The sequence below is a fragment of the Vicugna pacos genome, chromosome X, assembly GCF_048564905.1.
Source record: "Vicugna pacos chromosome X, VicPac4, whole genome shotgun sequence".
NCBI lineage: Eukaryota > Metazoa > Chordata > Mammalia > Artiodactyla > Camelidae > Vicugna > Vicugna pacos.
Genome location: NC_133023.1, coordinates 33,000,967 through 33,073,055, shown reverse-complemented (window position 1 = coordinate 33,073,055; position 72,089 = coordinate 33,000,967). Strand labels below are relative to the sequence as shown.

At 39.7% G+C, this 72,089-nt stretch overlaps 1 protein-coding gene and 1 non-coding gene across 2 annotated transcripts; both read left to right on the top strand.

The window, feature by feature from the left end:
- The first annotated feature begins 45,567 nt into the window (after positions 1-45,567).
- On the top strand, positions 45,568-46,422 carry PPP1R2C (PPP1R2 family member C). Its single transcript, XM_006211842.3, has one exon. The coding sequence runs from the start codon at positions 45,630-45,632 to the stop codon at positions 46,248-46,250; it is 621 nt and encodes a 206-aa protein (XP_006211904.1). The 5' UTR covers positions 45,568-45,629; the 3' UTR covers positions 46,251-46,422.
- Positions 46,423-55,644: 9,222 nt separating this feature from the next.
- Positions 55,645-55,716, top strand: TRNAS-AGA (transfer RNA serine (anticodon AGA)). Its single transcript has one exon. It is a non-coding gene; the product is annotated as a tRNA-Ser (tRNA).
- Positions 55,717-72,089: the final 16,373 nt, after the last annotated feature.

The window sequence follows — 72,089 nt, the reverse complement described above, 5'->3', positions numbered from 1 at the left end:
GCCAAGGAGGCCATCTGACTTACACATTTGAGCTTTTAATTACTGATTGATCTATTTCCATATTACATTCCCTTTATCCAAAGCAATGGCCCCCAATACCTGGTATTCAATTCCAAATTCTTAAAATTATTACCTCCCCAAACATCTCAAATGCCTGAAGTAGTGAAGCCACCTGCATACCAAATCTCACATGAATTTACCAGTGGTGTGAATCCTAACAATCACACAACCACAGCCCACCAGGGGCTTTCTGTACTCCACCTACGACCAGTGTTGGAGTCTGCTTTGCCAGCCAGCCTACAGATGATCCATCTATACCATTTTAGAATCTGCCATCTAGGACCACTTCCTATACAAACTGCAATAGGTCATGTTTCCAGGGAAATAGATTTGCCTGTAGGAGTTTTATTGGGAAATATTCTTGAACCAAAATACCTATGGGGGAGCAAGGGAAGCGAGAATGGGAGGTAGAGGGAGAGGTTGAACTATGGTACAGTTGCACCGGCCTCTCAGACATGCACCATCTGAAGACAAAGAAACCATGCCCTTGTACACCAGCATCAATTATGAAATACAGCCTTGGATGATGCAGCATCCTCTGGCCAAGGATAAGTCTTAGAGAGGGCACAGCTGTGACCTGTCAGTAGCCAACAGTCCAGGCAGATGGTGGAATGAGTGATTCTTTCCTGAAAGGGCATCTGGGTGGCATAGCTTAGTATCCACTACATCCATAATATGTGAAGAGACCTACATTTGAATTAGCACAAATAAATTTAAGTAAAAATTCAATTCACAGAAGGCGAAATTCAAATGGTGAAAAATATGAAAAGATGTTGAGCCTTATGAGAAATTAGGAATATTTAAATTAAAACAAGATATTTTCATTTATCAGATAATACATACTTCTAAAGATTGATAATATTTAGTGGTGATGAGAACACAGGGAAGTAGACACTTCACATATTGCTAATGGGAATGTGTCTACGAACAGAACTGGACAGTACTTAAAAGCATTAAAAATCAGAATAAAGTGCCTCTTTCCCCCAGATTAATTTATAGATTTAACGCAATCCCAATAAAAATCCAAGAAAATTATTTGTGCAAATTGACAAGTTGACTCTAAAGCACATATAGAAATGCGAAAGGTCAAAAATCACCAATGCAATCTTGAAGAAGAAAAGCATTTGGAGACTCTTCATTATGAATATCAACACTTGTAAAGAGATAGGAAGTGAGAAAGGGTGGTATCGGTATAAGAATAAACTAACAGATAAATAGAACATAATAAAAAGCCAAAAAAAAAAAGACCACCCAGATCACCCAATTTACAACCAAGATGCCAGCTACTGAAATGTAGCAAGAATGGGTGGACTTTTCAATGTATAATGCTGGGTCAATTAATGAGATTTTCATATGGAAAAAAAAAAAAGAAATCTTGACCCCTTACCTCATCCTCCATTAAAAAATCAACTCCAAATGGGAGAAGCCTAAATGTCAAAGGCAAAACCATCAAGTTCCTGAAATAGCACTGTCCAATACAACTTTCTGAGATGACAGAAATGTTTTCTCTCTGTGCTAACACAGTATCCACATGTGGTTACTGGACACTTGAAACTCGGCTACCGTGACTGAGAAACTGGAGTCTTCATTTTATTTAATTTCAATTAATTTCAATTTAACCAGCCACATGTGGCTCCTATATTGAACACTGCTGTTCTAAAAGATGGAAGAATATCTGTGCTGCTATTTGATGTGTTAACTGGACGAGGCTGAACTACAGTTTTAAGGGAGATTCTCTGGCAAGAGTGAGGGAATCGAGGGGAGGCAATAGCCATATTGTAGCGTCCACAGGCCTAACCTCGGTGCCACTGTAAAAGTGTGATTCAAGGTCATAATCAGTTGACCTTAAGTTAATCAAAAGGGCCACCATCTGTGCAGACCTGATTCAATCAGTTGGAAGATCTTTCATTAAGAGAGGTCTTTCCTGAGCTCAGAGACGCCAAACAGCAGCTAGGTCTGCAATTGCTCTCCCATTCCTCTTGGATCTTCCTTCCTAACTGCTGCCTGGGGACAATAAACTTAACTTCTGCTGTGCAGGTCCAGTCTGCTGGTGATCTGCCCCTTCTACGTGCCTGCCTGTGAACTAGCTGCAGCCCATGCCCATAGAGGGCCCACCTGCTCATGATCCTGCCCTCCCAAGTGCCTGTCCCACAGACTTGGGGTTTGCTTAGCTGGACCCCACAAAATGCACTAACCATAAAGAAAATGAACCATCATGATCCACTAAAATTAGGAACTTCTTTTTATGAAAATACTGTATTAAGATAATGAAGAAGCAAAGCCCCGATTTGGGAGAAGATATTTGAAGTATATATATATATATATATATATATATATATATATATATATATATATATATATGTCATGTCTAGAATATATAGTTTTTAAATGTCTCCAGAGATAGGGACTTTAAAGAACTGATAAAGTTAAACTGAAGTCACCAGGATGGGCTCTCACCCAGTCTGACTGTGTCCTTATAAGAAGAGGCAATCAGGACACAGACGCACACAGAGGGAGACCATATGACGACACAGAGAGAAGAGGGTCATTTGCAAGCCGAGGAGAGAAGCCTCAGAAGAGACTAACCCTGCTGACATGTTGACCTAGGACTTCCAGCCTCCAGAACTGTTAGCAAATAAACTTCTGTTGTTTAAACAAACAAAACTCCCTAATCAATAAGAAACAGATACCCCATTTCTTTTTTTTTTAAATAAACAAAAGACTAACAGACATTTCACAAAAGAAAATATCCAAATAGCCAATGATAAGGTGCTCACCTTCATTAGTTATCAAGGGAGTCCAATTAGAAGCACAATGAGATACACACCAACCAGAACGGCTAGAATTTCAACAACAACAATAAAAGTTTAAAAATCTTATAATACCATGTGTTGACCAAGATGTGGAACAACTGGAAACTTCTTACACTACTGATAAAAGTATAAATTAGTACACTTACTTTGGAAATCAGAACAGAAGTTTGTGTGTGTGTTCAATTTATCAACATTTTTCATGTATGATTGTTGCCCTTTTTTTTGTCCTGTGAAGAAACTTCGCCGACTCCAGGGTCATATATTCATCTATTCACTATATTTTCCTAAGCATTTTCCTGGAAGCTTTATATTTTAAGCTTTAATATTTAGGTCTATGATCCCTATCAAATTAATTTTTATATATGTAGGAGATAGAGGTTAAGGATCATTATTTTTCCCTACAGATATTCAGTTGCTCTAGACCCACTCAGTTCTTGCTCATTGAAAAGACTCCCATTTCCTCTGTCGAGTTGCAATGGCATCTCTAGTTCTTTACACCTTAAGCTAAAAAAAAAAAAAAAAAAAAAAAAAAAGGAAGCCGAGTGATACATACGATTATCCCATTCTTTGGTAAAGGAATTTTTAAAGTTTGGCTATTTTAATATGAGAATCTAGAAAAATACAGAAATGACACATTGAACATTTCACATTAGTTACCTGGAACAGGGGCGGCGGTGGAAGGGATGGAAGAACAGATTATGCCTTCCTTTTTATGCCTCTGTATTATTTGATTTGTTGTTAGGCAATATCTCTGTGCGCTTGTAATTTACAAAAGTTTTGATTAAATGATAAAGCAAGGCAAAGCATCAGAAGCAAAACAAGGAATGTGATCTTTCCCTCTTTTGAAATGTCTCTTCTGGGCCCTAACATCTACCCTGCATCAAAGATTATTTGTGTATCTGTACTGGTTGCTGCTCTTAAACAACTTGTCATCAAGTAGTAGGATCCCATTATAATCCTCTTTGCAACCCCAGCGCAGCCCTCTCCAGTGCCATGGAAGGTTGTAATCCGATGAAAGACAAAAAGCAAGGCAGGGGTTTTTCCCTCGGTTTGGCTCCTCAGGAGTCATTTGTGAATTAATTCTTTTATGGTAAATAATTATTTCCTTTGCATGCATGGCTAGATCATTGTATGGCTCTCTTTCATTTTCAAATCTCATTATTAATGGGAATATGAGCCTTTTAAACTCGATACATAATAAGATGAGTTCGAAAGGCTAGCTTTGAAAACTAGCTCAGCCATTAACATGGGCTGCACTTCTTATAATCTGAAAGCCATGCTGAGAATTCATCGATTTCTCTCTTTTAACTTTTGCATCTAATTAATCTTTGTCTGAAGGGCACGTTCCTGGTATTCAGAAGCATGCCTCAGTGGTGCTAATGTGCAGCAGAGTGACCTTGACTGAGAAAACAATTTACACTCAGTCGTTTTCCAGCCAATTATCTCCAAAGGTACAGAGAAGGAGTATTTATTATGCTCTCCTCTCTCACAAGGGAAGAACATCGAAAAATTAATTTTGTTTCCCTGGGAGAGATTATAAAGCTTCGCATAATACATCATGAAAGGGCAAGGTATTGTTGACATGATTTCAATATATCTCTGAATTTTCAGGCAGCCCTAAGGGGATCTCCAAATATTGTTTAGTTGTCTATAATGTATGCTTAGTAAACAGGAAACTCCTAGAACAAAGACCTAAGTATTGAGATGGGAGCCTTTCTGATACGTGTGGAATTTTTACATATGCAGTATAGAAGTCGTACTAATGAGCGCTTAACCACATGGCATCTGGGACCCCAAAGAAGGAACACAAGGTTGGCAAGAAATTGCGCCAATAAATTAAAAGGTTTCCAAGCAATAAACTCCAACACCTACAATGCTATGCTTTTGCACCAACACTAGAGACACGAGAAAGTGGAAAGAAGTAAAAAATTCACAGTCTGGTGAACATTATGTTAGATTAGGAGAAAATTTTAAAACCTAAGTACAGGACTGTAGTCTCTAAAAGTAGGGCTAGATCATGGAAGTTCCTGTCTTGCTAAGGCATTGCACATCATCTTATGCAGGTAGGATGAGTTCAAACAGGGGCGTAACACGATCAGATGGGTGTTTAAGAAAAATGAATCCATGAAAAGAGAAGTGCCATGTAAACCTCACTATAGATGCCACAAGGCATTTGATAAAATCCAGCCTCTAACGATGATAAAATGCTTAATTAGCTCATAATAAAGTAATAATAGCACTTATGTATAATATATACAATATAATAATGAATAGCACTTACATGAAATATCATTGTTTTTACTATATTGTATTCTATGTTGTACAACTATCATATTGTATTATATTCTGCTCTATTATATTGATATTATATAATAAAGCATTTATATAGAAATTTTTATAAGCCAAGCACTGTTCTAAGCATTTTTTTCATATTTTTAACATATTTTAATGAATTTAATTTCGACAAAGCCCTTCGAGGTAGTAGTATTATTGCCATAATATTCAGATGAAGAAATCAGGGCTAAAAGTTTAAGTAGCTTGCCCAAACAAGTATACATTACATGGCATGTAAGTGGCAGAGCCAGAATTTGAGCCAGGATAGTTCTTCACACGGCATACATCTCAAACCAAAGGCCAGCATCATGTTTAACAGTGAGAAACTCAACAAATTCCCATTAAAGCAAGAACAAGGCAAAGATACCCATTATCACCAGGAATTACTATGTTTTGCAAGTACTAGTCAATGCAAATAGATAAGAAAAAGAAATCAGAGAAAAAATTGTTGGCAAAGAGAAGGAAATTTTTTCTTTCACAATTTCAAATTCACTAATTTCTGAAACCTTCAGCAATTTGAAAAATCACTAAGGAGACGATTCACAAAATTAATATAATTAATATACAAAAAATGTTAGCTATCTTTATCCAAATAAAAATCACTTGGAAAATCCAAAATGGCAGACCGCCAGGAAGACACTGAGAATCGAACAAGTGGGGTTTACTGCTTGTTGTCATGAGGGAGAGGGTGTGCCACAAGGGAGCCTCTCAGTCAAAGGGTGTGAGAAATTACACCCTTTGTTTATTATAGGATTTGGGCTTGTGTCTGGTGCTTTAAGGAAGAGTTCAAGTGGGACTTTGCTCTGGATTGCATGCTGTCGGGAAATGGGGGTAATTCTGTGATTGAGTATCTTAATGCATCTTATTTAGAAAGAGGGACGATTAGGGTGAGGCCAAAGCTCTATTTGGTAAAGAAAGAGCAGTCACTCATGTTAGCTGGGAGAGGGATCATTCATGTTTTTGTCTGTGTTCGGACATAACTACGGAGTGGTCTACCTTTTGTCTTGATCCATCAGGGTTATAGAGTGGCCTTGTTCAATGTTCGTATTCTATAAAGCTGTTTCTGTTGGTGTTCAACAAGAAAGGCCCAGGCCAGTTCTCTCATGAGCCACTCAAACCTGAGGACTGCCGAGCACAGAGGTTGGGCCTAAACTCCCACAGTGCAGGGCGTCAGGCTCTGAGGTTGATTCTAACAAAGACAATCTCTGTCCCGCCACCCCTTTGAAGAATGCACCAGGTGCATTAGAGCCTGAGGAACATCCTGAGCTATTAAGTCACTAAGGACCTTTGGAAGGAGAGATACAATCGGCACACAAGTTAGTGATCTTAGCCTGAAGAACAATCACCTGAGTTAATAGTACACGAGTCACGATGTTAGCTTAGAGGAACAATACCTTAGTTTATGATCTTGGTTTCGGGAACAGTTAATCTTAGTTTATTGAGAACTGTAAACAATAATGATGTCTGTAACAATATACAAGTTAATGATTTTAGTACACGTTGTTAATGTACCCTAAAACAATACCGTTGCCTATGTGCAGGAATGTATAAGCTAATGGGTTAAAATCATATAAATGAACTGCTGAAAATAAACTCGAGGTCCACTCTTGACTTAGCGTCTTGCGGGCTAGAGTGAGACCCTCTCAACCCCACCTTCTAGTCTTGTCTTTCTTTTCTCAGTCCTGCAGCACAGGTTTCTGGACCTGATCGATTGTCGGCTGGCTCCGACAAGGGGCTGCTTTCCTCTTTCTCAAAAGGAATAAAAGATCTCACATGATCCAAGTCAAAACACCTGGGAATAAAGTTAACAGGGGCTGGGGATGTAATTGAAAAGCTGCCCACAGAGAGCTTCCAGGCTGCTGAGAAGATTCTGTTTCTCAACCTGAGTGGTAGTTGAACATCTTAACATTATAATAATTTATTAAGCTAGATATTTATGGGTTCTGTACTTTTCTGTACGTGTGTTTTGTTTCACAATGTTTATTTATTTGAAGAACATATTAATTTAATTTAAATGTACTAAAATTAAATTAGATTAACTGATTTAAAAAATGCTTTCTCAAAAGAATGGTTTATAAATACAAAATAGACACAACCTGTATTGAGGTCCTCTAGAGAAACAGAGCCAATAGGATATCTAGAGAAATATAGATGTACGAGGAGAGATTTATTATAGAAATTGGCTCATGTGGTTATGGAGGTTGAGAAGTCCTACAGTCTGCTGTCTGCAACCTAGAGACCAGGAGCTCTGATGTCTATGGGCAGGAAAAGATGGATGTCCCAGTTCAAGAAGAGAGAGAAAGAGAAAGAGAATTAACTCTTCCTTTGCCTTTATGTTCCATTTGGGCCTCCAACAATTGGGGTGATGCCCACCCACATTGCTGAGAGCAGATCTCTTTCCTCAGTCTGCAGAATCAAGTGTTAATCTCTTCCAGAAATACTCTCACAGACACACCTCGAAATAATGTCTTAACAGCTCTCTGGGCATCCCCTAGCCCAGTTAAGTTGACACGTAAAATGAACTGTCACACAGCCTATGAAGATGAGAAGACTTAGAAATAAATCTTCCAGAAAAATCCAATCTTTAATTTTTCTGTGGAGCAAGACAAGCCTGCAAAGGAGACAGAGAACAAGTGGTGACAGAAATGTGAGAAAACCAGGAGTGTCATGTCATGCAGCCTGTGGCACACTAAATAATGGCCCCCAAAGACTCTCATGTCCCAGTCCCTGGAACCTATGAATGCTACCTTATATGAAAAAGGGACTCTGCAGATGTAAGTTAAAGATCTTGAAATGGAGAGATTGGCCTGGATAGCCCAATGGGTGCTAAATGTAAGCACACGTGTCCTTATAAACAGAGGCAGGAGGCGATTTGACTACAGGAGAAGGCGGCATTGTGACTACTGAGGCAAGATGATTCATGGTTTGTTTTGAAGATGGAGAAAGGGGCCATGAACCAGAGAATCCAGGCAGCTTCCAGAAGCTAAAATAAGGCAAGGATACAGATTCTCCCCTAGAGTTGACCCTTTGATTTCAGGCCAATGAAAATGATTTTGGACCTCTGATGTCCAGAAGTGTAAGAAAACAAATGCGTATGGTTTTAAGTCACTAAGTTGGTTGGTAATTTGTTAGTATGGCAATAGGCAACTAACTCAGGGCCCAATGAGAGAGTTTCTTGAAAGAACATGTAGCCAATTGTGCCACATGAGGCTGAGATGGCAAGTCTGAAGTCTTTGCATGCAGAAGTGTGGATGAGAGTGTTGTCCTTGGTGAGAGCCTTGTTAGTTGAATGACAGGACCAAAAGCCAGATGGGAATGGATGGAGAAAGAAGTGGGAGGTAAGGAAAGCCCCCCTTTATTCTGGAATCACCAATGGCAAGAAATGAGCATCTGAGGAGGCAAGGAGATGTATTTTCCATTCCTGCCATTCTGTATTATTAAAAAGAATAACACTTGTCTTCAGTTTTTAAAAATAGTGGAAAATATTTCATTTAAATGGTATAAATAAAAAATATTATTGAAATAGCCAAGTGAAGAATAGATTAGATAGGAAAATTTTGAAGGCAGAGAGATCAACTAGGAGGTTATAACAATAGGCCAAGTGAGCAGTTATGACTTCACTTGAGGCAGTAGCATTGATGGTGGAAAGGAAGGATAAATACAAGAGATATTAAAGATGAAGAATTGGTGGCACTTGATCACCAGTTATGTGAGTAGCGGTGAAATAAGTGAAATGTCCTATTTTCTTGCTCGAGTAACTGAGTAGGAAGAAGTAACGTTTATCTCCACCGAAAACACAGGAACCAGGCAGGCTGCATTACTCATTCTTATTTCCTATCTGTTGATCTTCTTTTCCCCATCAAGTTATAAACTCATGAAGGCAGAGGTATTTAATTTCCATTTTCTCTGCCATCACTTGCTCCAGTGGGGACGAGGATCTGCAGACAAGGTCCCCCTTTTTGGCCCAGGCATGTGTTTGTCAGGAGGAATTCCTGGGTGCTCCAACCCCTGCTAGATACTGGGCAGGGCATAGGACTAACAGAATGTTATTCATCTCTGTGGAACCGAGGTCCAACCAGTGCTGCTGGGAGATAGTGATGCTATGATACTTTAGAAGCATTGGTTAGCGAAAAAGAAGACAAAACTAGGACTGGTAAGTCTGGGCAAGTTACAGAGGCTTGTCCTAGCAAGGATGGCTAGGCAGTGCAGTTGATTGTCCTGAGGGTGGGGCATGCTCAGGCTAGATGGCAGCAAAACTTGGCACCCCAAAATATCTCTTTGGCATGAGGATTATTTCAAGCTGAAAGCAGTCAAGGCTCCAAGAAACTCAGGAAGAAACTTTGACTTTCCCCTTACCTGCCCAAAGAAACAAAGATAAAGGGCTTGTTCGTGGAATAGAGCTATCATTTCTGTAAGGAATATGATCTAGGTGTGGAAACTCTAGACAGGGCCTCAAGATCAGAGTCCACTCTGTGTCCCGTTATCTCTGTGTGGCCCAGCAAACATTTATTTATCAACCTTTCGCCTTTCCATCTCTATGTGAATTGTCTTTTTCCCCGTTGAAGTCCCAAACCACCACCCCCAACATTGTCTTTTGTCTTCAGCAGAAGTCGTATTTAAGGTGAGGGTTTTGGCCATTTTGGTGAGTTACTCAGTTTTCCTGGGTCTCTCCCATGTATACATGTTATTAAACTTTTGTGTGATTTTCTCCTGTTAATCTGTGTCATGTCAATTTAATTCTTAGTCCAGCCAGAAAAACCTAGAAGGGTAGAGGAAAATTTCTTCCTCCCTGACAAGGCATTCTGACTTTGGAGGCCCAGTCTTAAAATTGATAGAGTCTTTGGGAAAGTCCAGTTTGGAAATCAGGTGGTGGGGGTTAGTTGGATGAAAATTAATGATATCATGTTTCTGAACACTGTCCATTCAAAGGCAGGCCTTAGGTATTGGTGGAGGATATAGGGAGTGAGGTCCAGTAACTTCAGAGAAGGATTTGACAAAAATGTAGCAAGACCTTAACCCAGTTAAGTGGTAGGTGGATTCAGGGGGAAACTGGGGCTATTCTGGCCAGGCTATTGTGTAGGGATTAGGGGAGAACCCACACCCCTAGCATACCTGACTCTTAGTATATCTCATTAAATCTTAATTCTAAATTCCTCTTGATATTAAGCTGGAACTTCAGGTATTTATGGCATTTGGGATTGGCTCAGGGCCTGAGGCTAACGTTTGCTTAAAAAAGAAACCTACCAATGGTTAAAGGAAGCTGGGCAAGTGAAGGAAAAGTTAGGAGAGAGGAGTTGGGGGCAAATAATGGCTCCCCAAAAAGGTTTACATTTGGATTGAGGAAAGAACTCTAACATTCCTATTATTGCTGAAAGATCAGCCCCCGTCCCTGACAAGCCAAATAACCCAGAGACAAGGTCTTGGAGCTTAAAAGAAAAGAGGGAATTTTATTGCTTTGCCGGGCAAAGGGGGTCCACATCAGGCTAGTGCCTTCAAAACATCCCCAGTTTTTTTTTTTTACATTTTTTTATTGATTCATAATCATTTTACAGTGTTGTGTCAAATTCCAGTGTTCAGCACAATTTTTCAGTCATTCATGGACATATACACACTCACTGTCACATTTTTTTCCTCTGTGATTTATCATAACATTTTGTGTATATTTCCCTGTGCTATGCAGTGTAATCTTGTTTATCTATTCTACAATTTTGAAATCCCAGTCTATCCCTTCCCACCCTCTACCACCTCCCCCCCCCCCCCCCCCGGTAACCACAAGTCTGTATTCTCTGTCCATGAGTCTATTTCTGTCCTGTATTTAAAAACATCCCCAGTTTTGAAGGCACTTGGGGATGAGGTGGTGTGGTTATGTAGCCATAGCTCAAACAATAAAGCATTGATAACAATCAACAGAATCATTTTCTCATCAGAAAGACTTAGAATGGCATCATGATGCCTCCAGGCGACCAGTTCTATAGCAGCTAGCTGTTAGATCTCTTTACCTTGTAAGCATTCAAGGTGTGGTCTTCTTGGTAATTCTGGCTATTTTGTAAGGTTACAGTCCTGTGACCTTCTCCTTGGAGAAGGATGCAGAGAACAAGCATGATCATAGCTTTTGATTACTGGAATACAGTAGAAACAGTAAGATCAATAGCTTTAGTTTTAACAACGGGCCTGGAGCTGTGGGTAGCAATGGGACAGGTTTGTTAACCGTTGTAAGGGCAAGCATAAGAATAAGCAATCTGTTAGCCTAAGTGCAGCCATTTCCTCCTTCACTATTGAAAAATAACAAGTGATACATCACCATACAGGTGGTCAATGATTTCTACCACAATGCTTTCTTGCACTTCTAGGAGCAAAGCATATAGTCCTGAAACAGGTCCTCTTTCTCTTTAAGGAACAATGTAATAACTGGGATTGTGTTTCTAACCAAGAATATGATAAAAAATAAATTATAAACATGAACAACAGTATGTTATAGAAGCAAAGATGGAATAGCTACAAATCTCCATAACAATTTAAAGGAGTAAAATTACGTCCGAAGTCCTATACAATGGGCAGAAATATATTGTGCATGTTGATTATACAAAAAGGACTCTGATGTACCATTAAGAGTACATACAGCACATAAAAATACAGCTCTCATGAATCATAAATTTGACTTAAACTATTATGCTAAGTATAACAAATATTAAACATTTACTTGACAATAATTTCATGTGCCTTCTTTAAAAAAAAGCAAAGGGCTTTTTAAGAGATGGTTTTGCTGACATCTCTTTGAAGAGATATCTAAGAAAGCTTGGTTAGATGCTTTTCCTTTAATAAACTTTGCAATAGTAAAATAATGTGCTGAAGATGATTTCAGTCTCCTGAAGGATGCCTTAACAAGAGTAAGGTGATATGATTTAGTTCAATGTACATTTATCACATGTCTATTAAAAGTTGGGCCCTGTGTTAAGTACCCAAAACAGAGTGATGATAAAACATGCCTGTGCTCATGGTCCCTCAGAGTCAGCCTCAGAGCATTTGACCTTGCTGTGTTCTCATTTGCATCTCCCTATCCAGCTAGGCTGGGAGTTACTTGAGAACAAGATCCTCCTTTTCTTACCCACATAGCCTCAGTTCTTAGCAATATGCCCAACAAAGAGTAAAAGGCAATGATTTTTTTTTTTTGTATTCAACTACTTTTGATACATATTGCCTGTGATGATTTTCTTTTGAAATTCAGGAGGGATCCAACAAGATTGATTTTACCTACCCCAACTCTTCTTAGGCTATTCAAGGGTACAATGCCAACTGTTCAGCCTCTAACCAGACATCAGACCAAAGTAGTGATGATAGGAGAGAGAAAAAAAAACCAGAAATGGTTGTTAAAGACTTCTTTCCCAGTGTTCACAGCTACAGAGAAGAGAAAGCTATTGACAGCTATTAGAAGGACTTCACACTTCATTGGAAAACCATAAAAAACAATTACCAGGTCTTTGGCATAGATCTTTCAAGAGGAGCTTCAAAACATCTCTCATAGAATTGCTAAGACAGGCATAAAACTGGAAACCCATTGCTTGCTTTTTTGCCTTTATACATGGATTTTGACTGTAAGATTCCAAAAAGACTAGGTAAAGTGAGAGAAAATTGAGGTATGGATGTTAATTAGGGAACAGATTTTCCTGAGATTCATTTAAAGATAGAAATTGACTTAGAATTAGTGCCTCCCCCCTCCAAAACAAAAAGCAAAAAAACAGTGGGCAGTAATAAATAGAGCTATGATGTTAAGTAAGGCTTGACAAAAGGGTGAATATTGAGTTTGAACATGGGAAATGATTAGCAGAGATTAGCAGAGATAAGGACTTGAGTATAGACATGGATTTATAGGTGACCCCCATGTTCCCTAGGCAGTGAGGAAGCCAACCTTCAGGCAACACGTTGGGTATGTTGTTCGCTAATGGGTTAGATCCATCAGATGGGGCAAAATCAACAGAAACTAGGATCAAGTTCCTGAGATGACTCAATATTTTCCTCAATTAACAATTATATTTCATTCCATGTAGCAAAGACTAAGTTAAATTCAAAGTGTTCTGCTGAAGTCTACTTAATGGTTATAACTCATCTGTGCAACTTTTCACATTCTAAAACGCTAAAATCAAAACTATGCACAAATAATGAATAGGCAAGACTAAATATTTCTATTAAATAATAAGATAATTCTTAGCCAAATTACATTCTTCCATTCAGATTCCCCATTGGCTCAACCATAGTTTCTAAAGTAAGTTACTAAATTTCTAACTGTTCTGTAAATTTCTTAGCTTCTTGATTTGGAATACGAGTGTGTGCTTAAAGTCCTGGATCAGCATAGTGTTTAGAATTTAGAAATATTCTAAAGTAATGTTAATTTGAAGATTTGGAAGGAAAAAAATTCCTGAATTAGTCTCTGCAATAAAAAAAAAGTCTGAAAGATGGAAAAAACAATTATATTCCAAGTGTGGACTCATAGTTAATATAAAAAAATACATGTTTTGGCAACCAATTTTTGTAATGAAAATTCCAACTCAAATATCTTCTAACTCTCCGTCCTGCATATATCAACCGGAATTTAGTTCTTAATCATAGCCAGTGAGAGCCCACATGAGCATACACATGCTGAAATAATGTGTGCTGGTCTTCCTCCTCTGTGGGTTAATGAGAAGGTTAATTTCAGGATAATTAGAGGAGGGTGGGAGATGAGCAAGATTTCTCAGCAGCAGACTCAACAAAATCCCAAGAATCTGAAAAAAAAAAAAAAAGCAGTGAAATATGAACAGGAAATTTCCCTGATTTTCCTTCCAACTTGCCCAAGCCTGAGCATTGAACTTCTGGGGCCCTAGGCCAGTTTGAAAATGAAGATGAGAGTTCTAGCCTAAACTCTAGAGAGAAAATGTGGCATCTGTACCTGGGGGCAAGACAATTAATCTCATTATAAAACAATGGAAGTCTTCTTCAAAGGAAATTCCTACCAACTCCCAGCCCTTCGAGGTCTTTGAAAGTCAGGGTAGTTGGATAGTTAAATCTCCATTTAGAATAGAAAAAAGTTGTATCTAATACAAATTTTGGCCTTTCCTCCCCAGGGCTAAAAAATGCTGTGCTGCATTTTACTCATTTACTCATTTACTCATTTACATAATACTCATCCTGTTTTGGTCTCTGAAACTGCACCAGTTTGCTTAGCAGACCAAGTCAGCTATTAAAAAAAAAAAAAAAAGAAAAGAAAAAGCTGTAAGAAATGGGAGATAACATGGAAATACAGTCCACCATAAAGCCACAATCAGACAACACTATACTGGAAAGCAGTCTATTATGTCTCAAGGCTCCAAATACTTATTTTGTGACTTCGAATCTTTTCAATGAGGCTGTTTATTTATTTATATTCATTTCGTTCTGAGAACAGATGCTTAGAATGAGAATGTACCAGTGACATACAGGCCACTGTCAGGGAGGAAGAAAATTTCTTCTACCATTCTAGGTTCCTCTGGCTCGTCTAAGAATTCAATTGACATGGGGCAGATTAACAGGAGAAAATGACACAACAGTTTAATAACATGTAGACATGGGAGAGACCTAGGAGGATGGAGTAACTCCCTCAAATGGCCAAAACCCTCACCTTAAATATCACCTTCAGCTAAAGACAAAAGAAGATGTTGGGGGTAGTGGTTTGGGACTTCAAGGGTGAGGGTGGGGGTGGGGGTGGCTTGGTGCGGATGGGCGAAGGAGGCAATTCACAGGAAATGGAAGAGTAATGTTTGGCAAATTTGCAGAGACAGTGGGATCCAGAGAGGAGTTTTAACAAAGAGACTTAGCTAGGTTCCTTCCTGTCTACTCACCTAGCTCATAGTATTGTTACTTATGGTAATGGTTCTCTTCCTGTAATAGGTCCTCTATTTACATTCGTTTAGGCAGTTAAGGGGAAGGTCAAAGGTTCTTCCTGAGTCTTCTGAGCCTTAAAAATAATCAGCCTAAATTAATCTTCATGCCAAAAAGACACAATTTTTATATAAATTAATTTTTTATTGCAGTAAAGTCAGTTTACAATGTTGTGTTACTTTCTGGTGTACAGCATAGTGATTCAGTTTATATATATATACACACACACACACACACATATATATATATATATATATATATATACACACAAACATATACATATTCCTTTTCATATTCTTTTCAATCATAGGCTATTATAAGATATTGAATATAGTTGTTAGAATATGCAAATCTTGAACTCCCAGTTTATCCCTTCCCACCCTCTTCTCCCCCTGGTTTTCTATGTCTGTAAGTCTGTTTCTTTCCTGTAAATAAGTTCATTTATGTCATTTTTTTGGATTCCACATATAAGTGGTAAGATGGTATTTTTCTTTCTCTTTCTGGCTTACTTCACTTAGAATGATGACCTCCAGGTCCATCCATATTGCTGCAAATGACATTATTTTATTCTTTTTTATGGCTGAGTAGTATCCCATTCTCTCTCTCTCTCTCTCTCTCTCTCTCTCTCTCTCTCTATATATATATATATATATATATATATATATATACACCACATCTTTATCCAATCATAGGTTGATGAACATTTAGGTTACTTCTATGCAAAGAGACACAATTTAGAGGTGGCAAATTTTGCTCCCCTACACCACTGATCTTGACACCCAGTAAGTCACCAAAGAACCAATTCAGTAGAGTGTGATGTATACAATCATTCTTCCATAGGAACAAAAACTGTGTATCCTGGGTATCAATATCACTCCGTGTTGCTTTCTTCTAGTCTGTGAAGTACAGCTCAGAAGATGGGCTGGCCTCCATTTTTCCTTTACTTGCTGGGTATCTACCAATACCTGACAGTCATACAAATGTAAATGTCAGTTGGACGCTAAGTAGATTAGCATTTGTGCTTTCGCATTTCAAGTTTAACACGCATACACAATAAAATCGAAAATTGTCCTCATTTCTAGCCTCTTTCCAAAGAGTAGAATGAGCTCAGAACATTTTGCTCTGCTCTCTCATTTTCATGGTACTGTATTTTAGCTCCTTTTTGTGTTAAATACACCAAAGTTAGTCTTTTTTTTTTCTCTCAATTCTCTCAATTATTCCATAATTGTTTAGAATTACTATCATGCTTACCAACTTCTTTGCTCGCCATTGTTTTCTGTATCCTGCATGTTCCTTCTGGGTAATTCCCGAAGCACTTTCTTTGTTCTTTCAGCAAGGTTCTGTGACTAGTAAGTTTTCCTGGTTCTCATATAACTCTGATGTCTTTATCTGACATGGAATTCTAGTCTAACAAATATTTTCCCTCAACAATTTGGTAATATTATTCATCTGTCATATCTGATCAAAAACTTGCTATCTATCTTTCTAGGTAAGCTCTCTTTTCTCCTTGACTGCTTTAAATTTTTTTCTCTTTGTTATTCTAAACATGTATTACAATGTATTTAGGTATTGATTTTTCAAAAATTCTGCCTGGGGCTCAGCATGTAATTTTAATTTGTATTTCCTCCTTGACTCAACTTAGCAAGACATTTTTCTTAATTTCCAGGAGGTAGCTTTTTTCTGATTATATTTTTAATTTCTAGTATTGCCATGGAACAAGAGAATGTTTCTTGGCTTTGTTTTGTTTTATTCTTTTTGGAATTAACTGAGTTTTTGTTTTGTTTTTCTTCATAGATTAATACAGGACAATTTTTTTCATGACTGTTTAATGGGTCCTAGGAAAAGATTTATTCTGTATTTTTAGGATAGAGTTTGATATGTATGTATTAGATTGATCTTCTTAATTCTATTTGGCTTTTTTATAATCAGAAAACAGGTAGGGCACACTTAAACTGGATAATTTGAACACAGTTTAATAAAGAGATATACAATGGTGTAGACAGAGTGGAGGAAAAGCACAAGACACAGGGCAGTAACTAAAATATTGGGGGGTGGGGTGCCATTACCACATATAGGCTGGAAAGTCAACGAGAAGGCATGGCTACAGAACTTGAGGTAGAGACAATATGTGAAGAGGGCCACCTGACACGAGCTTTAGTAGAAGGTTAGAGCTAACCCGCAACAACTCGACAGGGAGGGAGACGATAAATACCCTGATCTCATTCTCCTTCCATCCTCTGTTCTACCACTGGTGCTCCCCAATGACTCAACCTAAACAGAAACTATAGGCAAGGGGATACGGTGATGCATTTGATACAGTCCATAGAAGAGTTCTGTTTCCTAGGGTACCAGAGCAAGGAAAAAGAGGAAAGAATGTGCATCTCCAGGAGCAAGTTGAAGATTCAGCAGCACAGATCTTCTATAGCCTTCATCATTTTTTAACAATTTGATTTACCTTGGACAATGAGAATATGTTTCCAACTAGTTGCGGGTGTCTACTTATTGTTCTCTCCTGTAGATTTTGGCTAAAACTGGTTTCTGCAATATGGTCTGTATATATTCTTATTGTGATTTGTAGCCTTAGCTTTACAAAGTGCTTTTTCTTTGTCTAATTTTACAATTTTGGCCCCCAAATTACATTTGATGGAATTTTTGGCTATTGTTTCTTCAAATAAATATTCTTTCTACCCCTTTCTAGTCCCTCCTTCTGGGACTCCAATTATCTGTATGGTAGTATGCTTGATAGTATCCCACAGGTCTCTGGGGCTCTGTTTATTTTCCCTCATTATTTTTTTCTCTTTCTCAGATTGGATAATTTCAGTTGACCTACCTCAAGCTTGCTGATTCTTTCCTCTGCCTGATCAAATCTGCTGTTGAGCACCTCTATGAATTTTTATTTAAGTAATTGTACTTTTCAACTCCAGAATTTCTACTTGGTTCCTTTCTACAATTTCTATCCCTTTACTGATATTCTCTATTTAGTGAAACATTATTTTTGAGCTTTTATTTAGTTCTTTAGCTATAGTTTCCTTTAGCTCTTCAAGCACATTTAAAATAGCTAATTTACAGAAAGAGAAGGAAAAATACCATATGAGATAGCTCATATGTGGAATCTTAAAAAAAAAAAGCATAAATACAAAACAGAAATATACTCATAGACATAGAATACAAAGTAGTGGTTGCCAAGGGGGTGGGAGGTGGGAAGGGATAGACTGGGATTTCAAAATTGTAGAATAGATAAACAAGATTATACTGTATAGCACAGGGAAATATACACAAGATCTCGTGGTAGCTCACAGAGAAAAAAATGTGACAATGAATATATATATATGTTCATGTATAACTGAAAAATTGTGCCCTACACTGGAATTTGACACAACATTGTAAAATGATTATAAATCAATAAAAAATGTTAAAAATAAAATAAAATAAAATAGCTAATTTAGAGTGTTTAAAAGTCCAATGTCTGGTCTTCCTCAGGGACATTTTCTATGGACTGACTTGTTTTTCTGTGTATGGGTCATTTTCTTTTTATTTGTTTCTTCGCATGTCTCATAATTTAGTCTTTTGTTGAAAACTGGACACTTGAAGTAATATTAGTAATAGAGAATAACCCTTGTTTTGTTGGAGGTTTACAGGGACACCATGACCTGGCCCACGTGGACGGCTGCAAGAACAAAGAATGCCTGCAGCAAGAAGATTACAACAACCAACCACATCCCCTTATTTTTTGTATAAAAGGAGCCTGTATTCTGACTAGAGCAGGATGTTCTCCAAGACATCAGTCTGCCATCCTCTTGGTCTGCCGGCTTTCCGAATAAAGTCGCTACTCCTTGCCCCAACATTTCGTCTCCTGATTTATTGGTCTGTTGTGCGGTGAGCAGAACGAGTTTGGACTCGGCAACAATATAACATGGTAACACTGAAAATCAGATTCTTTCCCCTCCCTGGATTGTGTAACTGTTTACTTCTAGTTTTTGCTGTTTGCTTTTTAGTGAGTTTTCTGAACTGATTTTGTAAATTCTGTATCTTTGTCATATGTGACCATTGAAGTCTTCACTTGGTTAGACGAGTGCTCAGCTGATGACTAGACAGATTTTCTTAAATGCCTGGGACCAGTAAATCTCTCTCGGTCTTTGCTGAGGGGCTCTGTGCATGTGTTGGCCTATGCCTTCAACTCTCAGACCAGGCAGCTTAAAACTTTGTCTTAGCCTTCACTTCCTACTTACACAGAAGGCCTCAAGGTCAGGCAGACTTGAGAGTTCAGGGCCTCCTCAGATCCCTCCGGTGAATGTGCATAGCCCTGGGCATGCAGACAGCCTTAGGCTTGTACCTGGACTTATAGATTTCCAGGAATATATCAGAGATTTTGAAAGCCACTATGGATTTTCAGTCTCCAGCTTTTGCTTTCAAGTTTTTTGGTTAGTGTATTGTTTCCCTCCACTGTCATCCACTGCCTCAGGCAGCCATGCAACTCAGCAAGGGTCTGTAATTGCTTTTTGATAAATGTCCCTGGGTGATAAAGCTTTTGACACTGGGCAAGTCAGGTAAGATACAGACAGCTTGAATATATGGCCTTCTAGGGCACCACCAGGCTGGTCACAAATTGACATTTGGGAAAATGATGTTTGGAAAGAGCCCCAGCCCTATTTTGCTCTCCCATATTTACCAATCTTCACCATCAATGTGGGTTGTTATATTTCAAGGCCACCATGCTTCTGGAAAGCAGAGAATGGGACCAGGAAAAGTTAAAATGCCCTAAAGCTTAATGTTTTTACCAAGATTTACCACCTGTTTTTCTTTAATAAACATTTCCTGGATTGCTACTCTGAATGAAAAATACTGCAAACCACATCAGTAGACAAAGAACGCTGAAGCCATCCAGTCATCAGCGGCTGCCACCACCCCCCAGGGAAGACAAGCCTGCAGCCCAGCCTCTGCAGCCACTCACGGTGGTGCCCTCTGAGGGGACTCAGAATAAGGACGGACAGGATGCTGGCCCTAGATAGCCAGGTGCTTGTCAGAGGAATGAATTCAATGAGCCCGAATGTTTGCTCCCTCCCATACACAGAAAAGTACTAAATTCTTTAACTTGAGATGCCTGGTTTTCTTTAGTTAACAAGTAATCTTTTCATGTTCCAACTACCTGGTCTTTGTTGTAAAACTCCTGTATATCCCAGCCCCTCCCCTATTTCTTCGGAGCAGTCCCTCAGAGCGATCTAAGAGGCTGTCATCCTGGCTCAAGTCCTCCCGCCAAATAAAACATAACTGTCAACTTTTAGGTTGTGCATTTATTTCAATTGACACTGCAAGCATTTAGTTAATTTCCAGTGTTTGGAAAAAGCTGATTCTGATCATTTTTGCCAGTTTTCTCATTGCTTTTATGAAGGAGAGAATTCTTGGAGGTCTTACTTTGCCATTTTCATTTTATAATTATAAATTTACTTCATACCCTTAGTCTTCCATTTCTTAAGCAGTATCTATTATCTGAGCAATGATAAACTTAGGATAGTCTTTCTTCTTCTTTATTTCCTTGCTTTACTTCTACCACTCAATTTTAGTTAATTATATTATAGTTTTGTTTACCACTTATATTTAACTATGCTTATGCTTCTATGACTCTATTTGCAACTTTAAATTATCTCCTTGGATTCCCAGCAATTACACATGAAGCAGATACGTGCAATACTTGATACTTGATATTTTCCTTCTCCCTCCTCAGTTGTGTCTAGTTATATGATCTTAATTTGGGTTCCCTCAGAGACGGACCATGAGACAATGAATCAAGTGTAACTTCTTAATTTGTGAAGAACAAGATATACCAGTAGGGAAGAAAGTACATAGGAAAGGCAAAGCAACCAAAAAGAAGCATTATGCCAGCTATTTCTGTGGGTGAACCTAATATTGTTAAGAACTTCTGGGAAAGACTGTAATACACATGCCTCAGACTTGTCTCTCCAAGGATCTAGAGTATTTATTCACCAAATCCCATCAATCATTTGTTGAGGGCTTCTCCTGGGGAGATTTTAATCCCTTGGTCCTTCTTTAATGCTGCCCTCAGGAATAAGATATATTGGTAGATGGAATCAGCTAAGGACAAACTGAAGTGGTAAAGCTGCAGTGATATAAATGGGACACTGACAGAGTCCCCTACATCCTACATCATTTCTCCATTATTATATATAACTTTTACATTCTGCTCTGTGCTTTCTTCCTCACATGTGTTTTAGGCTTGTTTCTACTGTTCAATATATTCAAAATTCACTGTGAATTCTTTCTCCATAATTTCCTTGTTAGTCTCTTTATTGTCTTAAATTTGTCCTCCATTAATTTTCTCAGGAAGTGCTCATGGCAATGACATTCCCTGAGCTCTTGCATGTTCAAAATGATTTGTCTTTTTCCTTTTGTACTTTGAACACGATTTGATTGGATCGAATATTCTGGGCTCACGTTTTTGCCAAGCTGCTGCAGGAAGCTGTGTGCATCAGTGATGGGTTCCTACATTTCTTGACTTCACTACTCTACTAGATTGAATAGTATCTCCCCCAAATTCATGTCTACCTGGAACCTCAGAATGTGACCTGCATCGGAAATAGGGTCTTTTCAGATGTAATCGAGTTAAAATGAGGTCATACGGGGTTAGGAGGGGCCCTAATCCAAAAAGAGATTAGAGCAATGACTATAAAAGAAGTCTCAAATTTTAAAGGATTGAAATCATACAAAACATGTTCTCCAACAACACCAAATTAAATTAGAAATCAATTAACAGAAGGAATTTTGAAAATTAAAAATGTGACAATTAAACAATACACTCACTCCTAAATAACCAATGAGTTAAAGAAGAAACCAATGAGTTAAAGAAGACAATGATCTAATAATTTGAGATAAACAAAAATGAAAAACCAATGTACTAAAACATCAAAAACAATGCTTAGAAGAAAATATATACACACATGTTTAAAAAGAGTATCTCCAATCAATAACCTAATTTTCCACACTAAGAAACTATAACAAGAAGAGGAAATGAAGTCCAAAGCAAGTAGAAGAAAGGAAATAATAAAGATTAGAACAGATTTGATTGGAATTAAAAAAAAATAGAGAAAATCAGTAAAACCACAGTTGATTCTTTGAATAGATCAAGGAAACTCACAAACCAGCTAGACTGAGCAAGATAAGAAGAGAGAAAACTCAGATAAACAAGAGTATACTGTATAGCACAGGGAACTATATTCAAGATCTTGTGGTAGGTCACAGTGAAAACAAAGTGACAATGAATATATGTATGTTCATGTATAACTGAAAAATTGTGCTCTACACTGGAATTTGACACAACATTGTAAAATGACTATTATTCAATAAAGAATGTTAAAAAAAAAAAGAAAAAGGGAGAAAACTCAAGTTATTAAAAATCAGGCAAGAAAGAAGAGATGTTACTACTGACCTTACAGAAATAAAACTATTATGAGAATGCTACGAACTACTGCATGTCAACAAATTCAATAACTTAGCTGAAATAAATTCCTAGAAAGACACAAACTGCTGAAACTGACTCAAGAAGAATTACAAATGTGAATACATGTATAACAACTAAAGAGATTAGTTAGCAATTCAAAAGTTTCTAACAAAGAAAAGCCAGCTTCACTGGTAAATTCTACCAAACATGTAATAAAAAATTAACACCAGTCCCTTCACAGACTCTTCCTAAAAAAATATAAGGGGAGAGAATCCTTCCCAAGTTATTTTATAAGACCAGAATTACCCTGCTGTTGAGTCCAGACAAAATAATCAAATGAAATCAGATTAAGAAATCACAAGAAAACAGATTAGTATCTTATGAACATAGACACAAAAATCCTCAACAAAATATTAGCAAACCAAATACTGGATTCGGTTTTAACATATAAAAGGATTTTACAACATGACCAAAGGGAAATATTCCAGAAATGCATGATTGGTTTAATATCCACAAATTATTTAGTATAATACACAGTATTAATAGAATTAAGGGCATTTAAAAACATGACCATCTTAATACGCCAAAAAGAAAAAAGCATTTGGAAAAAATCCCAACACCCTTTCAGGATGAAAACATTCAAGAAACTAGAAATGAAAGGGAACTTCCTCACCCTGTTAAAGAGAATCTATGAAAACCCCACAGATAACATCACACTTAGTGGTGAAAGACTGAAAGCTTTCTCCTTAATAGCATCAGAATCAATACAAGGATGTCTATTGTTACCTTTCTGCTCAACACTGTACTGGAAACTCCAGCCAGAGCAATTAGGCAAAAAAAAAAAAAAAGGAAAAAGAAATTAAGAAGAAAGGAAAAAAAGAAAGAGGGGAGGGATAGAGGGAGGAGGATAGAAAAGACATAAATAAAAGGCATCTAAGTTGGAAAAGAAGAAGCAAATGTATCTTTATTCAGAGAAGATATTATAGAGAAAATCCTAAAGAATCCACCAAAAAAACCCAAAACAAACCACCAACCGTATTAGTGGCAAAAAAACAAATTCAGCAAAGTTTCTGTGTACAAGATAAACACACAAAAATCAATCGCATTTCTATATACTAGAAACAAACCATCTGAAAAATCAAATTTTTTTAAAGTTACAATTACAGGACCATCATAAAGAATAAAATACCTAGGCGTAAATTTAACCAAGCAAGTGGGTGCAAGACTTCTACGCTAAAACTATAAAACACTGCTGAAAGAAATGAAAGAAGACCTAAAAAAAATGGAAAGACATTCTGTGTTCGTGGATTTGAAGACTTAATAATGAATGTTAAGAGGGTAATACTACCCAAAGGGATCTAGGGATTCAGTGCAGTTTCTTTGACTATCCTGGGATGAAATTCATTTGTTCATTTATATTTATTCATTCTTTCACTTATCTATTTGCTTCTGTTCAATAGAAATAATTGTTTAGTGTCTATTTTATGAATGCAAATTATCTGTGATCTGAAGTATTAGTTAAATGTTTATTGCCTCTTTACACATGCAAGACTCAGTTTCCCTTTAAATGGTAGTTTCTATGCATTTTTCCTGCTTGAAGAGGAGTCTCTTTGAGAGATGTTGGCAACACAAAGGTAACTGAATAATTTTTCTTTCTCTTCCATCTTTTAATATCACACCTCTCCCTCAACTGGCACCAGTCGACAGACCTAGCAATCTCTTTTTGTTACCATACAATTCCCTTTGTGATAGAATCCTTTGTACGTGACACGGTGCTCTCCCAAACTTCTCCCCAGTCCGTCCCCAAATTGAAGCTAGCTAGACCCCTGGTACTCTGACCGCGATTATATACAGTTCATTTGTGTGCAGCTTTTCTCATGACTAACACGAGGAAGGGAGCCATAAGCAGGACAATAAAGGTTTTGGATAGAACAGTATTCCCATAAAATTTTCTGCTACTCAACTGGGCTCCCAGTGTGTTCTGGTTTATTTTATCTTTTGATTGTAAGACTATGTACATTATTTGATCTTAGTCATAATTCTCTAAGTACTGAAGTTCTCCTATTATATTTTCCCGAGTTGGTAAACTAGCATCAGCCTTCAAATATTTCCATCTATCATCACACTATTGTCTTTCTCCTTTCGTAAAGTCTCTCACTAAAGAAAACTGGCACTTTATAAACTTTACGAATGTTATCTGACCAAATTGTTCTTCCTCTAAAATAATGAATTATCTTCTGATTTTTTTTTTTGGCTTCAGTCATTGATTCGTTTATTGAGAATATTGTTGGCACTACCATGGAATAATTTAAGAGTCTGAGCGACCTCATAGCTGACAATGAGTAAACAAACGAAATTATAAAGTATGTCAATGACTTTCAGACTGTAAAATATAGAACCAAACTGTCTCCAGAATCACCAAGTTTATAACCAAACAGTGGGAAGTATATTTCCCTTTTATTTTATTATTTTTTTATTGAAGTATTGATTTAGTCTTGTGTTAGTTTCTGGTGTACAGCACAGTGATTTAGTTAGACATATATACATATTCTTTTCCATTATTGGTTATTACAAGCTATTGAATATAGTTCCCTGTGCTCTACGGTAGGACCTTGTTTATCTAGTAGCTCACAGTCTTTATGAATAATGCAGTCAGCCCTGCAGCAGTGCCATGTACAAAGTAGTAGAGAAGCACGAAGGAAATTGTGCCTACAGGAGCCAGGATAACTTCATGAGAAGGTTCAGAAGCTGTCATTTTAGCCTTCTGGTAAATTACTGAAATTTTAATGAAAAAATGAAAACATAATCTTCTGAATCTAAGATGGGTTTCAAACTACTTCTTCTTTTTCTTTTTGTCTTCACCCCTGACTCTATATCATCAAATATTGTTCTGCTAAGCATTGTAACTGAACTCATTGATTGATCACTTTCATGATGATGCATTTTTGCTCCTTTAATCCTCAGGCTACACTTATTATTAGGTAGTCCTAGTATTTTCCCATCATTGACTTTTGAGTGCCTTTTACTTGGGCAGACAACAGACTATGTAGACCATTAGTTGGATTGCTGATATATATTCTTTCAAGCAGGAAGCCATGAACAGTGGACCGAAAGATCCATTTGACAGATCTGAGCCACCTCTGTGTCTAAGGATTCACCTCAGGTGGATTGACAGACAATATAAATGAAGTGAAATTTATATCTGCTATTTCCCTCCAGTAAAAGCCTTCTCTCACCCCCAACATTCATGAACCTTCCATTCAGGAAAGGTCAGTTGTCAATCTACTACAAATGGTTATCAGGCAGCTTTATAGGGGCCTGTGGGATACCCTGACCTTTGGTATTTGCTTCTGATATGGATACCAACAAGAAATGTAGCAGAAACAGCCTGGTGATCAGACTGATTCCTTTCTCTTTTCTATATGGGTATTTATTTTGTTAACCCTGACTTTAGGAGATGACAGCCCTTTGGCAACACTCCATTCTGCACAACTTCTTTCCTTCCTCATAGCTCTAACTGACTTTAAGCCAGAAATACTCCACTGTATCCTGGGGTGAAATCCACACTGACCCACCCTCTGATGGCTGTGATCATGTCAGAGTCACTTAGATGCCACGAGAATCATATATAAAGGAAAGACTCAATAAATAACTATATTTCTTACATCTCCCTTGGTGTGATGCCTTTTTCTGTGAGGTAAGGGGATCTCAGTAATAAATGCTTATTTCTCTTCTTGCTTAAGTTTCTGCTACTCCAGCCAATCACACAAGAGAAAGACTGTTTTGGCTTTTTAAAAAGTCCTGAGTGTTAGATTATTACACAATAGCCCTTAATCAATCATATCACCCTGAATTCATGGACTTGTACAGTCACCTCAAATATTGAATGAAGGTTGCTCTTATAACTTACTTGGGCCAATAGGATGTGACGGAAGTGATGCTGTCCAAGCTCTGGACTAAGGACCTATGAGGTCATACGGCTTCTTCTTTTGTTCTCTTGGAAACCTAAGACAATTATGCTGCAAAAAGTCTGGAATGAAAAACCATGTGGGATGGACGAGAAGTCCAGTTGTCTCGACTATTCTAACAGAACTCAGACCCCACCAGCCTCTTCTGCTCAATACAGCTGCATAAGTGATTCCAGGCAAAACGACTCTAAGAAACACCCAGCTAACCCATGGAATCATGAGAAGGAATAGCTTGTGGGAAGTCATTAAGTACTGGGGTGTTACTGAGCAACAGATAAAGGATACAGTTACTGTTTGTAAAGGTTTCAAGGGCTGGGAGCTGGCTTCCCTGACAAGGGTGGACCACTTGGACTTACATGCCAGGCTCCTGCCTGGCCCATAGTTACAAGGAGAGCTGGAGCCAAATTTTCCATCTGAGCCTGCAAGGCAAAGTTTTACAGTGATGAATGTTTCTCCGTTGCAGTTTATATTAGTATGTACAGAGTCTGAAAGTGCAGCAGAAGACATGACCTGCTTTTTTAAGAGCAACTGGCAAAACGCCTAGCGAGAAAAGGAGAATACAAAAAACTCTGCGACTCTAGGCAACTCTGTCCAAGTTTGATTATTTCATTTTCCAGTGGCCCTGCCCCAGCTGTGCCCCAGTGTCTCGGTGGCTTACATCTGTGTTCAAATGGGAAGTCTTCCTAACTTCTCCCCTCTCTCATTTTCTTATCCAAGTTTCTTGGTTTTCCTGCACAATTTATCATTGACAAAGCCTCAGGTGAAGCAGTTCTGTGCTCAGAGTGTTATTTATACTATTTATCACACCGGAAATTAATGAGAAGAGCCTCATTTTCTAAACAGAACCGCCGCCAAAAAGAGCCTCACCATGTAGAGAGGCAGAATAGTGTAATGGGAAAGCATATGGATTCTGGAGCATGATTGCTTGGTTTTGAATCCTAGTCTGCAAGTTACTAACTGTATGACCTTGAATAGGTTATTTAACATCTCTTTGCTTCATCTTTCTTATCTGTCAAATGGGGATGATAATATTCTACACCCCTTGGAGACATTATAAGTGCAAATGTAAACTTGGCACTTAGTAACTATAGTAGTTTGGCTATTAGATATTATTTTGATTATTATGAAAGAAGAATTGAATATAATAGTCAGAAGGCAGTGGTTTTAGACCAGATCTTGGGCAAAATGAACACTTGACCTTGAGTAAATTACGTCTCTGGGTCTCAGTTTTTTCAACTGTGAAATGAGTATTGTGAGGAACCTTTCAACTCTAAAATTCAAGAAATCTCAGGGGGAGGGTATAGCTCAAGTGGTAGAGTGCATGCCTAGCATGTATAAGGTCCTGGGTTCAATCCTCAGTACCTCCTTTAAAAATACATAAGTAAATCTAATTACCTCCTTCCCCCACTCCCTAAAAAAAGAAGAAATCTATGAAATGTGGAAAGAAAGGCTAACTTTGACCTCTCAGATCATGATCACGGAGAATAAGGCATTTATTTTCCTTGCCCAGAAGGGACCAGACCAGTCTTAAGTATAGCATCGTTTCATACATAAATCAAGGCCTCGTTTTGTTTGGAAATGTGGGTTCAAAGGTGTCATAGTCCAGAGTATAAATGCCCTGCAACTTAATCACTCATCTACCAGCGGACAGTTAGACTCTTCTCGAATTTTTGTTTTCTTTTATAAACAATGCAGCAGAGAACATCCTTGTACAAACTTCCTAGTGCCTGAGGCTCTAATCTTCTGCAAGAAAATCCTTTCCTATTTATTTATCCATTTATCCATTTATTCATTTACTGCCTATGATGAATGTTCCCAGGGCCTCCTTAGTTCTCTCTTTTAGCTTTCTGTGAGTGTGACAAGTTTTGTTATGTCACTCAGGGTTCATGATCTTTTCTTTCCTTCTGTGTTGTGTTAAGTAAGATTAAGGGGCCTTCTGACAGAAATCTCATTTTTATGATTCATTTCTGCACTAAGACATTTACTCAGTGCTATAGAATTATGATTTCTTATCTCAAGGGACAAAGATAGGACTAAATTCCCTAAGATGCTTTTCTTGACAAATACTTAAAGGTAAAAATCAAGCTGCTAAATCTACCTTTTATGTCTGTTGGCTTTGAGTTATTCTGCAACTCGGGCTCTAAAGGTAAATTAGCTGTTCTAGTCATTTCAACTAAAAATCGGTCAGCATTTAGGTCCTAAAACTCTATTCTTAAAAATTCTAAAGTATCTATAATCCTCCTGGCATTACATTCTTCTTGGGAAATCTGTTTCTATAGAAATTTTCTTTCTGTGTTTAGTGATTGCTCTTGAAAGAAAGTCACAAATAAGAAATGCATTCAAATGCTTAAATATACCATCCATGATTTAAGGAGCGAGCAAGGGTCAGTGACATTTTTTGGTGTCTTAGATATATGCATTGTGTCATTTAATCCTTATCACTAATATTAAAGGCAAATATTGCCTTCACTTGATAGAACGTCTGACTAAAGCATGGAAAGAAAATGTAACTTTCTCCTAGTCTCACAACTTGCAAGTGATATGAAGGATTTCAACATATCACACAGTCTCATTTGGTACCGTGAACACAATTTCAGTTCAAATCCTAACTAGACCTCTCTTTTACAGTCTACTCTTGAGCAAATCATTTTCTGTTTCCTAGATCTCCAATTCCTCCTCTGTGAAATAAAGTCAGGACAAATTATCCTACAGCCCTAAAGTTATATAAATCATGTATTGAACACCTGTTAAATATTAGGGCTGATATTAAGTAATGTTAGTGCTAATTGTTCACTTGTTCTGTGAAGGATTAGTAAATGAAAGTTTAAAGTGCTCTACCTTAATTCCAACTCTGGGAGTTGGAGAAAGTCTCCCTGTAAGAGCGACACTTGAGCTGAGATCTGAAGGAGAAATAGGAGTTATCTAGCCTGGAAGTGAGATTGGAAGCAGGGAGGATTGTCACGGTCTTAAGATATGAGAGAATATGGCTAGTGAATGGACTACCCCCCAAAAAACCAAGGTGATTAGAACAGGGAAATCTAGGAGCACTGTGGCACAAGAGAAGATAGTAAAGTCAGGGGCCAGGCCATACCAGGGTGTGTAGACCCTGTGAAGATTACAATCTTCATCTCAGGACCTACAGAAAGTCTTTCTACGATCTGAGGTAATTGGAGATGAAGAGGCTTGGCTGACGTGATTAGAATTGCATTTTGAAAAGCTCACTCAGGCTCCTTGGTGGAGAACTCATTAGAGGGAAAGAAAGGGAGGCAAGGAAATCATTTAGGAGATTATCCAAGCAAGAGGTGATGGTAGCTTGGACTGGAGAGGTCATAGCAGAAATGGAGATGAATGGACATACTCATTTTATCTTGGAGGTGACAGTATAAAGCAGTTGGCAATAGTCAGGAATGATAGATAAGATACAGGGGATGAGGAAAAGAAAGATGTCACGTGACTCAGCCTTTGTTGTTTGTTTTCTTTTGCTTGATTTTGCATTACCAGGAGGACTATGGCCCTAGTCACGGAATAGGTCACAACAGAAAGGCCATGGAGGAGTCATCGTGAATTTGGCTCTGAAATTGTTGAATTTGAAAATATTAAGACATTGAAGTAGAGATGTCAGCTAAGAAGCTGGAAATCCAAGACCTGGGTCAGGAATGTAAATACATGCAGAGAGTCACAGCACAAAGATGGGGATTAGAGCCTTGAGCATGGATGAGATGGCTTAGGGGCAGAGTTAAGAGGAAAAGAGAGAAAAGCAGTGTTAAGCTTTGAGGAAGGCTCTAATAATTGCCAATTTGTCAAAGAAAATGCACAGGTGGAGAAAACAACTTGTAAACATTTATGGAGGATTTTCATTTGTTTGTTTCTGTGACAAAGAAAATATTTTCTGTGTCAAAAATTATCTGACCCATCCAAAATTTTTCAAATTTAATTTCTTTTAAAAATACTAGCTAGATAAACATAACCAATCTGTGGTCAAATGTGGCTCTTGGTGACCATATTGTGACTTCTGTTTTAAGGAAATTAGAGCTGACCTGGGCATTGACAGCGTTTGGAAGAATCATGTGAGTGACAGTAAAGCATCACTCCTACTCAGATTGGAAAAATATTGCTTGGGATGTGGGGAAGGAGAGACAGAGGGGAAGCAAGGAGCCCAGAGGCCCATGATTCCCAGAGAGGAATAATTCTGAGCCCTTCTTTTTGGGTTAGTGTGCAGGGGAGTTGGAAAAACTCCATGGGAAGCTGGAGGACTAAAAGGCAAAGGAATTTATACCCTAAGTGTTTGTTTAGATTCCCAGAGTAACAACAAAGTCTAGGAGAGCAAATGGTTGTGTAGGGGCCTTGCAGAGAGGAATGAAGTGTTTTGACATGACCTTGAACAGAGGGATGGCCAACTGTCCAGCAAAGCCTTGATTGACACTTGACAAGGATATGAGAAAAAGGGCTTCCTCTTCTATTTACTGTTGATCATATGATTTATGGGTATAAATTTGGTACTATTTATCAACATAAATAATATATATGCTTTAACCAAGAAATTCTGCATAAAAATTTAATCAGACAGTGATAGAATTAGAGGAGCACTAGTTTGCAATCCCAAGCTGTGTTTAGTCAATGCTGCTTGCTGCCTTGGAGATTGTGTGAGGTTATCTGCCATTCTTTATTAAATCCCCTTCTGTGGTAACTGGCTAGAATGGACTCTGTTGCTTGCAACTAGGGATTCTGAATTATGCACTAAAAATCTCAGAATTTTGAAGTTGATAAGACACTTACAGCTCATTTTCTCCAAAGCATTTTCAGCCCTAATTTATTTTCCCATTTGAAACTATTTTACTAGAAAACTAAATTATCCTTGACTTGTTCACCCGTTTTATAAATAAAAGACTGAAACTGCTAATTATTATGAAGTAATAGAATTCTAGACAGACCCCCCTCCAAAACTGACATTGTATTTGCTCTCTACGAACATAATATGGATGAAATATTAGATTTTCATCAGCTTTCTTGAAATATTAAAAATAGAGAGTACCCATTATTAATTTTTTGGTTCCAGTTTGAAAGACCCTGCGATATCCTTCTCCTCACTTTAATGATGAATCAAGTACAGCTTAGCAATGTGGATACTTTGTCTACGATGACACAGCTAAATAAATGCAGAGCTTGAATAAGAACCTGCCTTTGGATAATAACACATTTTCTCAGTCACCGAAGAAAGACATATCACCTCTCTGAGGCATCACCATATGATTTATCCAAATATTTACTGAGTGCCCACTCTGTGCCTGGTACTAATTCAGGAACTGAGGTTATTCCAATGAATAAGATGCATAAGGTCCTGCCTTGATACTAGTGAGGAAAGACAGATGGCAAATGAGACAATAGAGATAAACATAATTTGGGGTGTGATGAATGCTATGTTTAATAATAATAATAATAATAATAATAAATAAAAAAAACAGAAGGGTAGAGAGTGTTTGGAGGGTGAGGGTGCAGGTGCTAACTTAGTGTAGGTAATCAAGGAAGGCCTCACTGAGGAAGTGGTCTTTGGGCTGAGACAGAAAAGCTTTTAAATGCAAAAGACTAGGGACAGAGCACTTTAAACAGAGAACAGCAAATACAAAGTTCCTCCAAAGTGAAGCAAACTGTGCATTTAGAGGAACAGCAAGATGGAGATTCAGGGGAAATAGTGGAAGATGAGGACAGAGAGGGGTGGGGTGGGGCGCAAATAATACAACACTTGTTGAGGAAGGAATCTGGATTTTTTCTAGATTCAGTGGAAAGACAATAAAGCCTTTGGAACAAGGAAATAAAGTGATCTGTTTTACTTTTTAATAAGATCACTCTGGCTCCTGCCTAGAGAAAGGGCTTTAGAAGGGACAGGAGTGATCTGATTTCTGTAGTACTTAGTTGTAGTTGCTTGTTTGTTTCTTTGTTTATTTTAGGTTAGTGTACAGACTTAACAGGAAAGACTACAGAGAATGAACTGAAGGCAAAGTTCAATCATTTCCTCCAATACCATTAGAAATGAGGGCCTAATGTATGTTTGGGGAAACAATAACAATACTAACAATTCATGTTATTTCAGAAAGATGCAAGCTTATGACTACTACATTATCCATCAAAAATGGCATGCCTTGTAACCACACATGCATACTATGACAGATGTGAAATATTCACTTTTCTATGATAAGCCCTAGTGCGGTAATTTTTCTTCATGTAAGTTTCTACTAAATATATACATATTAATTTAATGATAGTTGAATATTAAGAGTGCTCAGCATGTAGATGGCCATGGCTCTGAAGGAGCTGAAATAATCTGTCCATTAAAGAATGCGTGGACCGGGGGGAGGGTAGAGTTCAGTGGTAGAGTGCCATGCTCAGCATGCACGAGGTCCTGGGTTCAATCCCCTGTACCCCTGTTCAAATAAATAAATAAACCCAATTACCTCCCTCCGCCAAAAAAAAAATGAAGAATATATGTTTCAAGAGTGCTTAACCAAGAAACCATAATGACTCAAAAATGGGCTTGTTAAAGTGGAATTGGGAAACCAATTCCTGATAGCTCTCCTCAGGCCTGTGAGAGGGCAAAAGGCGTCTTCAGTACCACACTAGACTGATCTGGTCAAGTAGGTTCAAGGCTAAATTGCAAGTAAGTGCAATCTGAAAACAATATTCTTCTTCCTATGTTCTTCTTCTTCAATATTCTTCTTCCTGTGTTCTTCTCCTTCAAATTTTCTGGCACTTAAGTTTCGGCCAAAACAGAAATTTAAAAGCAAGCTATAGTGCTGGCGGAATAGCAGGAAACTGAGTGCACATGTTGGCTAAACCTTCTCCAGTAGAGAAGGATCAGGAATTTACAGTAAAACAAACTAATACAAGTACTCTCATGCTTAGAATGTATGTTTTATTCTTATCAGTAGTCACAGTAGTTAACCTTCTTGATCACTGACTGTACGCCAGGCACTGAGCTAACGTTCCACACAGTACTCAGCTGATCCCTTCTACAACACTGTCAAGAAGATATGAGCATGTATTCTTTTTGTACGTGGGGAAACTGAGGCTCAGAGTGGTTAAGTAGTTTGTTTATGTTCACAAAGATTCTAAGCTACAGAAATAAGAATAGAATCTAACCTCATCCACTCCGACTGCGTTCACTTTATTATACTGCAACACCACTTATCAAAAGTTATTGCCCCTTCATTAACTTAGAGTAGCATCAAAATGAGATCACCTGACCTGACCCACACAACACAAGGCACTGTTTTGAAAAATGGGCCTTTTATTAAACTGCCAAAGTCCACAATGGTTTTTCAATGGATCTCCTCCGGTTTAACTGACAAAATGATTTGCATCTTAAAAGGTGTAGAATTGCATACAAACAAGTTCAAAGCTTGAGTGAATCTTTACAACTAAGTCCCTTGAAGCAAAGAGTCTTTGTTCTCCTCTTTGCATAACAACTTCAAAATTCTAGATGTCCTAGATCATCTGAAAATCACATCACTTGATGACTTTTTTTTTTTTTTTTGGTCCCCAGCTGAAGCCAAAAGCCACAGAAGAGTGAATATTTAAGGGTTATCAGCCTAGTACAAAATATGGCCAAGCCTCTTTCTCTCTCAATTCGCAAAATGAATACTCAGATTTCTTTTACTTGGAGGTTGAGCATGATAATTACTGAGTGGTTATGGAAATCATCATCATTCTGTGCTACAGATGAGGGTCCCCATTACATTGGTATTTCCTCCATTCTGCCCTCACATCCTAATTCTACTGCCAAGATCTAGATACATGTTCTCTACATCCTAGTGCTATGGATAGAAATATCTGTCCCACAAATGAATGAATGTTTCCTGAGGATTGGAAAGAACTGGGAGCAAAACCTTTATATATAACCTTTATACATGTATTTGTATATGTCTCATGACTCTCCAGGAAGAGAGTATCAATCACATGATTGAACTTAATCAATTATGTAGTGTTTTCCTTTTTCTTTTTAAATTAACCAATTTCCTTAAGGTAATCTTAGTACATTAAAAAGGCAAATAAAATGCCTATCCATTTTATCATGTGGCTAGGCTTAAGAAGAACCATTTTGTTAGGTGACCAGTCATTAAACAAAATTTAGACACAGGTAAAATTTACCCAACTGATGTGTTGAGTCTTACTGGATGAGGTCAAGGGCAAACATTTAATAGATACAAGGCATGCCTCAGCCCCTTCCCGTGACATTCTATTCCCCCACCCACCTCCTGATTGCCCTGACACTGTCTGGCTGATGTTGATTAATTAAATACATATTTATCAGACACTTATTATATTTTAGGTTCCTTTGTAGGATCTTGGGATACATCTGATCCAGACAAAGCTCTCGGCATTCATGCAAGTTACATTCTAGCGTCCTGGGAAAACACTTTGACTGGTATTCATCTTCCTCTTAATACAACTAGTTATGGATCACAAAAGGGGGATTAAAGCTCAGGAAAATCACTTTTAAGATGATTAAAATGTTAAATAAGAAAATGCTTGGTTGCATTTTTCTAACAGACCTGCAATAGTTGTTTCCAAGATATTAAATAAGAAGCAAGTTGCAGAAAAATTGGTAGACATTATTAAAAATATGTTTATATGAGTATAGAAAAACTCCATCAAGAAGTACGTACAAAGTTAACAGAGGGTTGGAGGGAATACATAGAGTTGATTAGTTCTTCCTTTGCACAGATAACCATTGTTTAAAGTTGCTGAATGGAGATATTTTTGTAAATTAAAAAAATCCAGCATGGATGGACCTGGAGATCGTCATTCTAAGTGAACTAAGCCAGAAAGAGAAAGAAAAAACCATACGATATCACTTATATGTTGAATCTAAAAATTAAAGTCCAATACAGATTTATTTGGGGTTTAATGTGACCTGGTTTTCTAATCAACAACTGAAAGATTAAACTAGATGAGCAACGCTCAATCTTGTCCTCCGCTCATGGCAGATGACAGTCACATGTACAACAACAGTCCCGAAGGCATAACCAGAACTATGTGTAATTCCCTGGCAAGAATGTACCTTTTTCTCTTCCACTAAGGATAGCATGTCAGAAGCTAGATGTCAAGGAGATGAACATTATTATGGAGATAACCTTAAATTACTTTCATTTAGAGATACAGATAGACATAGAGACAGGGATAGAAATCTGCTATAGATAGTTTCAGCGTGACAAAAAACCTTGGTGATTTAACTAGTGTTGGTGACAAATTACCTGCGACAGAATTGCAAAACGCTAAAATGTCTGAGAAGCGGGAGTAAAACAAACAAACAAACAAAAATGATCTTAGACCTTTCTGCTCAATATGTGCTCCATAGACCAGCAGTTTTGGCCTTAACCTAGGAGCTTGTGAGCCTTATAGAATCTCAGATCCTTCCACCATGCTTGCTGAATCAAAATCTGCGGTTTAACAAGATCTCCAGATGATTCATAAACACATTAAAGCTTGAGAAGGACTGGCCTAGATAAACGTTGAGTTCCTTCCAACTCAGAAATCTGGGGAATCTAGGTAAAAATGATAGGACCAAATATAACCTCAGCGCCTGCAATACAATCTAACCCTATATATCATATCCCTGCTTCCATGCCTCCAAAATTTCAGACAACCTTTCATCTTTCAAGCATAACCACGATACCAAAGGAGACAAACTGTTTTCTTTAAAACAGTTGCTATTCAGCATTAAGTTGCTGACAGATTGTTTCCACACAAAACTGCAATTCATAACTCAGGCATCTGCTCTCACTTTCAAGATTCCAAGCGTTAGGTGCGACAGTTTTTTGAGTTTCTGATTTCATCTTCATCCCCATCCTCATCCCCATGCCTGTTGGCACATATCTAAAGCTCTATCGGAAAATAAAACCATAAAACAAAACGGTACTATCATTTGAAAGACAAGAACGCTCTGAAAGTTTTCATTATGCTGTCAAAAAAGAAAAACGGTGTTTGTAAGTATCCAATGCTTTCTGGTGGTTTTCTAATACATGACTTCATGTCTGTCTGCAGTGAAATACCCAGTATCAATTGCGCAGCAATGCATTACGAATATATGCATGTCATACTGATGATTTTTATCTTGTAGTTCAGAACCAATCTGGAAATGACTTTCTCTAGGTTCCTTGATGAACAGACAATGGGAGGGATTTTTCTTTGTAAGCAAATTGGGTCACTAATGCAAGAAGCTGACAGAAATGTGATAAAGCTCATGATGTACTGAATCTCACTTTCCTCATGTCTCTGTCTTTTCTCTGTTTTTTCTCCAAAGGACATTTTTCAAAATGCCTTTGAAAATTTCACCAGACCAAGCCTAAATTCGTTAACCCAATTCATCTATTTTTCTTTGGCTCTTGTCTTCTCTTTGGTCCTTCATTGCTTTGTTTCAGAGCCCACGCAACTCAGTTTCTTGTTGAGACTCGGAGGGGAAAATGTCATCTTAATAATAGTTCTAAGTTGCCAAGAGCCATTTCTCATTAGGAGATGACAGGCCTTGTCATATTCAATACTCCCTTATGAAAAAGTAAAATGAAAAAGAAAAGGGACTTTATTTCTGAACTATTTGGAAATCTAATGATACAGAGAAATAGGAAATGTAGTAATTCAGGGCACAACTGACCCTAATAAGACTTAAGCAAACAATAGAGACAGAGATATATTGCCTGAGCCACGAGGCAATATTCCGTTTTGTCTTTTTTGAAGTCCAGATTTCTCAAAAAACCTGGTAAGAAAATATGTCATTTTGAGCACAATTATCTAAAGAGACCGTTCTACATTGGGATAGGGGCTACTCTCTTTGACGAGTTGAGTCCAACCACTGCAAAAGGATTTTCTATTAGGGTTAAGGCAGTCCTCCGCTGGAACAACCCCAAACAACAGCGGTCTGATGGACCACCTGCACTGATCCCCGCTATCGATTAATAAGAGCACTTCTCAAGCCCCTACTGTGTGCATTAGCAGCTACAGGGGACACAGAGGACATCAGAAACATGGTGCCTCCACGTGAGGTACCTTCCATCTAGTGCCAATTGGAGTCCTTGTGAAAACTGAGCCATGAACGCCACCCAATTTGTTGGATAAAGCGTGCTTGGCCAAATATGGCCAGCTTGACCTTCAGGGGACCAGCTGTGAGATAAGATTTCAGGGATGTCAAAAAAGTTGCACAGTTCAAAAGAATGTATCTTGCAACCACTATCCGATGCTACCAACCCACCATCCTCTAAAGTATGTATAGGTCTACACGAGCTGTTATAATGACAATTCCCTGGAGGACAGCTATCAGCTAAGAGAAATTTACTCTGCCTTTGAGCACTAAGTATTCATGTGATTCTGGTTTGTATCGAGGAAGTGCAGACAACAGTGGAGAATCAGTTGGAGGGAATGCCAGGGAAGTCACCCTGCCAATTCCTTCTTTTACTTTTCTTTCTACATGTGCAATCACCTCAAGTAGTTGATGTGAATGTTTGGTTAAACAAGAATAATGGAATTTGCAGATACACACTACTGTATATAAGACAGATAAACAACAAGGTCCTACTGTAGAGCACAGGGAACTATATTTAATGTCTTGTAATCACCTATAATGAAAAAGAATGTGAAAAAGAATATATATATATATATATAACCTAATCACCATACTGTACACCAGAAACTAACACAACATTGTAAATCAACTATATTTCAACTTAAAAAATTTAAAACAGATAAAAAACAAAAAAGAGTAATGGCCCTGTCTCATATACAGTTATAAAGGGAGTAGCCAGCCTACCACTGTAGCTTATTAACAGCTCAATCCCAAAGACCATTTGTCCTCATCTGCAGTGAGCCACTTTCGCCATCCTCTGCCTAATGTCATCTTCCCTTCTTCACCTCGATGCCTAGTTCAAAACATACCTACTATACAAAGCCTTCTTGGTCTCTCTTAGGCTGAACGCATTTGTCTCCCTTGGTACCCCCTTTTGTGCTTGCTTGGCTTTCCAGAGAGTACAGAGTATTGTCTCCACTCGTGGACTTGGACTTGTCCGAGTCACTGGCCAGATGGGGCAGGTGATGTTCTTACTCCAGCGGCTCTCATTGTGGCTCCTGGACCAACACCATCAGCATGACCTGGGAACTTGCTATAAATATAAATTCTCGGACTCGGTCTGCTCCAGCCCTACTGACTCAAAAGCTCTGGGGGTGGGGACCTATACTGTGTTTTAACCAGCAACCCCCAGGGGCTCCTGATGTGCATTAAAGTTTGACAACCACTGTTCTACTCTCTTTGACTCCCTCCTTTGTCACAGCGTCAGGGTGGCTGCCATGAACTCTTTTGCTGGCTCTGTTGAAACATGACCAACACATAGGGACGACTAAGAACGAAACTTCGCTGCTAGGTTTACTTCCGTTTATTAGAGCTGAAATGTCTTAACTTTAGTTACTGGACCAGTTGTCAGAAAGGAAGAAGACTCTGTCGGGTTACATCAGCCAGAATAAACTGCCAGCTGACACTCTTTGCATGTGGTAGTCACAAATACTATAAATCATTGACTGGAATTTGGTGGCAGCTTTCCTGCCCCACCTCCCTGCAGACAACATCTTGTTAGTGAGTCATGGGGACGCTAACAATATATTTACTGCATCTTCTAAGAAATCTGACGATTCTGGGAGTTATTTTTCTTTGTGTGTGTGAAATATCATAAAAAAGACTTGCAGTGTTTCATTTCTTTTTCTATTACACTCTCTTGCTGTTTTTATAATACTCTTCCTAAAAAATAAAAATATAGATATAGAATAACAAGCAAATTTGTTTCCCAAATCTAATGGATCACGCATTGGGTTATCTGTGTGTGTGGGTTTTTCTCCCCAGCCATATTTGTACACATGGGAAATAATCCTGCTATAATGTCATCTTTAAAGGGCCGCCTCAAGGAATCTCAGTGTTGTTGGCAAAATTGAATTTTGCTGCCCTAGATCACATTATTGCTTTTCTAATTTGACTACGGCTCATCCGGAGCTGGAAAACTTGGTCAGCTGGTCTATTGACTCCTTGCCCAACAAACTTTCTCACTACACCCCATATTTTAACTTGCTATTCAGGGGACATAAGTTTCAGGCTTTTCATCATTCTGAAAAGGGCGGTTTAGTTCTTACTTCTCTTTTTGTAAAGTGTGGGTGCTACTGGAGATGGCACTGGCCAAGGAGGCAGGGATGAGGAGGGAAACTCCAGTAGGTATCTCCTTGGGTGAGGAGGCGCACGCTGGGACCCCTGACTCCCACCTTCTGGAAGCGGCATGTAGCAAATGAGAAAGTTGAACTGCTACAGAAGTCCCAGAGGACCTGGGTTTTTAGCAACAGCTGTGCCACTAACCACCTGTGTGACTCCAGGCAAGTCACCATACCTCTCTGGTCCTCAGTCTTCTCAGCCAAGCAGTGGGAACTTGGATGATCTGACTTTCAGGGTTTCCATCTAAGCCTTATTAGTACTTTCCGAACTATAACTTTATAATGTTTCTACATGAAAAACAGTTGATCAGCACAAGTTATATTTTATCAATAGCTCTTCCCCGGACCAAGGAGGGTCAAGAGCAAGAAGTTGAACACCCTTCCGTTTCCCTAACTATGAAACATCTCAGAATCCTTTAGGCAGCAGGAAGAACACTCTGCTACAGACTCTTCGGCCCCTTCCTGCAAGGCTTGCCATCTGATATCTTCAACATTATTTTCTATCTAACTCCTGGCAGACATTCCCATGGATGACATTTTTCTTCATTGAACATTCCCAAACTAGGTTATCCCCTCGAAGGAGGGCAAAGTTAATGTTTACTGTGTAGCACCAAAAATTCTCGCTGATGTCCTATCTCCTTTGTGACCAGCTCTATGAATGTGCTTATCTGATTCACTATAGTAGAAAATCTCCTCACTCCTGTGTGTCCTCCAAACAAGTGACCACTCAGAAAATCAGCACTTGGGGTGGGGGGAGGGCACAGCTCAGTGGGAGAGCACATGCCTGGTTCAATCCCCAGCACCTCCATTAAAAATAAACAAATCAATCTAATTACTAACCACCATCCCCTACCCCCGCGGGGGAAAATAAAAAGCAAGGAGAAGAGAAAAATAAAAATATTAAAAAAAGAAAAAGAAATTCAGCACTTGGGATAACACTGCTTTGGGCAATGACTATCTTTGGCGACAATGGGTTTTCCAATTGCTCCCTTCCCCCCCACCCCGGGTCCCTGTGATGCTGCAGGAGCCACCTCTGAGATGGCACGCAAGCAGTGAGAATTCTGGTGTCCCCACCTCCCCTCAGACAGACCAGCTCCACTGTTTCCTAGCTCCAATTTTACTGATTTTTATTCTGGAGTTCTATCTATTCTTTAATTTTTTTTGGGGGGGGGAGGTTTACTGCTTTAAAACTTATCCTGAAAAAGATAGAAAACCATTGCCTCATGGAACCTCTCTAGATCTGCCCAGAATTTCAGGCTCCTCCTTTCCAAAGATTTTTGCTCATTTCCCTCAGTTCACTCACCCACTTTACAGAAATATGAACAGCTGCCACAGAATACGCCAATTACTGTGTTAGGTGTCGGGGGATTAAAGATAAAATATGCCATCCTGGTCCTAGTCTGGGTTCCTCCTGTAAAAGCAGAGCTGGAGAAAACACTGCTGGCGGGAGTCGGGTAGTGGGATCCCAGGGAGCAGGCTAGCAGGAGAGGGTTTGTGAAACCCCGAGGGAAAAAGGCCAATAAGGGGATGCATCAGCAAGGTAGCCATCCAGTCCCCATGCTCCCGGCAGGAGTCCCGATTGCGAGGAATTCCTGCCCCTCCCCGCTCCCAGCAGGCCTGAAGCAAAGATGGAGGCAACTGATGTGCAAATACACTCTAGATCCCTCACCTGTTGGGTGGAGGTGAGCCATGGGGTAACTTGTCTATATTGCCTTCCAGAGTTTCTCAGGAGGATTAAGCTCTAGTTGCCCATAGTAGGAATTACTTTTGTTTTTGTTTTTCCTTTTTTTCTTTTTATTAAATTTTTAGTAGGAACTACTTTTTTAATGCACCCTTTTTCTCCTGTCCTTCCCTGTCTCACTTCCCCTCGCCCCCCACCAGTGTTTTCGGCAAATCTCCTCCCGAGTAAACTACTTTCACTTGAATCTTTGTTTCAAGGTCACCTTCTAAGGGAATCCAATCTAAGACAGGGATATTTAATAGAATATCAGAAATTTGGGTTTGATACAACATCGTAACATACAACATACAACAACTATACTTCATTAAAAAAATTAAAAACAATTTTTAAATCACCTTGAACCATTATTAATCAAGCAGTGACATAATACATTAAAATTACATTTATCATAAAAATGAAATTTGGGTTTGGAATATAAGAGAGAGAGGCTGGGTAAGAAACATAGATTCAAAATCAAATACCACTTTTATGTTTATACCACACAGTGTCTAACATAATTCTCCAAGTACCATGGACAATTCTTGGATGGCTTGATGCAGGACCTTAGATGCTACATAGCTGAACTAGTTAGTATTAATCTCCACTCTGGGTAGCATGATTGGTCCCAAAACAGCCCACTGGCTTCTCAGTGTTTTGTACTAATTTGTCACCAATGGCGCCCAATGGGCCATCTGGGATACCTTCCTTGTTTGTGGTAACTCCTTTTTTCTTAGGTGTACCCACCTTTAGTTGAGAATTTCTTTGTTCATGGCTTAGTTCTCCTTTTGACCCGATTCCTGTACTTACCACATTTGGAGAATGTCTCCGTGGAGGGGAGGTGATTCTCAGTGGAAGAAATGAAGCTGTGGCATGATCTTCTGCCATGCTTAACAACCAGTGCTCTGCAGAATATTCTGATCCTGTGCAAACAGCAGAGGTTTTAAATAACATTTTAAATATCAGTGATATTTTAAATGTATTTTAAAACTGTGATGATAGAACAATATCCAAATTTAGATGTATTTATTAAATACTAACCCATAGAAGATGACTGAGGAACAATCTCACTTTTAGTGCATTGAGAATGAAGGTTCTCCTACCGGAACTACAGTTGATGGTCACTAAATATTTGTTGAAAGAAAGGCTTTTTAGGCCTGTATCTAAATTTCATATAATGTACCATTGACTGGGAAAGTTTTAGTCAACCCTGGGGGTGTGTGTGTGTGTGTGAGTGATGGAAACTTAAGGCATCTGCTCAGCCCTTGTCATAGCGCAATAACAAGAGAATCATGTAAGGAAGAATGCTGGAAAGCTTGCCGATCGTTTCTAACTTTTAGGTTTGTGGTAGTGTCGACTAGGTTGGGAATTTTTAGATTGATGGCAAAAATTCAAAACTTGGATTTTTCTTAAGGCAATTTTCATTAAGCAGATAATTAGCGAATGGTGGGGGAAAGGGATTACCTTTAACTGGTATGCAACTGAAGTCTGTAATGCTTCATGATTTCTTTAAAGAATTTTGTTTGTGGCCCATGTAATAAGGTCATAATTACAGTATTCTTGCTCTAGTGTGAACTGCCTTTGTGTTACCAAATGATGAGTTTCAGAAAACTCAAGAACTTTGGGATCACTGACTCATTATAAATATATTTTTTAATGTTTTTACATTTTTTTAAATTTTATTTTTTATTGAAGTATAGTTGATTCACAATGTTAGTTTCAGTAGTACAGCAAAGCGATTCAGTTATATTTTTTTCAGATTCTTTTCCATTATATGCTATTACAAAAAATTGAATATAGTTCCCTGTGCTGTATAGTAGGTCCTTGTTGTTTATCTATTTTATATACAGTAATGTGTATCTGTTAATCCCAAACTCCTAATGTATCCCTCCCCAAACCTTTCCCCTTTGGTAACCATGGTTTGTTTTCTATGCCTGAGACTGACTCTATATATTGAACAGCTTGTATATTCAGATCACAGTATGTGGAGGTGGGTATTGTGTACACACAAAAGCAAAATCGCAACGCACTGGGATCAGCATCTCCCTCAACATCCTGTTTACAGCTAAACGTGCCCAGACCTACTGTGCCTACCAGTCAGGACAAGTTGCTTTTGCGCAGGTCTGTGCTGCCTTTCAGTTAGGTTTTTGAAAACGGGTAGTGTGGAGTATTTCTGAATCATGAAAGTTTTTTTGTTTGTTTTTGTTTTTGTTTTTGTTTTTCCCTTCACATACCAGAGGGTTTTCCTACAGCCTTGAATATCAGCTTCTGAATTCCTGAAAGCCCTTACCACACAATACAGGTTTTTTTTTTTTTCAAAGAATACGATATCAGGAAATTCTTTTTCTGAGATGAATAACAGTTTTAAAGTGATTGCAGAGTTCCTGAAGTTAGTAGGACTTCGGAGAATACAGGACAACTTGAACTTAAGGTGTTTAAGACATCTGTAAAAGTTTTATGGTTCTTTCATGCTTTTGCTTTTGTGTTCTAAAATGCAGAAAGACCTTGGTGGGGAGAAGAGGAAGCAAAACGGTATCAGAAGGAAAAAAAAAATCTTGCGAATGCTACCTGGAGGGGAAAATGTGAAACTGGATCTTCATTTTTTTGTTGTTGTTTTTTAGAAGAATATCGCTGCCTATGAAATATAAGGCCGGTGAAGGACAAAATGTTCCAAAATCACTTTTTGTAACAGCTCCTAAATTCTACATACAGGGTGTTTTTCTCATGTGACTCATGGAACAAATTGTAACTGATAGTGAAAGCTCTGGGGCCTCCCTTTTCTCTCTCCTAAATCTCATCTTTCCAATTCTTATCACCTGTCATTTATTACTCATTCCATAAATATTTGTTTAATACCTACTATGTGCCAGGTGCAGCATCATGTTGTGAAGCTGATGATAATGAGAAAAACAGACTCCTTCCTTTCTGTCTCGGAGTTGAGCATCAAGTGTACACAGATAATATAATTGCCACAACTCCACCTGCCGTCTAAGACAGTAAGAGAGGCCATGAAAGCCCACGGAGGCCTATCTGCTTTGGAGGTCAGGAAACAGGCTCCTATAAGGCAGTAATAACTCAGTTGAAATCTGGAGGGGCATTCCAGGCTAGGGGAAGAACCTAGGAAAAAACTCTGGGACAGGAAGGAAGGTGATCTGAAAGATAAGAACAGAAAGGTGGAGGCTGAGTGAGAAGAATCTGGGGGGAGAAGGCTCCAGATGTGCACGGGAACCCATCGAAGAGCAGCTTCTTGGCCTCTTCAGGATTTTGGTCTTTATGTTCAAGAAAATGGGCAGCTGTTAAAGGGTTTGAAAGAGAGATGTGACCAGATTTGACAGGGTATGTTTAAAAGACCACTCTGACTAGAGGGTAGATAAGAGGTTGGAGGGCCACAGGAGGGGTTATGGGAGGGTGGGAGGTCTAGTGCAAAGGCTGTGGCTGTAGTCCCGACAAGAGATGGTGGTGACTGGCAAGAGGGTGGTGGTAGAAGAGAGAGAATTGGAGTTTCTTGAAATATTTAGGCCAGTATCTAAGGGCTGGATTGGAGAGTAAGCGATCTGCAATCACGGGGACTGCTGTCCGGGTTCACAGCTGATGTAAGGGGCTGGAACTTGGGACCACCCGTTGAGATGTGGAGGAGGAAGGGAGGACCAGGGTGTGTGTGTGTGTGTCTGTGTGTGTGTGTCTGTGTGTGTGTCTGTGTGTGTGTAGGTGGGGGGAGAGGAAGGTGTAGACAGCAACGGGAGGGAGGAGAAGTGAGCGGCCTCCTAGCGCCTAGGCATCCAATCTTTCCAACCCAGGGAGTGGCTTTGAAACTTTTAACCTTGACCCCCAGTTAGAAATATATTTCCCACAGTCTCCTGGCAACAGACAGGGTATAGAGAAATTCACAAGATAGCGCTTCCTTGTTTCCTGTGCAGTGAAAGGAGATTTCCTATCTTCCTATCATTATTTAAAAAAAAAAAAAAAAAAGAGAGACGTCAGAAGGGGTCCCCGCCCCCACCCTGATGCTGACGGCAGCGGGGACCGCTGTGGCATCTTCCGCAGCACACTTTATTACGTGGCACGGGGCGGGACCTTTAGGACTTGGGCACAGCACGTGGAGCGAGGCAGGTGGCTGGCTGCGGCGTCCCAACCCTCGTGCGGCGACCCTTCCCTCCCCAAGAATGGCGACCTCTACGACCTCGCACCAGCCCATCAAGGGGATCCTGAAGAACAAGGGGTCCACGGCCTCGTCGGGAGCGGCCACGGCCCAGCAGTCCGGAGGGGCTCTCCCGGAGGTACAAAGAAAGAAGTCCCAGAAATGGGACGAGTCCAGCATCATGGCGACGTACCACTCACAGTGCGCAGACTATGATTTCATGAAGACGAACGAGCCCAGCACTGCGCAGCTCGGTCTGCAGGAAGACAGGGAAGGTGCAGCTAGTGACTTCGAAACTGAGGAAGCCATGATTCTTGACAATTTAGCTAAGAAGTTGGCCGCCACCAGTACCTCGGAGCTCAACTATCAAGTCGGGGAGCCGGAGAGGGATAGGGCGCACGCCAGCAAAATCTTCCTGGACAAACAAGAGAAACAGCGGCAGTTCGAAATGAAAAGGAAACTTCACTACACCGAAGGCCTGAACATCAAATTGGCCAGACAGTTGATTTCCGAAGATCTACAATGTGAAGATGAGGAGGGCGAACACGAAGAGAGTCGCCATGCCACCAGCGACAAGACCACCCCGAAAGACGCCGATGGAGGCCTCACCGCTGATGGACTTGAGACCCAGTCACCCTACGTGTAGGAAACGTTTGATCGACGCCGCAGCTGTTCGTCAGATACCAAATCCTGTCACTAATTCGCTGCTGCTGTTCTGTAGTGCTCGTGCTTCAAGTACTGAAGTACTTACCAGTTTAATTGTACTGTAATAATTCAATGGTAAACTTAGAAAATAATAGATTAACTGGAAAATCCCCTCTGGGTGTTCTGTGTCTGGTTCTTTGCCACAAATACTGACCCTGAGACCTAAGATCCCATTCCTTTTTATAAAACTGTTGGTTAATGTACATACAGCTTCTGATGTGGGAAACGTTTAAAGGGGGACTAATTTATATTTGCTTCTAGAAGTACTAGCTTTTATAGAAAAAGTTTTGTAACAAAATCAAAACGCAGTCAGTACAGGTTATACAGTCTGGTAAGTATTCAGGCTGAGAAACTCTTTGTCTTTAGGGGGATTTGCCTGTTTCATTGAGAGGGGATGGATTGTAAGAGCTACCTTTGCATTCATTTCTTTAGCATTTTCTCCTAAGTTTCTTTCAGTGTTTACAAGGAAAGGACTAAATGTTTTCTCATGAAAAATAATCCGTTTTTCATGAATTATCAGGTTAAAATTGTGCCAATGTCTGTTCTGCTTTTTGTGCACTAGGTGAGAAGATTTGATATTATGTGTAAAAGGCTAATGTTACCTCAGTAGCTCCTTTTCAGGCCTGTCTTAAACCTTTACCCTTTGTTTCCTTGGTCCTCTCGGGGCATACACAACACAAGCCTTTATGCAGTATCATAGATTGTCAAAAATTAGAACCCCTCCCCCGCCAATTTCTATTTGTTGCAACAATGTCATTTCTATTTCCACCATCCTGGCCCCTTCAGTCTTCTAATATGTGGAGAAAATAGATTGACCAGCAGAAGTGCGGTAGTCAGGAAATAGAATTCAACTGCTTAATGTCCACCCCTTTTTGGGTTACAGCTTGCTGAATAATATGCTATTATTTATCAATTGTCCTAATTAGCTTTCAAAAAACAACTGAGGTTTTTTATGATGACTTGTGCAACCAGTGACATGATTATAGGTCCTGAATGTACAGGGACAAAAGTAAGCCCAAAGGTTTTTTTAAATGTGTGTTTCCTTTTTTTTTTTTAGTGGAGGCACTGGGGATTGAACCCAGGACCTTGTGCATGCTAAGCATGCACTCTACCACTGAGCTATTACCTTTTCCTCTCTGTTTCCATTTTTTAATTGAAATTTTATTGAGAGGATTATAGGTTCACATGCAGTTTGAGAGGTAAGACAGACCCCTGACCCAGTTTCCTTCAATGGTAACATATTGCAAAACTATAACACAAGGCCACAGCAGGATATTGGTGTTAATACAGTCAAGATACAGAACATTCCATCACTACAAGGATCCCTCATGTTGCCCTTTAATAGCCACATTTGTCTTCCATTTCTATAATTGTGTCATTTCCAGAAAGGTTATATAAATGAAATCATAGCATGTAACCTTTTGGGAGGTACCACTGTTTATTTAGCCTTTCAGCCATTGAAGGATGTATGGACGAGTTCCAGGTCTTGGCACTATGAATGCAGCTGCTATGAACATTCGTGTACAGGTTTTTGTGTGAACATAAGTTTCCACTTTTCTGGGATAAGTGCCCAGGAGTGCAGTTGCAGGCACGCATGGTAGTTGCAGTTTCTTAAGAAACTGCCAAACTGTTTTTCAGAGTGCCTGTGCCCATGTTACATTCCCACCAGCAATGTTTGAGCATTCCAATTTCTGTGCATCCTTACCAGCATTTGGTATTGTCACTATTTTTAATTTAAGTCACTTTTACAAATGTGTATTGATGTCTTCATTTGCATGTCACTAATGACTAATGATGTTGAACATCTTTCCATGTGCTTATTTGCAGTCTGTATATCCTCTTCTGTGAAATGCCTTTTGCCCATTTTCTAGTTTGATTATTTATTTTCACTCTTTAGTTTTGAGAGTTCTTTAATTTGCAAATTTTTTGATAATCTGTAGCTTATCTTAATGCTGTTGCATACACTTTTGCTGAGCAAAAGTTTTTAGTTTCCTTTTATTCATGGTGCTTTTGGTACCTTAGTCAAATGTAATCCAAAGAGATTTTTTTTTTCCCAAATCATGATTTCCTAAGTAAGTGACATGGTATTAGGATGCATAGAAAATGGACCTTTATTATTTAAGCTTGATTTTCCTTTGGAAAAAGGAATCTGAAAATGTTCAGTTTCAACTTTTTATCAATGTCACCTCCTCTGCTTAACTCCTTGGATGTCACCATTTGTTTGCTCATTTTTAAGTATGAAATTCAGCCAGGCTGGCTTTTTAAAACCTGGGACATATAATGGTATAAATGGATTGTTAAAAAAGAGTAACTTCTACTTAGAGGTCAAGGCAAATGCATTTTCCCCCTAGACTTTGAAAATTCTAACATTTTCCCCTCTACACTAGTACATTAAATAACATGTAATAAGGCACAATCTTGTAAAGAAAAATGACACTCAGGAGTCACTAAATTACTTCTTTTAAATTATAACCTCAATTTGACAAACACCAAACTCAAAGGTTCTGAGTATTTTCACTTAAAGGATTTGGTATTTCTTTGAGTGTAAATATCACCTGGGAGTAGCACTGTAGGTGCTTATCAGCCATTCACATCCTAGAATAAATGAGGAACATGGTATGACTATTGATTGGGATGGGAGCAGGCCAGAATTGGGGGCAGAGGAGGATTATAAAAGTAAAAGGAGAGAAAGTGGTGCCCAGAAGTGAAGAGCTGGGAAGGGAAGGGAGAAAAAAATGAGAAAAAAAAAATAGAGGTTGAAGTTTACTAGCTATAAAAGCTACGACTGGCTCTCTATGAGTCATTAACTCTGAACTGTCATTGGAAGGACACAAAATCTTAGTGAAGAAATGATGAGAAGAATAGTTCTCTTTTCCATCCAACTAAATAATTAAAGCAATACTACTACCATTATTGAGTATCTGCCATGTGTCAGACACTGTACTAGGACTCTGAAAGCCTTGCCTCATCCAATTCTGCCAATTATCCTTTAAAATAGTATTTTGCCGATTTTAGAAATGAAAAAAATTTAAAATAAATAAAAGTACATAATTTGCCCAAATCTACAGCTGCTAGGTGGTAGAATCGGGATTGAAACCCAGGCCTGTCTGGCTTACTCAGACAGAGTCTTTTCCTTGCTATACAACACTGGCTCAATGCACGTCCTTGATGGTGATGGAAGGCCCCCACCCACTCTCCCCCAAGCACACTAAGCTACCCTAACAGTGTAGCGGGGGCTGCTTTTCTGTACGCCTGTGAAGTGCGACTGGCCTATGGAGAATGTTCTCTAACCTAGGAGCTGACCCCGCCCTCTGCCACACTGCCCCGAGCCCCAAATCCTCACGCTGCCTCCTCCCATCCCCTGCTGTGAGTGTGCTCAGCAAGGAGCCTGAGACATTTGCTCATACAAAGATGCCACCACCGGATGAAAGCTTACTTGTCAACTGCACTTTCAACAAGTGAACAGACATTTACCAAGAGTGGTCATGTCTCAGGGACAGTAGCCAGGGCCGGGGAGAGAAAGATGAATAAGACACAGCCTCCGCCCCACCGAGGTCTGAGTCTGGTAGGGGAGACCTGTATGGTTCTGAAATGATCATCTATGAAGCCTTCTGGGGAAGAGGATGCTTGTATTAAAAGAGGATTCCTGGTTGAGATTATATAACTACTTGATAGCAAAGAAGTGATTTTCAGATGCTGGCAGAGCGCACCAGCCTTCGGAGGAGCTCTGGTCTCTTCTGAATTCCTTCTGTCTGAAGGAGAGTTCAGAGGGAGACTAGCCCTTGAGACCTGTTCTGCTTCAGGAGAAGAGGAGGCCCAGTTCACACGTGGCTGGGGTTGGGCAGAAGCACAGTATGTAAGGGGTTATGGGCAAATCGGAGAAGGATTTCCAAGTGGAGAGGTAAACAGAAAGAGATAAGGACATCGGAGGGAATAACAGGTGGTTCTGTATTGTGTTCTGCATCGACTTGGAGAATCCTTTTCCACAAGAGAATGCCCAGAGTTTACTTTTTGTCTTATTTGGATGAGGAATGTTAGATACTCTATCTCAGAAGTGAAGCAGTTATGGAAAATGTGAACTATAAACCATGCTTCCTTTTGTTGGTTCGTGCTTTACACAGTGATACTGTCCTCTTCTGGAATATGGTGGGGGCCACTGTTGACACTGTGGACCAGGGAAGGTGCTGGTTTGTGATGTGGGGAGAGAGGTGCACATCCCTACCCCTTCCTCCCTCCAGACGGCTGGGGAGGAGGGCCTGCAGAGCGGAGGCCAGAGAGGCCAGTCAGGCTGGAGTGTGACAGAAGGAAAGAAGGGGAAGAAAAATGATGACTCAATTTGTGTAGGGAAACATTGAGAAAGAAATGACAGCATTCGGGACCATAAACCTCTGGAGTTTTTCTAATGTGTGAAAATGTTATGTACCCTTCGGGGGCTACTGAGCCTGTCCCTATCTGTTTTATCAATGGTCTAGGAGTCCTGCCATGCCTGTGCCACCCTGGTGACAAATCAGCTCTTTGGGTACGGCCCCTCAGCTAGCGGCTGGCAAGTGGGGACAGAAGAGAGGATGGAGAAGAACAGATGCAGGCAAAATGAGGTGGCGGGAAAGATGATTCAGGAGTCAGAGGGGAGCCAGGTGATGTCACGGGTAGGGCCACACCACTCAGGAGCCACTTCCACGTGCCACCCAACCCATTCTCCTCTTCCTTCTTTCCCCACCCCAATCTCAGGTGGCAGTCTGCTCCCCGCCATGCCCTCCCCCGTGTTGCTGAGCGCTCACACTATTGTTTGCACAATACAACACCACACTTCATTTATTAGGATGATCAGGCAGAAATGTAGGGCCAGGAGAGAGATGAGGGGTGGAGCCCCCAAAACTCAAATGCAGGGAAGAAGACACCCAGAAATCTTTTAAAAGAGACATAGTCCAATTAGCGCTACCATGGTTAAAATAAGAGTCAGCCCGAAGCTACAAGAAGCAGCATTTATACACATTCCTTGGCGGGGGTTGGGGGGTGAGAAGAGGCTGAGCTCTTTGTCAGTGTCCTCCCTGGTTGGGCTTTAGCTGCTGAAACCTCATGTGCTGGGGCTTTGGGAGGATTTAAGGATGCAGGTTGCAAAAAGTCTGGGGAAAACTGAAAATTGCTGGTGTGTGCCTGTGTTTGGGCGGTGGGGGGGGGTGGGGTGTCAGGGGGAAAGCTGCCTTAGGCATTTTTTTCTCATCAGTATAAACACAGTTCTCTAATATAAGGTTATACATTATTAGCTCTTAAAAATATAAAAAATTGTTTTTTATCATTGTGTAGGCAGAGCATATTTGCATCACTGAACCTGCCTATGTGTGCTGGGTACTAATATCTTATTCTTTAAAGGAGCCTTCTTTTTCCTCTTTTTTTTTTTTTCTGTTTTAAAGCAGACTCTTTGAAAGGTGCATATGAACCCGGTTTCCATAGCAATTGCAAGCATCAGTGATAACCCAGAGCTTCTAAGTTATAATATACAGGCTACCCTATTAATGAGTTTCAAACCGCATTTCCATGAGACAACGGCACAGCCACTGATAGATAAGGTCAGACCTCGTCCCCAAACTTTAAATTAAATCAGGCTAGAGCAGAATGCAGCAGAAGGAGAGTCCTTTTGGAAAGTGTGCTGTTAAAAAAAAAAAATACATTCTTTGTGGAGGCAAAACAGTTGCTTTTCTGGTTTGTAGTGCCCAGATGGAAAAATCCTAAAACAGATACAGCTTCTTCTGGGTTATTAATGGCATGTTGTCATTTCCTTATGCTATTTGTGAGCGAGTTTTCCCCATGGTAGCTCCGACTCTAAGAAAACACCTAACCCCTTACCCCAGGAAGACCAGATGTGACGGTGAATGCTTGCTAGGTCTGGAATAACACCAGTTCAGTTACTATTGATTAACCTGCTGATTCTTACACCAAGTGCCAATGCTCAGGGCCTGCCTTCAAGGAGCCTCCAGATTAGTGGAGAGTTCAGCCTTGTCACCAGGTCATTTCTATACTGTGTGAGAGCACCTTACAGAGGCCCTGGAGGGGCACTGCACAAGGGCCTTCTTCAAAGGCCTTCCCGTGGAGTTGATTTCAGGGATAACATCTAGAGGCGAAGTGGCATTTAACCAAAGGAAGAGAGGCGGGCCCGGGGAGACTGGCATTCTAGGTGTAGGTTAGAGGCAATGTGTTTTGTTTTGGGGGGCTGCAGAGTGTCTCATAAAGAAGAATCCAAAGGATTAAAAAGATAAGAAGGGCTCTGAAAGGATTCGCCTATCATGCCAAGGCCAAGGGAGCCACTGACACTTTTCAGAAGGAGGGTGACATGACTCCAAAAACTCCTGTTTTTGATAGACCATATGCTCCAGGGTTGGGCCTGAAAAGGAACCAGGGTGGGGAGGGTGGGGAGGACAAAGCTAGAGACAGGAATCCAAACATGACATTGGTCTCAGGACGCTTATGATTTTAATGTTCAAATGTGGAACCTCTTCCCCTCTCGCCCAGAGACAAGTCATACCCTGTCTCCACCAGCGCCAGGCAAAGCTTGGTCCCTGGAACTGCAGCATCTGCATCACCTGGAAGCTGGTTAGAAATGCAAATGCTCAGGCCCCACCCCGAACGTACTGCATCGGCATCTCTGGGGCTAGTGCCCAGCGATCTGCACTTTAACAAGCTTCCCAGGGAATGCTCTTGGATGGTCAAGTTTGAGAATCTCTGCCGTACAATACAGCTTTTTAATTAGCTGAGCTCAACTCTCTGTGGACAGACCTCGCTGTATCACTGCACTGTGTGTGTATGTGTATGTGTGTGTGTGTGTGTGTGTCAAGTGTATACAATTTTGCAAAAATTCATTGCGTTGAATATCAGGACTGTGCACAGGTTTGCTGAGAAACTTCCACAGGTGGGCTGCCTGATTCAGAGCACAGCTGTCCCCAGGGTGTCCCCACCACTCCATAGGAAACTCTTTCCCTAGCCCTTCCTCCTCACCCTTCTGTACACTGCCCCCCCCGACACCCACACCCTCACTGGTGCAGTGGGCATTCCTGCTACCGCCTGTGGAGTCCCAGGATTTTTCCGTATTTCCATCTTTGCTTGGGCTATTCATTTTGTCCAGAATATACACCTTCCTGTTTTCACCATGTTTTATTCCATCATCTACATTCAGTGCAAACCACACCTCAAACTCCTAAGTCAGAAGAGTGGGTGCCTGAGTGGGGGGATGCGGAAGATTATAGCCATTGGCAATGAAGGAGTTAGAGTGAAAAAAAAATCTAGATTTGAATCCAGGCTTTACCATGTATTTGCTTAGTAATTTGAGGGAAAGCTTGTCACCTCTTTGAACCAAGTTTCCGCACCAGCCAGTGAGAATGACAGTAACAATGCCTCCCATGAACGGTTGTTGGAGTGATTAAGTGAAAAGATGTTATTCAAATACATGGCCTCTAATAAGTATTCAATAAATGGTAGCCATTATTATTTTTCTCATCTGCACACATTTTCTCTACATCTGTTAAATGGCTGATCATTTCTGAAATAGTGTTAGGCGTTTCTGATCCTCTCCCTTTTCTCCCACTAGACTGAGGACCTCTTGGAGACAGGAGCTGTGACCACATGTCTGATGGCTCCCAGAACAGAGCCTTACACCCAGAAGATGTTGGAGAATGGAGCCGAGGAGCTGCACTCGGAAATTTCTTCCTCCTGTCCAATTGGATTCTAGAATGTGCCTACAATTTACCTACTTTGTTCCCTGAGGCTCCTCACCGTTCAGCGCCATCAGCTGTGAGGGGCACAGATGAAGACCAAGTGAAAAGGTGACAGTCCCCAAAGCAAAGCTTGACTGGCAGCTGTTTCAAGTAACCTTCTCTTTGAAGATGTCCTTGATGTTTTCATCACCGCTAAGTTTGCAAAGTAGGAGATGAAATGGGAGGGCAGCAAGCAGGATTTAGATACAAAGCCAGTCTACATTTTAATTTTAAAATGCATTGAAATGTCTAGGACACAGCCAAGTTTATGAAATAAAGGAATTAATTCTGTCTCATGAATCCAAACCACAAGTAAGAACCACAGCCTGTGTTTTATAATAACATATGACACTTTATATTCTCAGATTGGGTCTAATTCTTTCTTCTTCTGAATTTTCTTTATTATTATCGACCTTGAGAGCAACATACTATTTTTAGGGCTGGGAGGAGTCTTAAGGACCCTTTAGTCTAACTGCCTCACCTTAGATGTAAACTCCTCTGTTTCGTAAGCAGCAGGGACCAAAAGGGGAAGCGAGATTTGTAGACAGCCACATGATCACCTTTACATATGGGGACCATGAATTGAAGACAGATTGAAGCGTGTTTTCAGATTGAGTCGGGCACTGCTCATGTATTGAGAACTCAGAAAAGCCTTCAGGGAGAGTCTGTCCTTTCCCGGAAAGCCTGACTGCAGATCAGCACCTGGTGGCCTCTCTGGCTGATGGTTTGCACCCTTCAGCTTTGTGGGGAGCCACCTTGGTCCTCTGAGAGCATGTGATCATAAAGACAAGGCAGGAAAACAAGAAAGCTCGACAGTGTGCATGGGACAACCCACTACTCCTGAAACCCTCATCTTCTCTGAGGGAGGGAAGAGGAGGCATTCATGGTCCCCTCGCTGCCTGTGTCCCCTCAGCTTCCTCGCACATGCGGGATGCAAAACTACCTACATCATGGGTTTGTTGTGAGGACTTCATGAACTTCATACACAGAGTGGGCTTAGAACGGTGCCAGGCACAGCTGGCTTTATTTAACATCCTTCTCGCCGTTGTTAGCACTGTCCTGAAGCTCTCCGTGGGGCTCGAGGATTGATCACAGCCAGCGGGGGCCCTACCTTTAGACCTGGCATTGAACAAAGGCCAACCCTGCTGCTCACGGTTAGGCAGAGAGCCTCACCGGAGATGGAACATGCTTCAAATCACAGGCTGGGCTTGATGCTTGAACTGAGATTCAGCTGCACTGAAATTAGACCCCGAGGTGATTGCTGGGATCCAGAATCCAGACTCTCCCTCTTGGATGACAGTTGCTGAGCATGCCCTCAACTGTGTGCCCTTACCTCCCCAGGAAGGCCTCAGCTGAAGAGAAACACTTGGCTCAAGATCCGTGACCCCCTTCTAGGGGGGAGGGTGTAGCTCAGTGGTAGAGTGTGTGCTTAGCATGCATGGAGTCATGGAGCCAATCCCCAGTACCTCCATTAAAACAAATAAATAAGCCAAATTACCTCCCCCACTGCCAAAAAACAAAACAAAACAAATTTTTAAAAGAAAAATAAATTAAAAAATAACAATGAAAAATTTAATTAAATGTTGGGGTGGGGGTATAGCTTAGTGGCAGAGCACATGCTTAGAATGCACAAGGTCCTGGGTTCAATCCCCAGTATCTCTATCAAAAAATAAATCAATAAAGATCACCTCTCTCTTTCCTGATGTGGCCCAACTCCAGTGATTTATATGTGGAGGTCTAAGGGGCCTGTTGATTTGGACACAAATTGGGACAACTCTGAAAGGCCATTCCATTCCGACTTCCAAAGTCCCTGTGGATCTGACCCAGATTCACCACTGAGACTTCAGCACAGCTGGACCTCTCCTCCAACCCGGGCCCAGTTCCTCTTCCTTCCCCTCCTAACTACTGCTGTTGCTCCCAAGAACCCCTCTAATAATGCCCTGCATGCTGATATCCAGCTCAGAGCCTGCTGCCCAGGGAAACTAACCTGTGACCGACCTTTACGTAGCACATGCTTGAGCTGAGCCTGATCTAATGTCCAACCCAAACCTCTGTCCAGTCTTCAGAAATGGGCCATCTGAAGGCCACTCTAGTCATCGGAAGTCATCTGAAGCTGCTGAAGTTTCAGAGATATGTCTGGCTACTGGCTTTTTCATGGCGGGGCATGTACAAAGCTAGTGATAAAGGGTGGTTAGCAGCGAGAAATAAACAGGGGACACAACACCCACCTTAGGCACTGCCACACCTAAGTATTGCCTTCATAGGACCCACCTGCCTCCAACTCTTGTCATGGGACCCAGGAAAAGCCAAGGCTGCCCTTGCCCAGTTGGCTCTGTTGCAGCTTTAATCAGCCTTTTCCCAGGCCCTTCAGGCCCCCCAGCTCTATTTTTATCCAGAATTTATTAGGGATTTCTGGCCTATTAGTTCAGCAGACTCTGCTGAGTAGTGACTGTCAGTATGAACAGTGGTTGATGACAGTCTCAAGTCCAACCAACAACAAATAAATACCAACTACATTCTTAAAAAGCCATCCAACACACTTAAAAATGTGGATGGCCATGCCATCTGTTAGAAAGTACACACAAGTTCTCATCAGGAGATAGAAGTTCTCCCATGCTAACTTTGAAATTCACTAAAGGTTTACCATAGTTTGAATGGTATCTATAGCTTTGGTGTGTCAACACCCAGACTCTAATCTGTGCCCTTCTGGTGCCCTGGGATAAGGAAGAAATATTGTATTCTAATTTTCTGTCTACCTCTTCTATTGCTAAAAATTATCATCTGTCTGTGACATTGGATTTGGGGGAAAATATGATGGAGAAGAATAAAAGTAATGTGCATGCTATTTAGAATGACTTATTTATTTTCATGCAGTACCATTAACATCCCTGGGGTATCCAAACCTGTTTATATCCCATCTGTCTTCTTCCTGCCACCAACAAAACTTCCACGCCCTGGAAGGCTTTGATTCCACTGCTCTGAACCTTCAGAAACAATGTGTGCAAACATTCTGGAGTGTATAATCATCAGGCGAGCAGAAGAAAAAAAATGTTTTAAAAGAAAAACAACAAAAGCAAAGTAATTGCAGAATCTATAACCTCAAATCTCATCTTCGGATCCAAAATGAGAGTAATCACTAGTGGGAAATCATATGTGCATTGGCGGGTTCTTGACCATTTGAGCCTATAACCATTTTGGTTGTTTGTTTAAATATTTACCCTGTCTGTGTGGCTGTGCTGAAAGGTCAGCTTATCTGAGATCAGAGGAACAGTAGTAGTATGAACTTTCCTAAAAAGCCCACATGGTGAGTCTCACTTTTTTTTTTAATTGAAGTATAGTCAGTTTACAATATTGTGTCAATTTCTGGTGTACAGAACATTGCTTCAGTCATACATGTACATACATATATTCCTTTCCATATTCTAGAGTTTCACTTTTTTAAGTTCATTGTCTCCAAGAATATAGAAGTAAGTACATAGATTTGGTATTGTCACTAATGCCCCTTTGTTTAAGTAACTTCAATCAAATATCCTTGAGCATGAAATTTTAAGTTTTGTTTGTACTGCTATGGGAATGCAAAGATGAATGATCTGACCCATGTTCTCAGTGAGCTCCTTGAACTGGGGCAAATGTTTGCTGAGTAACTACAACACATGGTGACAAAGATTTAATAGGTTAGTGTGGAGGAAGCACAGAGAAAGGATACTGAATGGCTATTTTAAACAGAGTACCTTCCTCCACCCCAAACTTCTGTCTGTAGAATTTACATGGCACCACATCTTTGGTAAGTGATTAAAGAGAGGAGAGAGAATTGTATGACTATTCCCAACTTCAGTCTTTAATCTTAGCAAGTTGATGCAATATGGTGTATTGGAAATAACTTGAATTTGGAGTCAAAACACATACATTTGTATCTAGGATCAGCTTCTTATTAGCTGAGTCTAAAAGTTGACTGATGCCACATAGTTTTGTCATCTGTAAAAGGGAATAAGAAACAATAATGAAAAAAAATAGCTAATATTTCTTGAGCATTTACTATGTGTCAGGCCCTGTTCTAAGTGTTTACAGGCATCATCATTTCTTATTGTGATCCTTTGAGGGAGCTAACATCAGTCTAAGCTGACAGGTAAGAAATTGGATAAAGAAAAGTTCAGCAGGTTCTAGAAGATGAAGATAGTTTTCAGCAAGTTAAATGGCAACTCCAAGACTAGAAACAAAGCAGTCTAATTGTCTTCACCACCATGCAGCTGCTGGTATAACCGATATACCTACTTCAAAGGCTTGTAATGATGCTCAAATGAGATACATGTAAATACGCTGTAAACTCTAAACTTTGTACACACGTGAATACAGATTTTAATAGTGCAATATGGGTAGCTTAATAACAATTAGCATTTGCATACAACTGTTAAATTTGCATCATGTATAATTTAGGAATAGAGTATTCCAACCAGCATTTTAATATTTAGAATGCCAGGGAATCTTCTGGGAACAGAATTTGAAAGATGGTACTACTACATAGTTAGCATAAATAGCCTGACTCCTTTCTGTAATTCTCTTTCCCTTGGAGCAGACTTCAATAGAATGAGGTTTATCTAAAATTCATTCAGCCCACTTCAGGAATGGCAGGTTCTACTTTTTTTTTTCCCCCAAACCTCACTGAAATGACAGTAAAGAAGTATAAAAGGGAATACATTTATAATAGCACTAAAATGGGGGATAAAGGACCAAGGATTGACCAGAGATTCTGACAAATTTCTGGAAGACTGAAAACATATGGGGTTATTTTGACAGATGAAATCATTGTGAATGCAACAGCTCACAACACAGAAGAAGGCAGAAGGGCAAGGGGCAGTGGAACAGCTTCTGAAGGTGGAGGGTTTCTGAGCTAGAAGCTTACAGGTACAAAAAGTTGGATTGAGAAATGAGGTAGAACTCGGAATGATTAATTGAAATATGATGTCAAAAGTAGCTATAACAGGTACTCCACCCCAACACCCTCTTGTGAAGAGACTGTCTCTACTTTCAAATAGGAGAATGGTTCTATAAAGGAATCGAAAGATCTGGAGTCCTATTTTGGTTCTTGGGTGCCCTACAGTAAAGGCCTCTTTGTTTTGTCTCTAAGGAAGATGTTCAACCTCCTCCTTTATTCCTGTCCCTTCACCCTCCAAAATAAAGCTCTCCCACAAATGATGTGTCTTCTCTTTCATGTGGAGAAAGATCTACCCAGCACCAGAGAAAATCAATACCAACTTCTTTTTTAAAAAATCAACCTATTCCCGTGTTTCTAAGTTCAAATGTACAATTTAGGATTACACGGCATTTGAAGAAATCAACAACTCACAAAAGAAGAACCTCATGTAATAATTTTTTTAAAACCAGTGGAGAGAATTCAGGGAATAGAAGATAAATTAAAAACAAATCTATTTAAAATCCTCAGCGATCTGAGAAAATGTTGCATAAGTAAAATAAGAATATGTTGTTATAAAAAAAAAGAGCATGCAAAGAAAAAGAAACAATCATGACAATATAAAATATAATTTGTTAAATACACATAGGAAAAAAGAGAAGAGAAAAAGAAAACTAAGAGATATATAAAGTCATACATTGGAGGTTGAATATCTCATCCGAGTTCCAGAAAGATGGAACAAGAAAAATGGAGGGAAGGAAATAACTGGAGAAATTAAAGAAGAAAACTTCCCAGAGTTTAATTAAATAATACCTTCAACTTTAAGGAGCCTAATACATGTCCAGCAGAATAAGCACAGAAAAGCTCACACTGAGACATAGAACTAAAATTTCATAAAAACAGTGATAAAGGCATGGTCCTAAAAGCTTCTAGGGGTGAAAAGTCAGTGGGTAATGGAAAAAGAAACCATAAAGTTAGATGACATTATAAACACTACATGTTAGAAGACAATGGGGCCACGTCTCAAAGTTCTGAGGGAACATTTTTTCAACACAATATGCTTTATCCTAAATAAAGACATTTTCAGACTGGCAAGGACTGAGGAAGTTTAATAACTACACACAAACATACTTCTGAAAAAAATTAAAGTTACTTGAGAATGTGGTTCAGCAAAACCGAAAATAGAAGGAATCAAAGAAAAAGAAAAATTAGGAAGATTTGAGAGCCAAGAAGCACAATGAAAAGAAATTACAGGATGACAATCCTACAAGCCTCTAAGGAAATAGGTCATCATTAAACACAGCCATAGGAGGGCTCTATAAAGAATTTCTTTAAACATATGGATTCATTTTAACAAAGCGTATGATTTTGAAGTAGGTAGTCTTGGTGTTTAGGTGAAAACATGTGCTGTATTTGTTAACAAGGGGGAAAATGCACAATTAAAAAGCCCAAAGGATAAAAAAAAACTGATAAAAAAGAACATGATCGAAATAACAAAGCAAAATAAAATGTGATGTAAATTTTGCCAAGTCAGGTAGGGAAGGCAAAGAGGGCAGAAGGTTTGAGGGTGTATTTTGGTGGAGGCGAGGGAGCTGTGAAATAGTAGTGTTTTAACAAGGGCTAATGCATTTCCTTCTATCTAAAATATTAGCAACTAAATGTCCACAAGCTAGAAAACTGTTACTAACTATACCTCTTAGACACTGACAGTTTTTCAAAGAAGTGACATTTAAAAAAAAGATGTTTTTAACACTAAAACCAGTTTGAATATAATGTAGTCTTTGATAATGCAGAAGAAATTGTAAGATCACGTGTTGATCAAAGGTCATGATTGTGAATATCTTGTCCTGATGAGGTATAGAAGTACTGGGTAATTTTTCTGGAGGATAAAAAGGAAGAAAGAGGTCTTCTGTTTATGGTACACACACACACACACACACACACACATACACACACACACATGCACACACACTGATGCTCAGTGTCCATTCAAGAACAGCATTCAAGATGATGGAGCTCTGAACACCCACACGTGTTCTCCACAGGCATTATGGAGGTAAAATCACACTCTAGAATATTCTACTCATAAATTCATCAGTGGCAGGACGAATGGGAACTGCCTGCTTCAACTGTCTACCCCACCCCCACCTCCACTGGTGCTTCTTCCCAATCTCTTCACCCATCTGCTCTCAGGTGGCATAGAATTTTTTCTTATAGCCCATGGAGCACTAGAAATGGCATAGAAGGGACTTGGATTTTTGGAGGGGGTGGGGAAACACCTAAGCCATCCATCTCTATTCTTTCTCATTCTTAAAGAGTAGCTTCTCTCTTACCTGTTTTATCTATTACGCTTCCCTGACAGCTTCCGTTTGAAGGAAAAGGCTGCATCTGGGGGGAAGAGTTGCCATAAAATAACTACTACATCATGAATTATTGGATTGCGAGTCTATCTCCCACATTGAAATCTACGACACATGGACTGACTTTAGGGCAGTGTCTCTGCTGCCTCTTGTCCTTTGAATCACATGGAACGACCCAGTTCCATAAATACCCAGCCAAGGAGGACAGCCTTCTCAATCTGGTACTATACAGGGTCATTTCCTTTGCCCCTTACAATCATCTCCTTCTTGAATTCCTTCTCTAGCACATCTTACCCTTGGCTGTGTACACTAGTCCTAGGATCCACTTGGATTCCCTGGCTATGACATCCCGTTGAGCAGCTGTCAACTCACATCACCCTAGGGGCGGGGACGTAGCTCAGTGGTAGAGTGCATGCTTAGAAGTACACAGGAGGTTTTGGGTTCAATCCCCAGTACTTCCATTAAAAAAAAAATAAACAAACTCATATCGCCCAAATTTCTTCTTTGTCTGCCCCCACAGCTTGGCATGGCTCCAGGTTGGGGGAGCCCTTCTCCACCACAGACCTAACTCTGCTTCCCCCAACCTCTTCAGTAGGAGGGCAGGTCACACAGAACGACAAGCTCCCTCTAAAAACTCAGTTTGCGGCAGGCATGGGAACGGAACCAGAACGGGTTCACAGGGACGTGAGAATTCTGCGTGTTGCCTTCTGCCTGACATAGTCTGGGATTCAGGAAGTCGTGCCTGCTGAGCATCCTCCAGGGGCCACGGCTACGCCTACACTATTGCATTCCCTGAAAGGCAAACTCTGCCCTACTTATTCTATGACTCACGCAGTGCCTGTTCCCTCTTGGAATTAACCCAAGGAAAAGAGTCCTCTCAGCAAAACAAAGTTTGCCTGCTTCCTTGTGTGTGGCCTGCTTATTTTATTTTTTTGGAGCTTTACTTTAGAAGTGCTGAGCAGCCTGAGGGCCCTTTTTCTCCATTTTGTTTTGTGTGTCTTCTTAAAATTGTATCTTGGCTAGAACTGCTCTTTCTCCCTTGGTGGTTTCATAACTCATAAGGTGAACTGTGACCCCAAAAGAGCAACAGGAACGCCCTCAGGGTAAGTCAAAAGCAAATCGTATATAATAAACATACTTCCTGGCACTGGAACAGGGGCCTCAGGAAGGACACACGTTCTATCTTGGCTATGGGAAAGTAGGACCAAGGGAGACAGAAGTATTCATATTTCAGGGTAACCTCAGGGCAGAGTTTAAATCCTATACATTCCTAGGGCAGGGGAGAAGGATATTTGAAAAATGCTCTGTGTTTGGAAATGGGATGACAAGAAGATTATGTCTTCATTCCTCTGATGCTTAATTCTAGATCCATGCCAAATTTGAACTATTTGATTTTACAGATCTTAGCCTGAGCTACCTGGAAAACAGAGTTTTAGGCCAGAAGCTTATCTGCCGGCTTTATCAGACAGAGCCAATCCAGGAAATCAGGAGTGAGGAGAAAGGGGGTACTGAAGTAGGGAACAAAAGAGAAAAATATTAGAGATTATGTTTTCAAGCTAGTACAGCTTTGTAAGAAGTGTAGGCAGTTGCCTGGTCTTAGGAGGCATCTTTAGAAAGGCTGTATGAACTTGTGGAAATATTGCATTTCAGAGCAGTCCATCATGGTGGAAGAAAGGGTATCCTTTGGACAGAGCAGACTCCTATCATGAGAGAAAGTCCCAGACAAAGAGGTACAGATGCTAGCAGTTGGAAGTCAAGCCAGGGTGTACTAAAATTGGTTGAGTCTAGGGAAATATGAAGGAGATACCAACAGTATCTGCTGGCCTGATTTGATAAATGTGCTAATTTTTCATTTCCATTAGTAAAGTTTTAGAAATTATTTTTGGTTACAGAGCATTTGCCATGGATGGACTCCAGGATGGTCCCCTATTTTCCCTGCCTCCTGATATTCCTTTGTGTGATCCCCTCCACTCTAGTGTAGGAGGGGCCTGCAAATTTCTTCCGACCAATAGAGTAATTGATGGACTGTCACTTCCATGATTAGGCCACATACAATTGTGACTTCTATCATCCTAGCACATTATCTCCTTTCCTGATTTTGACCAAGTAAGCTACCATGTTGGAGAGGTCCACCTGGCAGAGACACAAAGGTGGCCTCACAGCCCCCAAGGAAAAGAATCCTGTCACAACCACATGCAGCTAGAAGCAGAGCCTTTCCATCTGAGCTTCAGATGAGACCCTAGCCCTGGCCAACACCCAGGCTTCATGATGCATAGGACCCAACTAAGTCATGATCTATAGAAAGAGAGCTAATAAAGTGTGTGTTGTTTTAAGCTGCTAAGTTTGTGGTAATACTGTTATTCAGCAATAGATAATTAATATAGCATCCTAGAAGGAGGCACGGCTAGAGAGGGTTGGTTAAGGGACCAGATGAGCATCTGGTGAATGTTAGGAAGTATTTGTGTAAAATAAAAAGGATCTGGAGGATGGAACAGGCTGGAGATCTAGTGCCAACATGAAGATCCTTTGGGGCAACATGGTAGAATCCCGAAACACTACTGCCAAGTGGAAAGGCATTTTTAGGACATTATCATTGGAAATGTTCAATGACAAGAATGTTCAATAAGAACATGTGATTCACATGTTAGAGCCCATTAGACACTGAAGGAGAAATGTTCGCACAAAGCTTTGCACATAGTAGGACTTCCACAGATGGTTCTGAGTTGCCTGTGTCCCTTTGCTCTAAGTAATTGTAAGGTTACAGTAACGATGCAGCTGGGCTGGGGGTTGAATGTAGCAAAAACTTCTCAAATCCCATACCCTCTGAGAGACCCTGAGAACAGGGAAGTGAATTAATAAAAGTAAACTATGCTTGCTACCTGTCCCAGGGGGACTCATAAAGGAAGAGAAGATGGAAGACTCCCACTGGACACATGGTACCCAATATCACAGCCCTGGAAGATGATGGATGATAATTAACACTTTTTTTCTGCATTTGATGCACTAGTAAGATAATGCATACATTAAAAGGTGAATCTCTGGTCTCAGAAAGATATGGTACAGTGGTCGGGATCATGAGGGAATACTGTTTTATTCAGGCTTTCTTTAGCCACAGAATCCAGTAGCAATAGATATCTTGTGTGTTCTGAAGAAAGAGAGAAAGGGGAATTTCCCCATCTGTAATCTGTACTTCCTACATATAGGCTGAAGAATCCTCTTTTCCCTTTTCTCGGCCATTTTGTGATGGTTAGATTTCCTACAAATAGTTCTGAGGCTTAAGCTACAAAATAGTTGTTCTTTTGTAGCTAAATGAGGGATTTAAGGATTATCGTATGTGGTATCCATGATTGACGCGGGGCTGGGGACTGGCCCGAGGGGGAGCATTCTAAACCTCAGAATAGACTGTTTTATTCCTGCCTCTAAGACTATGGCTGGAAGAGCCTGTTTATAAAATACTATCAAAATTATAGAGTTCCTTCTATATTTGAAAGCACTGTCTTGGGCCTTCTAGAATAATCAAAGAAATAGCTCAAAAAAGAGAAAGAGCTTAGCAAGCATCTGAAGCACTGAGCTAACACCATCAAAACATTTTTGGATAGAACAATTGGTGGGGAAATCATCCCCAGAACAATTGATTTTTTAGTGCCTTCAACAACTGCCTAATAGTTACACCCATCAACTTAAGGGGGAAAATATACACTACCATATAAACCTCTGAATGTGCTTTACAAGCTACAATTTCAGAGAAATGAGACCTTATTTAAAAGATGGATTCTTAAAGCTGTTGCAATTTTTCAGTAACACTAATGGGCAGGGGAGGAGCTGGCTTCGCTAATAGTGCTTTATTTTTTTGTGAAAAAACAAATGCTATTCAACAGCCCACATTCTATTTCTTTTTCTATACAATTTTTGTACCCAAAGCAGGGTGCAGGGGAGAGGGGGAACTTGAAAGATCAAATACAAAGATTGAATCACAGAGCACCCCAGCAAACAGGACCCCTCCTGACACTCTCACTACCCAGAAATCTTCTTAATCAATATCATTTTAAAAATTTGAACAATGTACACATGTCTTTTAAAGGGAGAAAAAAAAGACTTCAAACATTATATTAACTTATTTCTTATTGTGTTATTCAAACATGTGGGGAGCTAATGCTAGGCATAAAAATCTGCTCACATGTACTGTTACTATACAAATACAAATCAAAAATAGGTTTACAAATGAAATAAGCAAAGCTACAGAATGACAAAATCCAAATTAACAACAGGAATGTGATTCATAAGGTAACCGTGATAAAGTCAAGCTGGTGCAATGTAAATATTAATTCATGCATGCATTTGTTCATTCATTCAACACACATTAATTGAGAACCTATTATATCCAATGGCATTCTCCTAGGGGCTGCAGATATATCAGTGAGTAAAACAAAATTCCCTACCTTCATGGAGCTTACATTCTAGTGGGATAAGACAGATAATAAACCAAATAAATGAATGAAATATATAGTGTATCAGAAGACAATGAGTGCTAAGGAGAAAAGATCTATAGGGAAGGAGAGAGGAAGATCTGGGGAGAAAGGGAGTTGCAATTTGTAATATAAGAAAGACCTCACAGAGAAGGTGAAAATAAATCCAGAACAACAATCTTGGTTCTCTTGTTGCCATATCCACCTGTGGGAAATACTTCTGATTTAGATTATGTTCCACCCAGATCCTCTGTCCACAAACATTGGAGCAGGAAACAACATTGTCAGTTTTGCAGTGTAGAGAGGAGATTATAGAGTCTGGGCAAAGCAGCATCTGCACCATTTCTACTGCATCTCAAATCTGCAGCTCAGACAGGATGGAGAGCCTGAAAGCAAATTTTGTGCTGCACCCACAGTAATAATATGGCAAGACTGGGTCTTAGGGTTGAGGAGGAAATGGCATATAAGGTAATGAAAGCTCAAGCAAAATGTATTTTTGCCCATATCTTAGGAGGCTGACAGTCCTGAAAAAGTGCTTCTCCTAAAAGTGTAATACTAGAGAGCTAAATAGGGTCCCACCATTAGAAATGAATGTCTGTGACAATAACCAGTGCATGTCTTTGACATTTAAGATGAAATCAGAAAAACTCCAAGATATTTTGTAAAGAAATTGAGCATAGTGCAAAAAAATTCTTACCATGGTCTGGAAAAGTGGTTATGTGTTGTTGACCAAAGTTTTTTAGTTAACTTCACATGGAAAAGTAGATTATTTTGCTAGGCTATCCTAACTAATTTGGACTGGACAGAATGGTTTCTAAATTTCCATCCTTAAATTTTTCTCATTGGAAGTAATTTTAGCCCACCAGTCTAGTCCTCTCAATTTCTAGTGATATTCTAGGATATAATCTTGGCAGAACAATGTGATGATTGCCTCTTAGAATAACATAAATTTCATAGGTACAAAAATCTTTTCTCTTCTATTCATACTTTCTGCTTATACCTTTACCATCATCAGTACCACTTTCCCTCCAACACACACACACACCACATACACATACACATTTTAGACAGAACTGTCTGGGATGCCATGAGATTATCAGATCATTTGATCAGCTCCAAGAGGTGAGAAATGGAGATCTCACATCCAATATTTCACTTCATCTTTCATGTAGGGTATCAGAAGACACAGGTGCAGTATATTGTATATATGCATTTATATGCAATATATTGTATAGGTGCAGTCAAATTGTAACAATTCTACCTAATAAAAATGAAAAATTAAAAGAAAAAAAGACACAGGGCACCAGCATTCGCTATCACAAAGGAGCATAACATAGGGGTGCAGAGCAGGGACTCTCGAGGTACACCACCTGGGCTGAACACTCAGCTCTACTGCTAACCAGCTGTGTGAGTTACTTAACCTTCTCTGTGCCTTGTCAGCTCATCTGTAAAGTGACTTTAATAATTTTACCTAACTCATAGGGTTGTTGTGAGAATCCAGTGAATTCATAGTTGTGAAGCACTTTGAACAGTGCCTGGCAGCACACAGTCAGCCCTCTCTAACTAATAAATTGAAATCAATAAGCAAATAAATAAATGAGACTACCTTAGAAAAAAACAGGAAGGGGATTATTATAAATTGTGAAGACACGGCAATGAGGTTGTCAGAAAGTGTTAGAATTCTGAAATAATAGCAGGTTTTTATTTTTCAATCATGTGGGCTTTTGGTTATGCAGATGATATTGTTTTTGAGTAGAAAGCAATCAACGCCTCAACTCTCTGGCATTTTATCCCCCTAAGGTGAAGCAGGAGTTGTAAGAAAAAATAATACATATTCATGAAAAGATACTGATAGGCTGAGAAATCAACAACTTCTTGATACTCCTGAAATGTCTTCTTTCAGGATATTACAAAGGAGCTCAGGAATGAGTGCCATTTGTAGCCTAAACACTCTGTAGACATTAAGAACCAGAAAGACCCAAGTGTCCTTAATTGGTGCAGGAGTGCCTGCTTTATATTTTATCACCACTGTAGTGGATGCTGTGATGTGCTGCTAAGATGCCACCTGAAGGCTGAAGCGCTCATTCCCTTGGCTTGTGAGAGTGTTGGCAGCTGAAAGCCTTTAGCTATTAGCCCTCTCTAGAACTTGTCCTCTGCTGAAGAGAGCTGCCTCACCCAAAGCCACATCCCCTTCCTGTGAGGGACTGGCATCCGATGACTGCTCAGTTTGGGTACATCAAGACCTGACCCATTTGATGCAATCTGGAACAATTCTTCAGGGCCATCCTAAGGTCTTCAGCTCCCCACAGGATTGGCTAAGGTCTTTGTTGTAATCGCTTCTCAATTCACCTGCTCCGTCAACGCAATCCAGCTTCTTCCATTCTCCAATAGTTATTAATCCCAAAAGCATCCCCCAGTAAACTGCCTACATGCAAATCTCTGTCTCAGAGTCTAATTCTTGGGCACTAGACCTACAAGAGGTATTTATTGAATAGGGTGTATGGTGATATAAAGCCATGGGCATTCTGACGTTTCATTTCCCTTTTCCACAGGGGTATCTTCAGGTTTTGCAATTTTCTTTAAGGGCTTCCTTAATTTCTTCAACAAGGTTATCATCTTTTGGTCTCTGGATCAGACCTCATCAAAGCACCTGGCTACAGTCAGAATTCAAGAATGCAAGACCTCCACAGAACAATGGCCAAGTCCAGGGTGAACAGAATTTTCCAACCAAAAATTATAAACGTCAACTGATCTTTGATGAATAAGTGTTTAAGTGGTCCTAATTATGATTGCTATGAAACTGGTGAAATAATATGGGGTAAGGTCAAATCATGCAAAATTTTCCCCTCAGAAAGAACACAAAGGAGTTCATCAAATGCCAAAAAAGAATGCAAGTGCTGTTTAAATGCCTTGTTTTTCAAAGAGCCCGTGTGATCACATCAAACTCACTCTTATCCTTGAACGTAAATGGAAGACATAAACATTGTAGCTAAGAAAGCTTGGCAATGTGTTTTGTTCAAAGATACTTTGTCTGGTTAGATGCTAAAGATCTTTCTTTTTCATCTTAGGCTTATACAAACAAATATGCTTCTATCCTTCATGTGAGGTGAGTTGAGATCTGAATCCAGCTGAAATGGACTTGTTGATCTTTGTGAGCTGCTAAAGTTCTCACATAGTATGTGAGAATGCTATTACAAAATTCCTGAAGATGCATCACTCCAACAGTCGTAATAGCTTGAACACTGATACCTGGTATGATAAATCAGCCAGATCCCAAGTTTTCCTGTAGTCTTTTGTAACAACACACAGTAGCAAACAGTATAGGTATATTGGATAAGTATTTACTGAACACATAAAAGAATAGGGATGGTAGCAGAGTTAATTATGCAAATTTAGTGTAGCTTATAGCAGCGTGCTACAGTCATAGAAAAGTTGTTGTTATTTTGATGAATAATTGGTAATTCTAACAACATTTGCAAATGGCATTTTAAAAACAGATTGATAATGTTATTACCAGTTATGCATTCTATACAACAGAGACACCTCCATTTTGAATCCAGAACCACTACTGTACATTAATAAAAATTCCACGTGGTGCAGAAGCGTGTTGGTACTGAAGTGGGGTCATGTGACCTGCTCTCATACCTCCTGGAACTGAATTTAACAGCTTTTGATTGGCATAGTCTTTCAAAGGCATTCTAACTGCAGGCACAATCTGCTTTTAACATCCTTGAAGGCATAAGCACACCTCCACATAGTGAGATGGCTGATATGTGCTCAGGATAATAGACTTTCCTGTGTTCTGCCAGTCCAGATGACAAAAGGTCTATGTCTATGTCTTCTGTACAATACTTATTCCATAAAACAGACTGTGTCTCATCTATGGTCCCTGCCCTCAATGGATTTTACATTCTATTGGAAGTTATTTCAAATCTTGGTGAAGAATGGATCTCTCTTGCTGGATAATTTTCTTAAACATCAAGAATTATAAAATGTCATTTAATCAAGAAACACCATTGGATTGCTTCGTGGTAGACTTAACGTACAAGACATGCCTTTATATATTATGTAAAGCTATTCTCTCAGATTACAGTGCTAAAATAAATGACACAGGACTGTGAGGTCAACAGCAATCCCTTTACCAGATTAATTCTCTTTGTGACATCTAAGTCTCTAAACTATGAGTTTTCAGAACTGGCCCATCCCAGACGCTCTTCTGTAATGTGACTTTGCTCAATAAGAGGTGGAGTTTATTTCTTGATCTTTTAAATCTGGGTAGGCCTTGTGAAGGCCTTGACCTTTAGAATATGGCAGAAATGACACTGTACCGATTCTAGGCAAAGTCATTAGTTGGCCTGGCAAATTCTTCTTCCTCCATTTTGGAAGCTAGCCTCCAGGCTAGAAGTATAACACACTGCAGCCACCACATTGTGAGCAGTCCAGGCCACACAGAAGATGAGATCCCGTGAGAAGAGAGATGGAGGTAGGGGGAAGAGAGAGAAAGCACAAAGCACCAAGCATGCATATGAAGAAGCCACCTAGGAAACTGTTCTAGCCCCAGTCACCCCAACTAATGCTGCATGGATTCAGGAAGGGCCCAGCTGAGCCTTTCCTGAATTTCTGACTTATTAAATCATGAACAAAATAAAATGATTTTTTTCAGTCCACTAAGTTTGGGGATAGTTTGTTACGTAGCAATAGATAGCTGAAGCAAAGGGTTTTGCTAATGACCTGATTAATTAATCAAACCTACTGGAAAGTACAGGAAGTTAGGTGTGTTACTGAGACTATGGAGCCATTCTGGCTTTGTCACTTACATGCTCTATGATGTTGAGCAACATGTACCTCAGTTTTCTTGTCTGTAAAATGGAGATGATAATAATAACTACTTAGGGTTATTATGAGGATTTAATTAATTAAAACTTACACTAGTGCTTGGGAACTTTACAAAGTGTTATATAGATTTTAGCTAATATTACTTTGCCATGTAGCTGGCCTCAACAATGTTGACTAGCACAATGCTGACTAGTCAACAATGTTGACAGTACCCTTCTGTTTAGCACTGTAGGAGTGAGCCTTTAGAGTCAGACAGATCTGAGACCAAATCCTAGATCAACCATCTCTGTGTAGTTCTGAAGCCCTCTCTGAGCCTCAGTTTTCCAATCTGTAGTATGAGGATGGTAGTACATACTCCTCAAGGTTATTGTAAACATTATAGATAAGCTAATCAGGTCCAGTGCTGGGCTCAGAGCCTGGCACGCAGTGAGTATATGGTAAGTGTTGGTTCCCTTGGCACCCCAACCTCCCTATTTGATTCCACATAGGATGAAACTCTCTCAGCACAAGAGAAGAAGAGGCTGGCTGGTTTTAAATTCTTCAGCAATGTTAAGCATAGAGTGTACTCAAGTTTCAAGGTGGAGGCTTACTTTAGCCATTTTCAAGAAATACCTGGAAGGATTCTTTATAAGAGTAATCTGCTGATAGCCAGTTTCCTTTTCTTTTAACAGAATGCTGTTCTTGTCATACAAAACTGTACTGTTTGGGTAGCAGTAACTGGATGAGGATGAGCGGCCTCAATTATCCATTATGACTCAAAGCTATCAATCAAAACACATGTTATTTCCTCTGCCCCCGGCAACAAAAGGCATCAAACTAACAAGAACTCAGAGGAGCATTTATATGATAAACATGAACATCGAGCTACAAAGTTCCCAGGAACACACAGCACCACAGGAGTCCTTAGTCCCAACAACTTACTCTGGCTGGTACCCGATGTAGGTGGAAACATCGGGGTGGTGGTGGAGGAAGAATGGGGCAAAAATTTCGAAGACTGGGGCTGACATAAGCTCAAAGAGAACATAAAGACTGTCTCTGCTGCAGGGAGTGAATAAAGCCTCATCAAAATTAAGTCAGGAGGAATAGAAAACAAACTGTGGTTACCAGAGGGGAAAGGAAGAGAAAGGAATAGAGTAGGAGTTTGGGATTAAGAGAGACACATTACTATATATAAAATAGACAAACAACAAGACCTACTGTATAGCACAGGGAATTATTTCAATATCTTGTAATGAGCTATAATGGAAAAGAATCTGAAATATATTTATGTATGTATGTATATGTATAACTGAATTGCATTGCTATACACATGAAACTGACATTGTAAATTGACTACACTACAATAAAAAATAAGAATCAAAACATAAAATAAAATAACTTAATTACATGATCAAAATATAAAGTCAGGAGGGCTTGGCCAATGATTTCTGGAGATGTGCCCCCTGGACCAAAGCAGTAAGAAAA

Coding starts and splice junctions, on each gene's coding strand:
- PPP1R2C (XM_006211842.3), top strand. CDS start 45,630: ATGGCGACCTCTACGACCTCGCACCAGCCCATCAAGGGGATCCTGAAG.